Source organism: Dipodomys spectabilis, unplaced genomic scaffold, assembly GCF_019054845.1.
Source record: "Dipodomys spectabilis isolate Male_0828 unplaced genomic scaffold, ASM1905484v1 ptg000564l, whole genome shotgun sequence".
NCBI lineage: Eukaryota > Metazoa > Chordata > Mammalia > Rodentia > Heteromyidae > Dipodomys > Dipodomys spectabilis.
Genome location: NW_024871241.1, coordinates 1 through 72,089, shown reverse-complemented (window position 1 = coordinate 72,089; position 72,089 = coordinate 1). Strand labels below are relative to the sequence as shown.

The following is a 72,089-nucleotide window of genomic DNA, read 5'->3' as shown; positions in this document are numbered from 1 at the left end:
GGCAAGTCAGAGAAACTCTGACCTCCAACTAACCACCAAAAAAACTGAACGTATTGCTGTGGCTCAAGTGATAGAGCCATCCTTGAGCAAAAAAAGGGACAGTACCCAGACAGACCCTGAGTTCAAGCCCCAGTACTGGCACACACAAAAAGAATGGATCCACGGAAGACTGATCTTATCAAAGCAGTCTATCTAAGCCCCTTGATGATAGATAAAGGTGTATAAAGACCAAGGATACAGCACTCCTGGAAAGGAAATGTCTAAAATCTGCTACTGAGAACAAGGCCTAGGAACTGTACCCAAGATAGACACCCACTCCATTTTAGGCCCTCATTTTCTTGGTGATAACCTAAAAGCCATAGGGGCCTCCAAAATGTCACTTTCCTGGACTTCTGGGCAGTGTGTATGCTTAGATAGGCAGGAAGCTTAGGACCCTCTGAACAGGCTTCCTGAGGAACATACCCAAAAGGACTATAGTTCTAACTTTCCTCCACTCCCAGCCTTGGATACCAAGGCTCAGCTCTGCCCACCTAATATATTTACCCACCTATTATGCTCAGTCTGGTTCATCTGAGACTCTCATTGATCTGAACATTACCTTTGTTTCTTCATCTAGAAATGCTTGCTTTTGCCCAGCATTATAGAAAGAGCACTTGGACTAGAGTCAAAAGATGCCAGCCTGACTATCCAATTCTATGAATTTATCTTTTACTTTATCACTTAAAAATCTCATGTGTAATTAAGACTTCATTTCACCCTAGCTAAAATCGCAATAATAATATTTTTTTAATGCTGATGGGATTTAGGGGAAAAGGAACCCTCATACACTGCTGGTGGGAATGTAAACTAGTAAAATCATTATGGGAATCAGTATGTAGGTTCATGAAAAAATAGATAAAATAATATTCATGACCCTGCCATACTGCCATTAGGTATATATCTGGAGAAGTATAAATCAGTATAAAAAAGATACTTGCACCGGGTGCCAGTGGCTCATGCCTGTAATCCAAGCTACTCAGGAGGCTGAGATCTGAGGATCACCGTTCAAAGCCAGCCCACGCAGGAAAGTCCTTAAGACTCTTATCTCCAATAAACCACCAGAAAACCAGAAGTGGCGCTGTGGCTGAACTGGTAGAGTACTCACCTTGAGCTGAACAGCTCAGGGACAGTGCCCAGGCCCAGAGTTCCAGCCCCAAAACCAACAAAAAAAAAAGATACTTGCACACTCATATTTATTGCAGTATTGTTCACAATAGTCAAGCTATGGAATCAGCTAAGGTGCTCAACAACAATTGAGTAAAGTAAGTGTAGTATACATATACAATGGAGTATTAGTAATAAAGAAAAATGAAATTATGTCATTTGCAGGAAAATTGATAGAGCAGGAAATCATCAAGTTGAGTGAGATAAGCCAAGCTCAAGCCAAATATCACCAGTTTTGCTCATTTGTGCAAACCAGATGCAAAGGACATACATATTTATGGACATACATATGCATATATCTACATACATACACAAATTAACTGTAAGACTATTTAGAGTGATGAAGTTGGGGAAAAGGGAACGAAAAAAATGGAGTTTGAATAATGCCAAATTACACTGCAACTATGTGTGAAGACGGCATGATTCTCAAAGATAGCTGTTTATCAATGTAAGATGGAGTCATAGAAAAGTGAAAGCAATAGGAGAGTCATTCTGATTAAAATATATGAATGCCTGAAATATCATGGTGAAATCCCTTGGTGCCATTAATACACACTAATGAAAAAAGAATGACAGGAAAGTAGAACAGTCTCTGTGAAGGTTACATATCCATGGGTGAGGGAGGGCAAACTGGGTGAATGAGGATGAATATGGTTGAAGTAATTTATTTGCATATATGAAACTATAATAATGACACACTGAAATTCTTTTAGAAGAGGGAAAGTGGGAGAGTTTTGGTAAGGGAGAGTGATGAAGGGCTTGCATTGGACCTGGATACACTGTATACATGTATGGAAAGGCCATAATGAACTCCCCCACCCCTAATATAACTAATGTATGCTTATAAAACATCTTATTTTTAAAAAGGAATAAAAAGTAAATCTCCTGAGTCTATTTCTCAGCCAGACATGTTGGCACATGCTTGGAATCCCAGGATTCAGGAGGCAGAGGCAAGAGAATCCAGACTTTCAAGCCAGTCTAGGCTAAGGAATCATGCCCTTTCTCAAAAAAAGAAAAAAGAAAAGAAAAAAAACTATTTGTGTGTTATACATGTACATTAGCAAAAGGTGAAAAGGAATAGGCATTTAATTAAACTTGAAAATGAGAGAAAAAAAATCCCTAAATAAATAAAGTATAACAGTCAAATTACCAAAGGTCACTAAACTGAATTTGCCCATTAAAAGAGACTGTCCAGAGTTAAAAATAAAAATCCAGGTATATGCTACATAGAGGAAAGGTGTACAAAACAAAATGTCAAAAAATAACAAGAAAAAAGCAGAAAGAACGAAAGTTAGAAATTTAAGGCTCTATACACAAAACTGGGAACTTGTGGCTCATGCCTGTAAACAGTCAGGAGGCTAAGATCTAAGTAGCTTAGTTAGAAGCCAGATATGGCAAGAAAGTCCATGAGATTCTTATCTCCAATTAACTACCAAAAGGCCAGAAGTGGAGCTGTGGCTCAAGTGTTATAGCCAATAGCCTTGAACACAAAAGCTTAGGGATGGCACCAAGGCCCTGAATTCAAGCCCTAGGACAGTACATACATTCGTGTGTGAACATGCACACATGCACACACACACAGTAAATAGTATCAAAAATGACAGTCAGTATAACAAACATAACAATATAGAATAGTTATAAAGCTATGTATGCTAAATAACATAGGTGTCCAAAGTACAATGCAAAAATACCCTCTAGAAACACAGATTATTTATTTATTATTATTGTTGTTGTTGTTGTTGGTTGTGGGGCTTGAACTCTGGGATTGGGTTCTGTCCCTCAGCTCTTCAGCTCAAGGCGAGCATTCTACTGCTTGAGCCACAGTGCCACTTTGGTTTTCTGGTGGTATATTGGAGATAGTCTCACCGACTTTCCTGCCCGGGCTGGCTTTGAACTGCAATCCTCAGATCTCAGCTTCCTGAGTAGCTAGGATTACAGGAATGAGCCACCGACGCCTGGCTTAACACAGAATATTTTTTAAACTTATACTTTAAGTGGAATCCTTCAAGTGAAGAACTGGTTATCTCTAATTAGCAAAAACACAGTGAGGATGCTGGGAATGTGGCTTAGTAGTAGAGTGCTTGCCTAGCATGCATGAAGCTCTGGATTGGATTCCTCAGTACCACATAAACAGAAAAAGGCAGGAGTGGTGCTGTGGCTCAAGTGATAGAGTGCTAGCCTTGAATACAGAGAGGCTCAGGGACAGTGCCCAGGCCTGAGTTCAAGCCCCAGGATTGGCAAAAAAATAGTGAGGACATGAACAAAGTAATTGATAAAAACCATCCATTTGTTATATAATATTCAGTATCTTAGTATGTGCCCCAAACAGCCTTACTCAAATTTATTTTCTCTTACAATACAACACAGAACCATTCTCCAACCAGATGTGTGGGGTTTCCCCACACACCAAGGAAGCAAGCAACTCTTCAGTAGACAACATCTGGGTACCCTATAATCCAATAAGTTCTGAGACTACCCTAGAGATAGGGTCAGATCCCACAGGCAAATGCTCCTTTTACATACCAGTCCTAACTCTCAAGGCTGTTTTATCTATACTCATGGCCAATCTTCTAAAATCCAAATTCCCATATTCTGCTCTTTGTATTTGATTAATTTGTAGAGTGCATCAGCATACTGATTAAAAGATGCATACGGCATGCCATGAAGGAATGGGTACAAAAAAAAATCTCATATTTAGCTAATAGGAAGCTCCAAACCTGAGGATTTTTTGTGGATAATTTGTTACATGTACATGAATAAGTCTGAGCACTGATGAACAACTGAACTTTCAGCCTTTTCCCTTCCCAACAAGTTGGTGGATGGGCTGGAAGTCCAAACCCTATAATCCTTTGATCTTTCCAGAAAGCAAGCCCTAATCTTAAACTATCTAGGGGACCTCCTGCCATCAGTTAACTCATAAGCATGGAAAAGAAAACATCACAGTGAAGATCAAAAGGGATTTAAGGCTTATATGCCAGAAAATGAGGGGAAGACCAAATAAATATTTCATAGTACACCTTTCTTCAAATGGAAAACAAATACACTTAGCTTGTGTAGTTGTGAAACATTTACAGTCATAGATCAGGAAAATGGCCACAAAGAAAATTGCATTACAAGGGCTGGGAATGTAGCTCAGTGGTAGAGTGCTTGTCTTGCATGCATGAGGACCTGCATTTGATTCCTCAGCACCACATAACCAGAAAAAGCCAGAAGTGGAACTGTGGCTCAAGCGGCAGTGTTAGCTTTGAGCTGAAGGCTGAGGGACAGCACCCAGGCCCAGAGTTCAGCTCCCACAACTGACAAAAAATTGCATCACAAATTTATGGAATAATAAAGGAGCGAAAATTTCAAATACAGGCTATTTTAAATGTGGAAAATAAGGAACACTCCTGGAAATCACTTAAAGAGCAAATTAAAAGGGAAATTATTTCCTAAGTACTAATGGAAAGGAGAAACTCACACAAAAGCCAGTACTTATGGAGAAAGGCTTATAGGAAAATTTATAGTCTTCAAAATGTTCTTTATTTCAAACAATACCTAAAAATTAAAAACCTATACACAGCTCAATACACTAGAACAACAGCAATATAATGAACCAATAGAAATCAGCAGAGCATCAGTACAGATAAAAGATGAAATGAGTAAAAAAGAATTAGAGCCTCCCCTCCTAAATAGCTTAAAGGATAAACAAATATAAATGCTGATGCTGAGAAGAGATTAACAGTGGAGACAAACCCTTTGCAAGCCAGATCAAGGAGGGGGGGGGGGAACAACAAGCAGTTCACAAAAATAGTAATGAACAGGTAGCCTTACTGTATTCTAGTAATCTTTGGATAAATGCCCAAGAATGGAATTGCTGGATCATAGGGTAGTTCTATGCTTAGTTTTTTGGGGAACCTTCACATTGCTTTCTAGAGTGGCTATATCAGCACAACCATGTTCACAGCAGCACTATTCACCATAGCAAAGTATGGAGCCAACCCAGATACCTCTCAATGAGCAAATGGATCAAGAAAACATGATATGATGTGATGTGATGTGATGTGATGTGATGTGATGTGATGTGTGTGTGTATATGTGTGTGCGTGTGTGTGTGTATAGGTAGGTATAAACATACAATGGAATTTTACTCGTCCATTAGAAAGAATGATAAGTAAGTCAAGTCTAAAAGGACAAAGAATGTATATATTTTTCTCTCATATGTGTAAGCTAGAATTAATCTATAAACGTAAGTCTACACTTCTGGGTGATATCCAATGGTACACAAGTATATTAACCAAAATATGATAGATTCAGGGAAGAACTCAAATGAAATAATTCCTTAGAAAGTCTAACTCACAGTCCAACAAAATAAACACCAGGAATTGGGTACTCAAAAGTGGGGGGGGGGCGTAGAGGGAAGAGGGGGTGAATGAATAAAGAAATGAATAGGGGGGGATATACAATCATAAAATTTAATGCATGTCCTAACAAATTAAGAAAATTGAGGGACAGGGTGAAGTTGAGATGGACTGGGGAGAATGATGAAAGAGGTGGCATTGATCAAGATTCATTGTATTCATAGACTACTTTGTTGAATGGCAGCTTCTTTGTACACCTACTTAAAGATAAAAAATAGAATTTTAAAAAAGTAAATCATTAGGAATGTGTCTTAGTGGTAGAGTACTTGCCTCGCATGCATGAAGCCCTGGGTTCGATTTCTCAGTACCACATACACAGAAAAAGCCAATAGTGGCTCAAGTGGTAAAGTGCTACCCTTGAGCAAAAGAAGCTCAGGGACTGTGCTCAGGCCCAGAGTTCAAGCCCCAGGACTGGCAAAAAAAAGAAAGAAGAAAGAAAGAAAGAAAGAAAGAAAGAAAGGAAGGAAGGAAGGAAGGAAGGAAGGAAGGAAGGAAGAAAGAAAGAAAGAAAGAAAGAAAGAAAGAAAGAAAGAAAGAAAGAAAGAAAGAAAGAAAGAAGGAAAGAAAGGAAGGAAGGAAAGAAAGGAAAGAAAGAAAGGAAAGAAAGAAAGAAAGAACGGCAATGAAAAAAAATTTAATTATGGTTTCTTTGCAAAGTTGAAGCTACCAAAATAGACCCACTGCACAGAATGGGGAGTCTCAATATACCATAAAAAAGGCACCAAGACCACATTGTTCAACAGCTGAGATTTTTCTAAACTCACCAGACAAATGAGTCAAATGATACTTGTACCTGATTCTCTTTTTTCTTTTTTTGTCGGTTGTGAACCTTCAGCTCAAGACTAGTGCTCTACCACTTGAGCCACAGCACCACTTCTGGCTTTTTCTGTTTATGTGGTGCTGAGGAATCAAACCCAGGGCCTCATGCATGCAAGGCAAGCACTCTTCCACTAAGCCACCTTCCCAGCCCTCCTGCTTCTCTTGAATTGAATTTCTACATTTAGCTCTTGCTAAAGTGAAGATTCAAATTCAGTAGTTTAATAGCATTGGGTAGTACCCTAAATTTTTTACTAGCACCTAGGTGAAGTGGATATTCAGTTACGACTGAAATTATTTCAGGCAGTAGGATAGAGTTTCTCAATTCTTTTTAGTAAATCATTCTATTTTTTTCATTTCAACAAATAGTATTTAAATGTTCAGAGAAGTTCCACCTTTGGGTTTCTCCTCTAAGAGTACCCTCCTTTAATCTGTGTATAAATGCTTAGAGTCCTATATAGGTGGAAACAATTCTATTTTTATTCAAACCAAAATAAGACAATGCTGGCCAGGTATAGTGTTGTATACTTGTAACCCCAGCTGAACACAGACATTAGTAAGAGGATCTAAGTTCCATGCTATCCTGGGCAAAAAATGAGACCCTATATGAAATATAACTAAAGCCAAGAAGGGCTGGGCACAAGGGCTAAAGTGGTAAAGTATCCATCTAGCAAGAACAAGGCTCGAGTTCAGACCATAATAACACCAAAGAGAGTGCTAATTCCAATGATAATAACAGATCTCAAATCTCAATTTCATTTATAAGCAGAGATGCAAATTCTAAGTAAAACATCAAGAAATCAAAGGAAAGCCAGATACCAGTGACTCATGCCTGTAATCCTTGCTACTCAGGAGGCTGAGGATCATGGTCCAAATCCAGCCTGGGGCAGTAAAGCCCATGAGACTCATCTCCAGTTTACTAGTAGAAACCAGATGTGGTGCTGTGGCTCAAAGTGGTAGAGCACTAGCCTTGAGCAAAAAACCTCAGGGACAGAGCCAAGGCCCTTAGTTCAAGCCCACAACTGACAAAAAATTTAAAAAAGAACTAAAAATGTCATTAATGTATATTAACTATGTGTAAATATATGTAACTATGTGTAAATATATGCACATATGAGGACATATGGGTCTGTACAAGTTTATATGCAGACAGGTGAAATTATCTAAGGCCGTATAGTATGTCAGGTAAATATGGTTTCTCTGCATGAGGAAGAAGTGACAAGGACCATGTTAAAAGTGGGGGAGGAAAGGTAAAAGGAAAAAGGTGTGGTTTTGAGCTTTGTACTGCATAGTATGATCCCATTATGTAAAAATAATTGTTGAAATTCAGAAATAAATCCTACCAAGGTTTAAATTGGGGACCCAGTAAATAACACATCATGCAATTCAGGCACACTATATATTATGAATATTCACTCACTGTCTATAAAAAATGTAAAGCACAAAGCTTACTAATAAACAGTAAAGGGTACATAAAGTCTGTCAGTTACCAATATGGCAGATTCAGATAATGTGAAAACCATTTTGCTATAATCAGAAATACCAAGTAAAATAAAAAACAATTATATTAAATGTACAACTAGACCCACAAATAATAAGCATAACCCCCTTAGGTATCAGAAACAAAGAGGGAAATGAAAAACCAGAAGAGTGAGTACTTAAGACAACAGGGGTTATTTGTCTCCAGGACCTAAGGATTTGGGATTTAATGCCCCACACAGGCACAAGAAAAAAAGGCTTGGGTTGGAGAGTAGAAAATTAAACTCAGAATGGTACATAAATACAAGACCCTCAAAGAACTATTTTATTTATGAAAGGATTTAAAAACAAGAGAGACCACAGGATACAGGGACTTGGGTGGGAAAATAATAAAGCTCCCAGAGAATTAAAAAACCACAGGGTCACAATTCACATTGCTTTTATTCTACCCACATAGTTCAGAAAAATCCAGACTAACAGGTTATGTAAATTGTTAGTGGTTCCTCAAATACTAAGACTTAAGGGGAAGAGGAAGAAGCAAATGTGAAGTTCCTGTATCCCAAATACCATGAAATGTTCACACACACACACACACACACACACACACACACACACACACACAAACACACACAGAGCACTTTTAATGATGCACTCAAAATAAACAAATCAAAAAGGCCATAAGAAAGCCACCCAACCTGATTGTCTTCACATATAACAAAAATGCAATTATAGCCGTCCCCCAAACCCTAATATATGAAAATAACCAGAAAGGAATCATAAAAGAAATGCATGTAAAATAACTGAACATAACAAGGAAGCAATCAAATCCTAAAAACAGAACTAAACTCTATGAAAAAGAGCAAACAGATTTGAAAAAAAAATCCTTTTTAAAAAGATTATAATTGATCAAAGGGATGACACTGATCAAGATGCTTTGTACTCATAAACTGACATGTTGAATTGTAATCCCTTTGTAAGACTACTTAAAAATAATAAAATTATCATTAAAAATAAACAAAAGTATAAAATTATAGGCTGGGATGTAATCCTAGCTACTTGGAAGGCAAGAGATCAGGGAATTGTGGTTGAAGGCCAGCCTGGGAAGAAAAGTATGGAAGATGTCATCTCAACAAATGGCTCGGAGCAGTGGTGGACTTGACATTCCCAAGTGACAAAGGGAAGCACAAGTAGGAGGGAATAAAATACCCATAAAAAGGGGCAAAAGGCATGGTTCTAATGGTAGAGCACTTGTTTAGCAAGCATAGGCCCCAAGTTCAATGCCCAGCAAAATCAAAAGAAATGGGAATGACAATAAAATAATCATTAAAAGATATTAAAGAACACTAAAATCGAAAATAATTAGAAATATGTGTCATCTTTGTAGATAGGAAGATTCAATGGAGTAACAATAACAACTTTCTCCAGGTTAACTTACAAACTTAATAAGCAGTTTTAGGTGAAACTGAAAACAAAAGTACAAATAATTCAGGAAATTAGAAGTCTTAAGGAGTTGTAGAAGACTCCCTGAGAATAATTACATGATGTTCTGCAGGAACAGAAACAAAAAAAGAAAAAAGCATTGCCCAAGAACTTTGTAAAGATTTCCAAACCCAGGATTATCAGTGGGTTTGCCTATGCTACAATGGGACAGGAATTCTGTACATACAGGTTGAAGACTCCATTTTCTTCACAGCTACTGCTTCAGTGGAGCATGTAATTTGATCTTTAAAATGGCATTAGACATGAGGCATCCATGCTCCTACCTCATTTTCCTGAACATAAAGTAACAGCAACACAACTCTATTTTATATGCTTTGGGGAAGAGCTTGGGTAAATGTTAAGCCACTGAAGTCTTCTTCCCATTTCTCATTAATTCTGTTCTAGGCGCTGATCTAGAACAGAATGCCTGCTCCTGTGGCCAAAATTTGGTTAAATATTTAACAAATAGTAGGCTTCTATTATGCACAGAGCACATTCCAATATGGTCATACATTAAATCAAGAATATCCTATTTAAGCTAGGAACATGGCTCAAACCTGTAATGCTAGCTATGTGGGAGGCACAGACTGGGGGACCAATGTCAGTGATTGGCAATAAGGAACAATTAGGAACAACGGCTGAGAAACATTTGTTCCTAAAAGATTGTCTCCAAATCTCTTCATTCTCTGAGTGATGCCTATCTTTTCAAACAGTCAGTGGCTAAAGATATAGAAAAGAAAAAGAAGGCAAATTCTCTAACCAAACTAAGTGGTTTTGAATTTTATCCAGAGAATAGGAAGGTAGCAAAGAATCTGAAGAACAGAAGAACACTCTTAAAATTTGGAAATGTAGAAAAAACCCATTGAAAAGAAATTGAAGTTAGACAGGGTAGACCAAGAGAAATCAAAACATAGTCTTTGAAAGATGTATAAAGCAAGCTTAGTGAGAAGAGGAGGGCGGTGGGTCAAGTCTTTGAGCACTGACTGGCAAGGACACCTTCATTAGGTGTGAGGATTGGAGAAGAGATGAGTAAAGAGGAAGACATAGGTTCCAGCTAGCCTGCTGAAGCCAAGATAGATAACCTGCCCCATGAGCAATCTGGTCCTCTTAAACAAGATCTTCGATGAGCTGTTGAATTTGATGTTGAATGTACAGAGTACCATACAGAAGCATTTCATGGAGCTGAAAACCAGGGAGCTATGGGATCAGTCACTGGAAGAAGAGACTTGCTTTAGAGCCATCCATAAGCAGGAGGAAAGTATAAGGCTCTTGATGAACCAGATTGTAAACCACCTGTGGTATAAAAGCTTTCCATGGCCTGGGGTTCAAAGAGAATTTGCTTCCTATAGACTCTAGGGTGATGTCACACTTGGGCAGAGGGACTTGTTAAATAAAGCTCCTAACCAGCCAGGTCTCCATCAAAGTGATTTGGAAGTTACCACTTCCTATCCAAATGTGGGGATGACATCTGACTCTTACCACTTAAGATTCCAGAACTACAAGGCCTGCCAAACAGACAAATACCGTGAGGACAAGAACCTCTTGGATTTCCTCAACCTTGGCACCAGTGAAAACAAGCTCTTCTAGATCTGATGAATGAAAGATTTCGTCAGTGTGACATGAACTCCACTGAGAGTCTTGCCATAGTACCCTGAGTGGAGAAGACAACTGTTCCTTTGGGCAAAAGTGGCTCAATTCCTCACCTACTATTGCAAGGCACCTTCCAACCTTGATCCAGAAAATGTGGTTGTCCTCAATGGTTACTTCTCTCTTCTCTCTACTAACCATGGTTCTGAGTGATCCAGGAGGTCTTTCTAGTCCTGACTCCCTTCTACGGTGGCTTTGCTTTTAGCTCTCATCTGTATGCAAAATTTGAGTTGATTCATTTCTACCTGGATAGAAAGACCACTTCTAAAAATACTCATCTTTTTCATCTCACTGTGGTGGACAAGTTGGAAATTGCCTTGCTTGAAGCTACAGTTAAGGGACAAATCATCAGAGGTGTGCAAACCAACCCTCAGAATCCTATGGGTGGTATCAATCCCTAAGATTCATTGATGAAATATGTTTTATTTGCCAAGAGGTATAGTCTCCATGTGATCATAGGTGAACTTTTCATGCTGTCTGTATTCAGTGAAAGACACCATGTTTCAGTGTTCTAAGCATTACAGGTTTGCCTGACCCTAGAAGGATCCATGTGATCTGGGAGACCAGTAAGGATTTTGGTGTCACTGGCTTCTGCCTTGGTGCCTTGTATACTCACAATAAGCATGTGGCCTTTGCCATGACCTCCTTTGGCTGCCTTCATGGTGTCTCTGACATCACCCAGTATAAGCTATGTCGACATCTCTAGGACAGAGGATAGATTCACAAGGTATACTTCCCACTAACCACTCCCAGCTCTTGGAAGCTCACAAGTACATCACTAGCAAGCTAGAGGCACCAATGATCCCCTTTCTCCTTTGTGGCTCTGGCCCCTATGTGTGGATCAACCTGAAAGATTACCTTTACCCAAGGACATTTGAAGAGCTCCTCTTCCATCACCACTTCTTGGACAGCAAGCTAATATTATCCCATGACAAATCTTTCATGTGTAAGGAACCTGGCTGGTTCTGCCTTGTCTTTGCAGAAAAACACAACCTACTAAAATAGGTCATGTGTCAGTTTCATCAGGGGCCAGAGGAGCAGAAGCAGGATAGCATAGAGAAACTACTTGAGGATGTCATGAAGGATTAGGTTTTTCTGCCTCCCAACCAGCAGCTCCCGTCAGGCCAACACAGAAAGCCACTTCTAGCTCAGAAGGCCATGGTTTAATAGTGACTTCTCTAGAAATGGTCTCACCTGACTCACTCATCAACCTCTTAAGCTAAGCATTTGCCATCTTTGGAAGCTCTGTATTGTTTTAGTCTTTGCTAGCCATTGTGTATGCAAAATGATTTTCTTTAATTGGAGTTAGGGTGAGAGGGTCTGGAGAGGGAAAAAGGGAGTTTTTTAGGTTCCTGTCTAAATGGTTTTATTTTTATATTTAATAGCTAATGAATACTGTATTTTTTCAATTCCAAAAAAGAGAAAGGTATACATATGAATATTCTTAGCAGTGTTATTCATAACAGTAAAATAACTACAAACAAAATAAAGGCTCATGAGCAGATGTAGACACAAACATGTACATATGCAATGGGATACTTACTATGAATATATGCTATGATGCAAATATCAACAGCATTATATTACTGAGGATCTGTGATGATCTGCATGTACCACCACACCTATATCCTACAAAAGTTTTGCAACTACTTGAACTTCATTTTTTCTCATTTACATATCACTAGTAGTCAGTCTTTATAAAATTTAACTCTTAATGATATAATCAAACAGAGAGAAGTGGTAGGGATAGGTCCCAAGAAGTATTTACTGATACCTTGCAAGGTGACTTCCTGTGAGTTAAGATCCTTTGGTAAAGGGAAAAGGGAATTTCTTCAGGCACAGGTAGAACAGAGGAAAGATGTGAATCAAGAGTCTGCCCATCGGTCTTCATATCATTCCTTCCCCATGAATGATCCTTCAATTAAACAAAAGAGACTTCATATTCTTTCAGCTGGTATAACAGAAAACTGGACTGAATAATTAATAAACAATAGACATATATTTGGCTCACGGTTTCAGCAATGGTAAGTTTAGGAACTTGGCACTGACATCTGGTGAGTACTTTTGTGTTGCACTAACCCTGGCAGAACAAGAAGCAAGCACAGGTGAAGCAGAGAACAAAGTCAGGCAAAATTCACCCTTTTAAACAGAACCTCCATAACAGCACTCATAAAGGCAAAGCCTCCAACTCTCAATTGCCTCTTAAAGGTCCCACTTCTTAACTCTTACAATGGCAATCACATTTCAGCACAATTGGGGGGGACATTCAGATCACAGCAGAGACCCTGTAGGGTTGGGAATTAAATTTGTGTTGTCATTCAACCATTCACAGGCTGAGACTTGGGGTTTGCCTTTCAGAAACCTCAGCCCTCTGGCTATAGGAGTCAGGGTTTCTCTCAGGGTAATCATAGAAACTTTCAGGTCCTTCCTGAAGACATTGGGCTTGGAATTTTCTTGAGTAGTAGTCAACCAACCCGACCAAGTATATTTTCACTAAAAGACTCTTAAGGTACCAAATATTCAGTCTCCTTCCTGCCAAGGACTACAAGCATGCTCTTCACTTGTAGAAAATGCTTTTAAATCTAATCATACTTGGGAACTAATTCCAGAAAACCCAGGACAAATACAGAACACTTATCCTTAAGGTCTGTTGTTCTGAAACCATGCCAGGTACTAAATTCTGCATGTGTTCTGGTCCAAACACAGAAGACCAGTAGGCAAGTCATGTGGCACATGATTACATTCAGTCAATGACAGACTGCACATATGATGTTGGTCCCATAAGATTATATTGCCTATATTGCCTAGTGGCTTTATAGCTCTTTGTGTAAGAACAGTGTGAAGTTCATACAATGATGAAAGCATCTAATGATGTATTTTTCAGAATGTATCCTTATCATTGACACCTTAATTAGAAACATGCAAGAGGTTCCGACAAAATCTGCTCTGGTCACAATGATACCAATTATAAAGCCAGCCTTTTCATGAATGGTTTAATGCCTCCTCACTCTCCTGTGGTTTTTGAGTTTGCTTTAGTAAGTTATGCCTCTCTAAAGGAAATAGTATATCCATCTAGATTTTAAAAACTGGCATTGCTGGGCTCCAGTGGCTCATGGCTTTAATCCCAGCTCTTCAGAAGGCTGAGATCTGAGGATTTGCAATGGTAAGGAGCTATCCCTGAGCCCCAGGACCAGCATGAACACACACACATAAACATAAACACACACATAAACATAAACACACAAACATAAACACACACAATATTGGCATCGTGTATACAATTTTTAAATTTCTTTCAAAGTTGAATTTTTTTTGCATTAGTCCTGGGGCTTGAACTCAGGGCCTGGGCTCTCTCCCCAAATTTTTTTGCTCAAGGCTACTGCTCTACCTTGAACCATAGCTCCACTTTTGGCTTATTTGGTTAACTGGAGATAAAAGTTGTGGACTTTCCTGCCAGAGCTGGCTTTGAACCATGATGCTCAGATATTAGCCTCCTGGGTTGCTAGGATTAAAAGCACAAGCCACCAGAGCCCGAAGTTTAAATTGTTTAAAGTTTAGGGTGTTGGAGGCATGGTTCAGTTGGTAGAGCACTAGCCAAGGAGAGAAAATGTCAAGTACTCAGTCCAAGTTCCAGTCTTAGAACTAAAACCTAATAATAGTAAATTTAAATTTGGCATAAACCAGGCACCAGTGGGCTTATTCTGATAATCCTAGCTAGTCAGGAGGCTGAAATCTGAGGATCTTGATTCAAAGCCAGCAGGAAAAACTGTGAGACTCAAATCTCCAAATAACCATCAAAAAGACTGAAGTGGAACTGTAGCTCAAGCAGAAGTGCATCAGCACTGAGCAAAATAAAAACTAAGGGACAGCACACATGCTATAGTTGATGCCCCAGTATTGCTACACTCACAGAAAAAAATGTTTGTATAAATTTACTAACTGAATTCCTGTCATTTTTTTACATGCTTTGGTAGACCTACAGTTATGTTTCTCTCATTTGTTAATATGGTTAGCTTCTAATATTTTTAATTGCATCATAAGTGGAGAATGCAATATCTTTGTTATTGCTTGGTATTTATATTTTGTTTTGTGTTGTCTTTGTGCTTAAAAATAATTTCTTCTTAAATTGAATTTCAGTTGTATCAATATGTATATTCACACTTGTAAATATTCACATACACACAGTATCAGAGCAGGTATATTAGTTTGGACGTTGATTTTAATCTATATTACGGACAAAGGTGTTGAACTTGGTAGTTGAGTTTTGCATTATATATTTTATATTAATCTCTTTATATATATATATATATATATACCTTCAGTTATTTCATAGTCATGAATTATTATTTTAAACTTCAGTAATAATCTTTCTTATCCTTTAACACATTCCTTTCTTAAAGCTTATCCTGTTAATAATATATGATGTATAAACATATATAATAATTTTTATTGTTTTTTACCACCAATAACTGCTATGTATTTTAAAAAGTAAATTTTATTCCTGGAGTGCGTAGCAGCAGGCTTGCAGGATCTGAAGAACTGAGTAGTAGCTTCTTTCCACAAAACGTTTCTAGAAACTCTTTATAATATGCTAGCTAAAAATTATGGTCCCTCAATAAAATGTCTAAACTAAAAAACTTTTCAGATACTGTTAAAAGAGGTATGCAATCTATTCTCAATGAACTATTCCATAGTTACTAATATGACCTATGTATAATTGTTTGAACTGTATGAGATGACTATTTTATGCATATGAAAGATGCATGAAATATTTGACTTGGTTCGTACACATTTTACTTCTTTTATGTTTAATTTATTCATTCAATAAGTTTTAAAATTATATATATGTATATATATAATATATACATAGAGAGAGAGAGAGAGAGAGAGAGAGAGAGAGAGAGAGAGAATCAGTCATGTGGCCTGGCCAATGTCCTTGAGCTCTTTTTGCTCAAGGTTAGCACTCTACCACCTTGTACCACAGCACCACTTCTGGTTTTGAGCAGTTTATTGGAGATAGGGTCTCATGGGGACTTCTCTGCCCAGGCTGGCTTGGAACAGCAATCCTCAGATCTCAGCCTCCTGAGTAATTAGGATTTCAGCTATGAGCCAATGATGCCTGGACAAAATGTATTTTTTAATAGTTTACTCATGATTTCTAGTATGTATAAGAGGCAGACTTCAGGGCTGGGAAGGTGGCTCAGTGGTAGAGCGCTTGCCTTGCATGCCTGAGGCCCTGGGTTCGATTCCTCAGCACCACATAAGCAAAAAGAGAAAAGCCGGAAGTGGCGCTGTGGCTCAAGTGGTAGAGCGCTAGCCTTGAGCTGAAGAGCTGAGGGACAGCGCCCAGGCCCAGAGTTCAGGCCCCACGACTGGACCCAAAAAAAAAAAAAAAAAAAGACACAGACTTAATAGGATCTGGCCTGTGTCTACATTGTGACATTTAGAACTTTAAAAAGATGCTATCTATGCTCCCCTTTACACAAAAACATTTGTTTGATATGTGATCAGAATAGCAGAATAAATTACATGGTATGTGGATAATCAAGATCCTATCTTATCAACAAAATTGTCAGGCCATATTCATCATAGGGATCAATCTGAATATACTGACTTTGTATCTTCAACAGACAAGCAAAATAGGGCTGATTCTACAGTTTCTCCCCCAAAGATTTGTTATGCCTACCATCATATTGTGGTTTCTCCACAACTGAGGATCACTGGCTTGTGGAATCTCCAAAAAGGATTACACTTTTAAAGATGGAAATAGTTTATTCCATTAAGAGTTTGGTATTCCTCCTCCCACCCCTCAGGTCCATCACAACTGTTGCACTCAATAGTTTTCTCTAAGGCTCTGTGGGATCTTTTGTAGTGTTTCAGATCTTCTCTGTCTCCTACTTAGAGACCTCCAAGAAACCACTACTGAGCCCCCAAAGCTCATTTCTTATTGGCAATGAGTGGGCCCTAACATTGGGAGCAAATTCTAACAGCTGATATTTAACTTATTGACAAGAACAGTTCGTAGAGGACTTCTAATACTCATACTGTACATCTGTTTGTGGTGTTATTTGGAGTCCACTTTTCGCTTTCATTAACTATGGATTTCTAATATCCTGGAAGACTGCAATTTGGATTCAGCTGTTTTCAAGGAGCAAACTTAGCAAACTTGGTGTGTGGTGTTTTCAACTTGTCATATTTATGTACTATATAAAAAGTCTTTAAAAATTCATTGAAGTCAATGCTTCCATCTCTGTTTAAGTCCATTGTGTGGGCGAGCTCATCTATTTGGGTGGTATCGATACAAACATTGTAGTGAGAACTGAAAAGTTTCCACATGGCCCGAAATTCTTCAATGGAGATCATGCCTAAAAAACAGGAGAAGGTGTTGAATATTTATTTAAAGATCCACCTAAGAGAGAGGTGGGGAAGCCACATTGAATTGTACCAATTATAAGCTCTCTAACATGCCAGACCATCAAGATACTGAACAAGGAAGAGAATAAGATTCTAAGTGGAAGAAACAATATCTTATTTTTAACTAGCAAGAATCATAAGATTATTCTAATACCACCATGAGAAGACACTGAAGAAACAGAGAGGCAATGAAGACTATGGTATAAAATTACAAGAACTAAAATCCAAGGGTGACAGAAGGGACAGGAGATCAGAGAGAAAACCAAAGCAGAGAGAGAAGGTATACTGGGAGTCAGCAAGAGGATTCCCAACAATAGTTAATTGGTCTTTTGGAAGGTAGCAATTAATGGATCAATTACTCACTGTTTGATGTTTTTGATGCCCAAACATATCTGCAGTAGAGGAATGTGTGATTTGTGTGTGCATGGATACTTTCATACACAGTACTGGGGATGGAACCCAGGGCTTCATGTATGCCAGGCAAGTACCTTACCACTGAGCTTGATTCCTAGCTCGGATGGCTTTTTAAGTTTGAGCATAAGTAAATGTGAATCAGAACTAAATACAAATGAGTGTTCATTCCCCCAAACAGAAATAATATTTGAAGAATGTTTTTTATTTCAGGAGTAACTAAGAGTCTAAAATAGAATTAAGTTTTATCCCTGCTGGTAATTTATATAAAGGTCTGTCCCGGTGAGACCAATGACTACATAGGCAACTAGAACTTTATATTCTTGAATTTGTGGCCAAATTAAAATACAAATAATGTTAAACACAAGTTCATCATTTCCTTTCAAGTTTCATCAGGTTTGGATGAAGAACGAAATAGGTAAAAATAGACTGGCTTTTGTTTTATTTACTACTACTGAACTAGCGAAAGTATACTTACCTGAATGATCAGAGTCAATGATATTGAATATGATTTTCAAGTCAGATCGGTACCTGTACAGAGTTTCAATTACAGCAGATTTCACCTAAAAGTAAAACATTAAGTTTTTAATGGTTAGGAGCAATGGTAACAATGTTGTCAGACACCTTGTATTCATATACTGTTTTGTAGAATGGGAACTTTTTTTGTACAACTACTTAAAGATAATAAAAAAAAGAATTAACAACACAGCACAAATTTAACAATTGTAAAAAACACAAAATATCCCCAACCAACTTCTCTTCCTTCCCATCCATTTTCTCTTTCCCTCTTCCCCCCTTTCTCTCTTTTCTTCCTCCCTCTCCCTCCCCCACCCCCCTCACTCTGTGTTCTGGCAGGAACAGAACCTAAGATCTGTCTGTGTTCCTGCTAGGCAGTGCTCTACCACTAAGCTATACATAAGTCCACCAATACCAAGCATGGAATTTAACTTGAATTGAATAAAATATCCTTTGGCCGAATCATCTTTAATCACATTGAAGACCTTGTTCTTGTGCTCCTTAGGAGAACAAAGTTAAGACAGCACTAAATAACAACTGCCAACATTTACAGAAAGCTTTGTGTGAATTGTTATTTTTGTCAATGGTGAGGCTTGAACTCTGGGCCTGGGCACTGTCCCTCAGCTGGTCAGCTCAAAGTGAGTGCTCTACCACCAGAACCACTTCTGTTTGTCTGGTGGTTTATTGGAGATGAGTCTTGCGGACTTTCCTGCCTAGGCTGGCTTTGAACCATGATCCTCAGATCTCAGCCTCCTTAGTAGCTAGGATTATAGGCGTGAGCCACTGGCACCCGGCTTTGTGTGAATTATTTCATTTGGTCCTTTACAAACCTAAGGAATAGGAACAGAATTGTGTGTCCATCCTACAGACAAGGAAACAAGAGAGGCAAAATAACTTTACCAAACATCACATAGCTATTACATGCGATTTACATCTCAGCTTTTTTCAAGCCAATCCCTATGATTTGAATCCGTATGGGAAGATGCCACTGAAATGAAGTTAAAAGACTCCTTCCTAGGGATATTTTGCTTTCCAACCTCACCATTTTATTTCCCTTCTCTTGGTTTTTCTCGTCTTCCCTGCAAATGCTCACAAGTCCTAGCTCCAACAAGCTTAATGTTATAAGTAATTGTTGACAAATGCTACTAACAGGCACTGGAATCTGCTCACCCTACCTGGCATTTTGTCATTTTAATAAGGTACATTTTAAAATTCTGTTTTTTTGTTTTCTTTGCCAGTCATGGGGCCTGAAACTCTGGGTCTGGGTGCTGTCCCTCAGCTCTTCAGCTCAAGGCTAGTGCTCTACTACTTGAGCCACAGCACCACTTCCAGCTTTTTCTGCTTATGTGGTGCTAAGGAATCGAACCCAGGGCCTCATGCATGCAAGGCAAGCACTCTACCCCTCTTCCCAGACCCCATTTTTAAATTATTTAAGGCATATACTAGGTCATTTCTGCAATGTTATTACATGGTAGGGTATATGTGATATATTTCAAATGTGTGTGGCATAAATGAATGTCATATCTGACATCATGCTGGACAGCAGTTAAAATAAGAATCCCATATCTGACATGGATTTGCTTTCATTTTTCATGTTGCTCATTCTAAAGAAAATACACACATTTGCCAAACAGATCGCCAGGGAGACATTCTTTGGTTTTTTTCTTAGGCTACCATCCCCATCTATTACTCGACACCACTCTCAACTTTCAAAGAGCTAAATTGCTTAGAGTTTGTCCAAAGGGTGTTTTCTTCTTTTCCTCCAACCAGATTTTATCTGGGGCTAAGTGACACTTACCGTTTCCAGAGACTTTACAATGTGGACATCCTGGAAGATGGACATGTAGTCAACATTTCCATCACTGTCTATGTTTACCAGATGTGGACTCAGGGTTCTCCAAGGTAAGTTCAGCTCCAAAATGTTTTCCATAGAAAAAGCCCACTGGGCTACTGAAATTTTTCCTGACAACAGCACAAAAACAAAAACAAAAACATGTCTGGCTGGGCGCTGGTGGCTCACACCTGTAATCCTAGCTACTCATGAGGCTGAGATCTGAGGATCATGGTTCAAAGCCAGCCCAAGCAGGAATATCTGTGAGACTCTTATCTCCAAATAACTACCAGAAAACCAGAAGTGGTGCTGTGGCTCAAGTGGTAGAGCCCTCGCATTGAACTGAAGAGCTCAGGACAGTGCCCAGGCCCAGAGTTCAAGCCCCATGATGGACACAAAAAAAATGTATGAATTGTTTATAACATGACCAAAACATATAAGATGTCAAGCATAGCCATAGTGTACCCCGAGTTTTTGAGGCCTGGGAACCTGATGTTCTCCATGATCTGTGCTACCTATTAAGCCCAAGAAACCTGAGGGAGGAATAAACAGAGACAGTCTTTGCCTAGTCTACGGGCTCTTACATTTTACATTGTTGTGATTAACCAAAAAATCTATGAGTATAAAAGATTTGAAATCAAAGCAGAATATGTATATATGTAGGTACATACAGACATACATAAATCATGGAGCATCCCTTTTATTTCTAGTAATATTTATTTACTTAGTTTATTTTGCATGCTGTTAATGGAGTTGCTGCTCCAGTTTTGTTAGTTTTCTCATAGTGTTTTTCTACATCAATTTACAAACATATATTTATATAATATATATGTATGTATGTATGTATAAAATTCACTGTTTCATGGATTCTTGTCTTTTTAGCAATATGTTTGCCATTTGTCTTCTTTTAAGAATTCATCTTTGGTATTGTAGCTTTAGTCCAACTGTGGACTTAATTTTATTTATCCTTGTTGAATACCATCACTTCTCTTTACCTAGTACTCTGAATTTTTCATCAATTCATGGATATTCTCAAACAGTATCAGATTAAATGCATTCCTTCTCACATTCTATTCTCTTCTGGGCACCCTGATTATTTGGTAGACCTTTACTTGTTTAGATGTTTGCTAAACTTTTTCATCTTTCCGTTCCTATCTCTTCACAGTTCTTTGGTGTTGCTTTTTCTTGGTTTGGTTTTCATTCTTGCTTTGAGGAAGGGTCAAGGTTATGTAGCCCATTCACTATTCAAGGCTCTTTTTTTGTGTGTGAGTACTGGTAGGGATTGAACCTAGGGTCTTTGTGCATAGTAGGCAAGCAGTGAAACATTGAGTTATGTACTCAGCCCTTTTTTTTTATTATTACTTTTTTCCAGTCCTGGGGCTTGAACTCAGGGCCTAGGCACTGTCCCTGGGCTTTTGTTTCAAGGCTAGCATTCTGCCAGTTTGTGACACAGTGCCACTTCCAGCTTTTTGGTAGCTAACTGAAGATAAGAGTCTCAGACACTTTCCTGACTGGGCTGGCTCTGAATCTCGTGATGTTCAGATCTCAGTCTCCTAAGTAGCTAGGCATGAGCCACCAATGTCCTGCCTACTTTTTATTTTTGAGACACGATTTCCACTCACAATCCTCTTACCTCCACTCCCCAAGTGGTTGGGATTGTAGGCATCTGTCGCTATGCCTGGCTTTCATTGTCCATAATGCTTCATCTTTGTAATTCTTTTTTATTTCTCTAGACATTTTATATTTTATGTTTGATAATTCCAATATCTGATGTCCGTGGAGAGCCAAATATGCTGTTTGTTTTTTCTCCTGGCTCCCACTCGTGCTACTGTTTAGTAATATTTAGGTTAACAGTACATAATTGTTCATCTTAAACTCTGGATATACCAGTGCCTAAAATTAGACATACTTGCCAGGAGTCAGCATTATAGACTTAAGAGAATTTAGTAATATTTAGAGTAGAGACAAAATGTGGAACTCCCAACACAGTGCTTCCATTTTTCTACTATACGGGAGCATGTAGCCTCAGGATGAGTATTATAACAATATTAGCAATTGTCACAAGATAATTCAGTCTTTTGTGCTAGTTTGTTGCTCCATGCTTTCCCACGTGTTGAAAATATTTTTTTTTCTTTTTTTAATACTATGTCTCATTATTTAGCCCAGGCTCGGCTCAACTTACAATCCTAATGCCTCAGGATTACAGATTTGTAACACCATTCCTTACTCAAATAATCTTTCATAGAAGTATAGATGCAACCAGGATATTTACCATACTATGAAGCTGATAAATATATGATAATTAAGCAGCCTCTAGAATTGAGCTGGTTATTAATATTCTTGTAGAAAAGAAGTCCAAATCAGGGTTATTAGTTTTCTGAATTAAAGGAACCTTACTGAAAAAAGAGATATATGCTTCTTTTGAATGAATAGATTAAAAGCGTGTATAAATGTGTGTGTGTCCATCTGCATGTGTACATGTGCCACAAATGGAGCATGGACTCTTGGCCTTATGCTCTCATTCAGCAACTTTTTTTCTAGGAGAAACAGAAATGAAATTCCAAAAAAGCAAAACAGAAAGAGAGAAGGGGGAAGGAGGGAAGGAGGGAAGGAATGAAGAAGGGAAGGAGGGAAGGAGGAGGGAAGGAAGGAAGGAAGGAAGGAAGGAAGGAAGGAAGGAAGGAAGGAAGGAAGGAGGGAAGGAAGGAGGGAAGGAAGGAAGGAAGGAGTCTGTACATAACCTGATATGCTAACAAATGGAAGCATTTTACAATTTTACTACCTGATCTACTGTGGTCTCGAAGCTGGAAAGCACGTATGAGGTCAGTTTTTCGTGCAATTATTCTCTCTTTTAATATTCTGATGGCACTGTATTCCATAACTTCCACCCTGTGAGAAGAAGACCATAATTAGGTAGAAGTTACATAAATTACCCCAGTATCTTTTGTTTTAATGTTCTGTTACCACTTACTATTTCCTGATTTAAACCACTTCAATTTATATATACTATGTAACTTGTCAGTATACACACACACACACACACACACACACACACACACACACACACACACGTTTATATGTGTGCATTTTCTTTTTGAGTCAAGATCTAAGTATCTCAGGTGAGCCTGGGAACTCACAATCCATCTTCAATTTCATCTTTATCCATCTGTCATGAGAATGATATTTACTATAATTGTGAGCATAGACATATACCACTAAGTAAGCATGGTGTTCTAGGATTCTACTATCTGTGCTAGGCAGAACTTGCTCAGTGAACAGGGTGAACCAGTTATGCTGGACCAGTGTACAGCATTCAACTCTGCCTAGTGACATCAACAGCATCCACCCTCCCTGAGAACATTGTTTCTTGCTTCCCATCCCTTGGAGCAGCTCAGAGTCCAGTCCCTTAATAATCAGATTCCAGTTCGGAAAGGGCAGCTAGATTGTATATCCAATTAGTAATACACATATTCTATGGGTTCCTAGGGCTTCTGTTATATGGGAAAACAGTTTGAATCGAGGAAAAACAGCTATGATTAATAAACTTTTTTTTTGTTGTTGTTCATGGGGCTTGAACTCTGGGCCTGGAAGCTGTCCCTGAGCTCTTCAGCTTAAGGCTAGCTCTCTACCACTTGAGCCACAGTGCCACTTCCGGTTTTCTAGTGGTTTATTAAGAGTCTCATGGTCTTTCCTGTTCCGGCTGGCTTTGAACCGCCATCCTCAGATCTTCTCCCGAGTAGCTAGGATTACAGGAATGAGCCACCAGTGCCTGGCGATTAATAAACTTTTTAACATAAAACTTTATGTTACCTCAATTGAAGTGGAGAAGCTCTCATTAGTCAGTCATAGACCTTCATTATCATCAGCTGTACTTAAATGATTATGTGATCTGTTGAGTGTTTCCCTGCCCTGCAATTATGAAATAAACAACCCCAACAGCAAATGGTGCTAAAAAAGCAATGTAAAAGTTATGGTAATCCTCCAAGGCCAAAATGGGCTTACAATGTGAGTAAGTGACAGAGTGAATTTTTCAGATTTCTTGAAATACAGAATGTCTTTAGTGGAAATTGTACAGCATCTGGGAAAAGCGAATCAAGCATCCACAGTAGAGTACTGAACTCCATACTCCCTGAGCATTCACAATGTTTCCTAATGGTGGTTTCCTAGATGGTACGAGGGATATCAAAGGTCTACTGGATGGAAAATCCCAAGAAATTCACTAAAAACTAAAAGACCAAATTCAATGTTCAGTAAGATTGTATAAATGAGGTTCATACATGAAAGTCAGTTATAAGTCTAGATATTGGAAATGAACAATCCAAAAAGGAATTCATAAGGTAGCTCCACTATAGCACCAAAAAGAACTCTTAGAAATAAATTTAACACAATGGAGGGGGTAACAATGCTCAATAGGAAGTGTACTCATTACCCTACTCATGTAACTGTAACCCTCTGTATAGTATCTTTACAATAAAAATAAATAAATTTAACAAATTTAAGTCTAAGATTTATATACTGAAAAGTATGAAACACCATTGAAAGTATTTATACAAAATCTAAATAAGTTGAACAACATTCCATATCTACGATTATTAGGAGACTTAGTATTGTTAAAATGAAAATGCACACAACAATCTACAGACTCAATATATACTGTGATAAATTCCCATTTTGACATTTTTTGGCAAGTTGACAAGATGATTCTAAAATTCATATGTAAATCAAAAGAGAGGAACTTTAAAAGGAACTTTAAAAGATGTTCAATGTTCAATTCTCAATTCTTAGTTTTAAAACATACTATAGACCAAATAGGCTTTATCCAAAATGCATGAGAATAGCAATATTTCAGATGTCTGAGATTCACAGGTTTTAGAGTATTGCATAGAATATGTGCATTTTTTAATTTAGATTATTTGTGCCCGTCCTGGGGCTTGTACTCAGGGCCTGGGCTCAGTCCCTAAGCCTCTCTGTGCTCAAGACTAGCGCTCGATCACTTGAGCCACACCATCACCTCGGCTTTTTCTAAGTAGTTTATTGGAGATAAGAGTCTGGACTTTCCTGCTCAGTCTAGCTTTGAACCCTGATCCTCAGATCTCAGCCTCCTGAGTAGACAGGATTATAAGTGTGAGCCATTGGCACCTGGTAAATTTATATCTTTTTGATTTTACATTTTGAGTTGCGTACCTTTCTTTAGAGATAGGTATAATTTTACAGCACTCTTTCTTGCTTTCTTTTCTTTCTTCTCTTTTCTCCCTTCTCCTCTCTTCTCCCCTCCTCTCTCTTCCCCCCTCCCTGCCCCTCCTCTCCCCTTCTCTCTCTTTCTCTTTTTTTTTTTTTTTGGTGCTGGTACTGGAGCTTGAACTCAGGGGTTGGGCACTGTCCCTGAGCTTCTTTAGCTCAAGGGTACCACTTGAGCCACAACTCCACCCAGGCTTTTTTGTTTTTGGTAGTTTAATGGAGATAAGAGTCTCACAGACTTTCCTGACTGGACTGACTTCAAAACTGTAATCCTCAGATCTCAGCCTCCTGAGTAGCTAGGATTACAGGTGTGAGCCAATGGCACACAGCTTGTAGCACTATTTTTAAAGCAAAATCTTGGAAGAAACCTGGATGATATCAGTTGAAGATTTAGTGACTCCGTAACTATATCACACATATGTACAATATTAGGAATCTGCTAAAATAATTAAATAGGTTTATATAACCTATCTTGAAGTGATATCCATTATATAATAGTTAAGGGTAAAGTCAGTTGTCAAATAGAGTACAACAAATTCATTTTGTGTTTGTGTGCTGGTACTGAGGCTTGAAATCCTGGCCCCACTACCTTACTTGGCTTTTATGCTCAAAGCTGGCTCTCTTCTACTTGAGTTATGCCTCAACTTCCAGTTTATTACTGGTGAATTTGAGCTTCTTAGCTCAAAGCAAATCTCTTGGATTTGCTTCCCAAGCTGGTTCAAACCCATGATCATCAGATCAGCATTCTGAGTAGCTAGGATTACAGGCTTGAGGTACCCAAATGTCCTGTAGGGTAAAACAACAGGACAAAACAAATTCTATCATTGTGGAAAAAAAAACATAGCATGTATGTTGTTTACTATTGTGCAAGATGATTTTAAGATTTGTTCTGAGAAAACAGAAAACACGGTGGCTTATCTGAAGTGATATGCTCAGTAGAACAGAACTGGGCCAGGTTCCTGGTTGTCAACAAGTACTTTCTGCATTTCTACCATGTTCAAAGCAAGTTCTATCCAAAGATAAAATGTATTTGATGAGGGGACTTTGCATGTTTTGTCTATTGATATGCCTAAACTTATACCTAGAACAGTACCAGACAATTAGCAGATGCTCATATGTTATTTAATACAACATATTGATAATTATTTGGTTACTCTATAGGAGCAAAAATAAAAGGGTAGAAGAAATCTCTTGCATTAATTTTAATTACTTGTGTGGAAAAAGTCTGAGAAGGGAGTGACAGGCAATTAACATTTTATTTATATTTCTTTTCTCATTTGGTAATAATTTAATGGTTTTGAAATATATAAAAATATTAAAAAGAATGTTGCTGGGAAAAAAGGATAAGCAATGAATATCACCACATGGAGACATACTGAACATTTCAGTCATTTACATTTCTGGGTAGAAAAAAGAAGGGGGCAAGATTAGATGGGGAGGTTGTGCAACAGAGGTTGTAAGTGAAGGAACTGAGTGAAGGTCTTTTAGTTTACTTGGTTATATGAGTAATGACTGCTTAGGGATTGAAAATTGTTCCTTTTGTTATCAAACATAGGTACAATCACCATTTGTTAATGCCTGGAAGTTTCCACGTTAGTTTATGCCTTGATTTATATGATTGCTCTTAGTTACTTGGTACTGTTTTAACAAATCACCAATACCTAATCCCTGGCATTCTCAGAACATACATACCTTTGGTAAAGAGGGCTCAGGCATGATGCACTAGTTGCTCGGTACTGGAAAAAACGTGGAGACATGTCATGAGCCAGTCTGATATAGGCTCCTCGATTGCTGCCTTCTTCATAATAATCAGAAGCAGAAAAGACAGTAATGACCTGATTAAAGAAAAAAAGGGTAAGCTTCATAAAATTAGTTCTTAAAAAACTCAGAAATAGTTTAATTCTTAAAAAGCACACAAAGCAGCTGTGCACTGATGGCTCACCCCTTTAATTCTAGCTACTCAGGGGAGGCTGAGATATGAGGATTGCATTTTAAAGCCAGCTCAGGCAGGAAAGTCTGTAAGACTCATATCTCCAATAAACTACAAAAGAAGAGAGAGGTAGAGCTGTGGCCCCAGTGGTAGAGCACTAGCCTTGAGCAAAAGAAACTCAGAGGGACAGCACCCAGGCCATGAGTTCAAGTCCTAGGCCCAGAAAAAAATTATCCAAGTCTGGCATGACTTCCACTGGAATAAATGAAAGCTTTGTCACTCACATCTCCAGTATATAGGTCCTAATTACTCATCCAAATCCCCAGTATAAGACCAATTAAGCAAGTTCAGAGCCCCACAAGACTAGAGCTTCAAGTGCAGAGAAATAACGGATGGAATAAGGGACCAGTCACTAACTTCATATGGATCTTGCTGTGAACATGGTAGAAATGCAGAAAGTACTCGATACCCGGGAACCTGGCCCAGTTCTGTGCTACTGAGCTTATCACTTCAGATAAGCCACCATGTTTTCCACTTTCTCATAACAAAGAAATCTTTTTTTTTTGTTTTTTTTGGTCCGGTCGTGGGGTCTGAACTCTGGGCCTGGGCACTGTCCCTCAGCTCTTCAACTCAAGGCTAGCACTCTACCACTTGAGCCACAACGCCACTTCCGGCTTTTTATTTTTTGCTTATGTGGTGCTGAGGAATCGAACCCAGGGCCTCATGCATGCAAGGCAAGCGCTCTACCACTGAGCCACCCTCCCAGCCCAACAAAGAAATCTTAAATCATCTTGCAATGTTAGTATTAGCCTAAAATAAGTCAATAGAATTAAGGAAAGCATTGCTATGGAAAGAAGTGCTATCCAATCTGGAATTCATTCTTATTTGCTGCTGTCCACTATGGAAACAGAGGTAGCCCAGGACACCACTTCTAGCCTTACTGACACCACTGCAGGGGGACATCAGACTCCACTTCAGTGGCCGTCTCTCAACTGACCACGAAGAGCAACCTGCAGGAAACTGCCTCATCAGCCAGTGGAAAGAACTGTGTTTTGGGTCTTTTGTTCTGCACAGAGAACATGCAAAGAGAGGCTTCACTTGCTGCCTTTCATATGCTTGCTGAGGAAAAGCAGTGGAAATAGCTATCCTGAACATGTACGTAGTGTCATGTAATAGAATTTGTTTCTGGGACAAGTGAACATCAGGAAATGAGTCAAATCTTGCTTGGGATATAGTGACAATGAGGCTCCTTCAAGTAATCTAGGTGAAACCTGCAGTCTCTAGTTTCTGTTTATCACTGAGGAAGGTATCCGCTCCTGGGCTTCTAGGTCAGACAGAACCAACTGTGCAGAAAGCACTACAGGTGGGTTGAGGGTGTCACCAGTGATGGCAGCTCACCTTTCCATCATGGCAGATATCATACCCATCAGGCTTGCACTCATGAGATCTAATGATTGTCTTCAAGTGGTATTTACTAAGAAATTTGGCAGTAACATCTGGTCCAAAGAAGCAGCCCCCTCCTCGACTTGTGTTTGGATAACAGCCATCCTTGCTTCTGGGGTCACTCCACAGAAGGTCAATAACCTTGGGACAATAAAACCAAATTAGGTTACTACTTACAAATATGAATCTGTCTTGTCAGATTCCAACCTATTTTCCAGAAATTTAACCCAAGGTTCCCAAAGAATATTCCTCATTCTTTCCTCAAAATTGTTCAGACACATTTCTTTCATGTATCCTCCTTTCCATCATAATTATAATGCCCATTAGTATCCCACTTTTCTGCTCATCCCCAATAACCAGTTCAGCAACCATCAATGTCCAAGATAGCAATGCTCGGTAACTGTAAAGAATGTTTGAAAATTTTCATTTGTTGTTTCACAATTGTTGAATCCACAAGGTTTTTTTTTTTTTTTCTCTTCAGATAGTAACTGTCATACTCAAGAGGACATAGTAACTTCCCACAATGAACACATACATTCCTTTTCTTTTTATATGTTAGAACTAGGGTCAGGGCATTCTCCCATGGCTTTTTCTTTCAAGACTGATAACTCACTTCAGCTACATCATCACTTCTGGCTTTTTGCAGAAAATTGGAGATAAGAATATCATGGACTTTTCAGCCCCTGCTTACTTCGAACTTCAATCCTAAGATCTCAGTTTCTTTAGTAGTTAGGGTTACAGGACTGAGCCACTGGAACAGAGTTCACATTAGGCATTCTTATTATGTTCCTAGAGATTAGCTATAACTTACATTTCAGGCTTGGGTACATGCTTTCTTTCCTGTTGAGCACATAGCCTGAGTTCTTGCTTTTTCTAGCCACAAATAGAGAAAATTATTAATCCAACCTTATCCCTAAAGTATCTCTCAAGGCCTGCCCCCTTCATAAGGACATTCTAAATTTCAGTAATAAATGTGACACTAACTAGATACTACCAGGTGTTTGCCTAAATCTGCATTTAATTAGCACAACATTTCTTATGGGGGCTGGAAGAGGCAAATGCAGGTAACACAATAGCAAGAAATGAAGTCTCAAGTTCCTAAGAATATTTTTCATACAAAATCAGTGGCTCTGCAGGCTCTTTGTGGCTCTGATTTAAATAAAGTTTTTCTTTATTTCCACTTCTCCTATAAGAACTTAAAGAACTATAGGGAAACTATCTTTGTGATGAAAGATAGTGACAACCTCAAGAAGATGATCTGGTTCTCATTTTAAAGATTTTTCATCTAGACCAGTTGGCATGTAAAGTACCTCAAATTTGTAATCAACTATGGTTCTAAAAGTTTATATTTTTCAGTTTGTTTTTGTTGTCATCTTGTTTTTTGAGATGGAGAGTATGTGCTGCAGACTGAACCCTGTGTCTCACATATACCAGGAAAATGTTCTGCCACTAAGCTAAACCTCTCAGCTCTCCACCCCCATATGTCCCTTTGAAGGCCATGAAATAGCCTGTAATTGAACTATTGTTATTCTACTGGGTCCAAATCAGCTCTTCACAAGAGGACCAGAAATAGTGGTTCTAGTAAATTGGTTGTGTAACCATCAGCAGGTTTGGTACTGAAGAGGAGCTATAAATAAGTGAGAAAAAGGACAGTGTGATGGGAAGAACAGAACTAGCAAGAGAATCACTCTGGAAGGATCAGCACCTGGTTATCACTAGAGAAACCATGTAAAAGGCACACTTTCTGCAAGGCATTTTGAGTTTCTGATGAGTGACTGAGGTGAGAATTAAAGCTACCTAAAGAAGAGTCAGCCTAGAATCCTGTCTCCAACTCAGTTCCAATATTGTACATTCTACCCTACAAATGGATACATGTAATCCCTTTAGTTTGCTGGGTTTTAGAGGTATAGCTCCATGGTTAAGCATGTGTGAGTCCCTGGGTTTAATCTCCAGCACACATATACACATACATGTGAAAAAATGTACATGTACACAGATTATAGGTGCTGGTGAGGAAGTTGAAAAATTGGACCTCTTATACTTTGCTGGTAGGAATGTAAATGATATACTGCTTGGAAAAATGGGCTAGGGATTTCTCAATGTTAATCTTTATAGTTGTCTTTCCACCCAGCAATTCCACTCCTATAAATATGCTGAAACTGGATATATAGAAAAATGTGTGCGTTCAGATGAGTATTACTTGCAATATCCAAAAAAATAGATATAACCCCTATTTCCATCAACTGATAAATGTCTATTCTTACTATAGACTATGCTTCACTAGTAAAAAAGAAATAGATACTGACACATGATACGATATAGAGGAACCTAAAGAACATCTTGTTAGCCGGGCGCTCACACCTATAATTCTAGCTACTCGGGAGGCTGAGATCTAAGGATCGTGGTTCAAAACCAGCCTGGGCAAGGAAAGTCTGTGAGACTCTTATTTCCAATCAACCATCAGAAAACTAGAAGTGGCACTGTGACTCAAGTGGTAAAGCGCTCGCCTTGAGCTGAAGAACAGCGCCAAGGCCCAGAGTTCAAGTCCCATGACCCACAAAAGAAGAACCAATCCCAAGGCTGGGCTTGAGGTCAGAGCCTGTATACTGTCCCCGAGCTTTTGTCCTCAAGGCTATTGCTCTACTGTCTAGCCACAACCCATTTCTGGCTTTTGAGCAGTTAACTGGAGATAAGAGTCTTGTGGACTTTCCTGCTCAAGCTGGTTTTGAACAGCAATTCTCAGATCTCAGCCTCCTGAATAGCTATGATTACACATATGAGCCACTGCCTCTAGACTACATCTTTTTTGCTTCTACTTTACATAGAATAGGCAAATGTATAAGGATAGAAATTATATAATAGTTGCCTAAGCATGGTGAGAGCAGTGTAGAGTTGAGTGAGTATTCAAATATTTTGAATTTTGGGGGGATGATAAAATTGTTTTAGTATTAGATTATGGTGACAGTTGGACAGTTGTGAATACACTAAAAACTACTGGATTATTGATTTCAAATGGGCGAGTTATATGAAATATAGATTACATCTCAATAAAGGTACTAAAAATGTGATGAGAGACAGGCATGAACTACCATTCATGTCAATAATCACAACTTGTGGGAGGCATCTGTAAGGTGTACTGAGGTACTAATCCCATCCTGAGGAAAAACATCAGTCCACACCAGAAAAAAAAATCTGGAGAAAAAGGTTCTGAAGTGTGACTCAAGTGACAAAGCTACTGAGATAATGGCATGATCAGATAACAAGTGTAAAGTCATTTTAAATTATACATTGTAAGGCACAACATCTTGTAAGTTGGTGATTTCATTCCTGTTTTGGTAAACGCTTTGATTACCTACCTGTTCCCATTCATGCTTTGATAACTGTTCAGATAAGGAATTGCTTGAAGTGGCTTTCCCTGAGGTCATAATTTTACCAGCTTTATCTTTCTTCAAGTCCACGGCTTGGTCTCTATTCACTGACATGGGGGGCATCAACACAGTTTTCATCTACAAAGTAAATATGTACTTTAATTAAATCATCTGTTGTGCCTTTAAACTGATTGCTACTGGGACATTTTAACTAGTAGGAGGCAGCACTGTTAACAATTACACAAGAACAGGTGTAAACCAGAAAGTATATTCAGAAAAGTATTGTAAGAAAGTTTCTATCCAGTTTATAGTCTATGCAGTTAGAAGTTTCAAACCAATTTAAAGTTTGACCTGCTTTGATGTTAAACCTCTTAGGAGTTATTCAACAAGTATAAAACGCTACATACCAGGTGCTTGGGTTTTATCAGTGAATTAGATAAGAAAATATATTAAAAATAATATGAAGATTCTTTCTACCTCCCTGCTGCCAAATCTTGCCTGGTCTTCAGCTTCCCACTTCCCTGACTGTCTAGCTCTGACTCTCTCAGACCCCAGGGAACAGGCTCCATGTCTGAATTCAGATAGTAGGTGCTCAGCAAGTAACCACCAAGTAAATGAATCAAATGATATGCTCAAAGATGCTGAGTGGCACCCCTGGTCTCTGGTCTTCAGAAACCCCCTCCAGTCCAATCCCATTCTCTCTTTCTCCAATCCTTCACCACTGTGGAATTTCCACACCAACACACGTGTGTGTGTGTGTGTGTGTGTGTGTGTGAGAGACAGCCCATGATATGGTCTAAAGGTTGTATTAATTCAAAGGATGCAAAGATAATAGCAACAATTTTTTTTGTCAATCATGGGGCTTTGAACTCTGGGCTTGGGCGCTTATCCCTCAGCTCTTCAGCTCAAGGCTACTGCTCAACCACTTGAGCCACAGCACCACTTCCGGTTTTCTGATAGTTAATTGGAGATAAGAGTCTCATGGATTTTCCTGCCTAGGCTAACTCTCAACCATGATCCTCAGATCTCAGCCTCCTGAGTAGCTAGGATTACAGGCGTGAACCACCAGCACCCAGCCTAATAGCAACAATATTGTGATTCACATGTGTGAAACTTCATGTGAATGAAACTTCAAGGTATGACAGGTATCTCAGATTCAACTGTCTCTCAAATTCAGTGCCAGCTCTAGAGTCCACCTACCCATTTTGGTGGGAAGGTGACTACCAGTTGTGAGTGGTAATGGTTCAGGTTTCTCACTAAGACGATAGATAGATAGACAGACAGACAGACAGACAGACAGATAGATAGATCTATATTATATATATATATATTACTAGCTCCACAGCTGCTATTGCTCCTCATTCTCATGTGGCATTCCCCTTTTGCCTTGTCTAGAGGCTTCAGCCTGACTTTGGTAAAGGAGAAACATAAATTCAGTTATCCTGTAAGGCCCACCCAATGATCCCTATACTATGTGGAATCTTTACACATACCATGTAGACGCTTTCCTGAGAGGTTCTATTACAGACTAATGTTTTGCTTCTGCTGTACTTACTATGATTATTTAGAATTGAAAGATTCCAAAAAATTAATCCAATGTATTTGAAATATAGGGGAAGTCATAAAAATTCTGACATAAGCTGGGCACAAGTGGCTCATACCTGTAATCCTAGCTACTCAGAAGGCTGAGATCTGAGGATAGTTCAAAGCAAGCCCAGAGAGGAAAGTCTATGATACTCTATCTCCAATCAACCACTGAAAACCCAGAAGTGGAACTGTGGCTCACCTGGTAGAGTGCTAGCTTTGAGCAAAAAAGCTCAGGGACAGCACCCAGGTCCTGAGTTCAGGCCCCAGAACTGGCACACACATGCATGCACACACATGTGCATGTACACACAATTCAGATATAAAGTGTTAGGTAATTATATGTACATGAGCCATCTAGTGTAATAAAATTCATAAATATAGAAAGATTATTAGTTACTGTGGCAAAATTGGGAGAATGGAGTACTACTGTTTAATGGGTACAGTTTCAACCAAAGGAGATTAAAAGTTCTGTACATTCACAGTGATGTGAATGCACTTAATGTGGCTGATCTATATATACACTTTAAAAAAGGTTGCAGTGGTAAATTTTGTTATATATATTTTACCACAGTGTACCATAAATAACTTGAGATTTTAGTTTTAAACATCAAGATTTTTCACTTCTAGAAATAGTATAAAATACCAAGGCTTCTTCATTTTCCCACTTTCAACATGAATTTTTTAAGAAACTTTTCTAGACATAGAAATTACCCACTTTGTTCTGTATCATGCAAAGATTTTCTTTAAAATTTTAGTAGTACTTTCACACTTGTAACAATGACTAAAACAAATCAATTCAAAATGAAAAATGAAGGAATGCACATATTCCATTTAAAGTCTCTGAGATAAGATTCATGCAAATATTACTACTTACTTTGTTTCTTTCCAATCGGTGGAGTAAATTCAAGTCTGTAGACTCTGATATTCCACCATGTATGATGAGGATTTCATCATCAATAATTGTACCAATTGGGAGCCAGGTATAGACTTCTTCCAAGACTTTCAAGATTTGTTTCCCATGCAGCTGTAATAAGAGCTTGAATAAGTTTTGATTTCCTGATATATTTTACTTGAATAGTCCCAATATATGAATAAAAATCACTAGTTGGGGCTGGGAAGGTGGCTCAGTGATAGAGTGCTTGCCTTGCATGCATGAGGCCCTGGGTTTCATTCCTCACACCACATAAGCAGAAAAAAACGGAAGTGGCACTGTGGCTTAGGCGGTAGAGCGCTTGCCTTGAGCTAAAGAGCTGAAGAAACAGTGCTCAGGCCCAGAGCTCAGGCCCCACGACCAACAAAAAAAAATCACTAGTTTTCATGCCACCCAAATGAGGTAACCAAGGAGTCACTAACCAGCTAACCCATAGTAATTGTTTTTTTTAAATTCTGTACTTGTGATACTTTGATCTCTTGGGGTCTTAACTACTCTGAAGGAAATATCTAATAGTTACTGGTAAGAATATGTACACCAATCAGTTCAGAGTCTATACCTCCAAGGACCTCTTTTATTGAACTATCCACTCAGAGCCATTCTCCAGGGAACCAGGGACCAAATAACTAGAGACAACTCTTATACCTCGAGCCAGCTGACATTATTCAAACTTGTTATTCTTAAGCCTGATTAGACTGAGATAACTTGCCCTTAGCTTCCAAGGAAAATAATAATAAAATCTAAATAAATAAATATATATGCTCTGCTCTGGTGCATGTTTTCTCTGGCTTCCTTCCTCTCTCTATTCTTTCTCTGTCTCTCTGTCTACTTCAGGGTCTTCTGTTAGTAAGGCAATCACTCTACAAATTGAACCATGCCACCTAGCTCCCTCTGCCTTTGGACTGATTCTGGTACTTTCCCCTGTGATTCTCCCTGGGTGCCATATGGCAGTGTTTCTTTCTTTATGACAGTCATTTCTTTGTATGGCTTTACGAGGAGTTTATTGTCAATAATCATGCCAATTGGGATCCAGCTGAATAAAATAAACTCCAGGTTGGAACCTTCAATGGAATATACTCATCTTTGCTGAAGCCAACACAAAAGTCACAATGAAAAAGTAAATGTAAGACTCTACCATGACCAGGGCTTCTTGCTGTATTTCAATTTGATTAAAAGATTTGGAATAGTTAGCACATCATTACTGGCTCTTTTCACTTCTATGCATAAACAGCAAAAAAAAGTAAAAAAGTATGAGTCTTACCTTGTATTTATATAAAACTTCTTGTGTGAAGCCATACCTAAAGAAAAAGAGAATTTTAAACTGTTTACTGTTAATAACTCCTACTCACCTGAGTCATACAAAAAAGGGAACCATATTGACATTCATTGGCACCAGCACTATGAATCAAGAAACTAGACTTAAGTTGGAACTATTACTTACTAGAGTCTTTACTTGGCATGTCTCTACTTGCAATCAGCTTACAGGGTAGTTTAGGGAAGAAAACAGATTTTCATGAAACAATCATTAGGCAACTTAAGAAATATGTAGTAGACACAGGTTGTATAAAGGCCCCAAGTGTTTTTTTGAGAAGTGTGTTGTGACAGCTAGAGAAAGCTGTGTGGGCAAAGTCTCTTCATTTAGATAATTTTTTCCCTCAGACATTAAATATGTTAGAGTAAATGATAAGGGAAAAAATAGAAAAGATTGAACAGACAAAAAGAAAAACCTAGAAGATAACAACATGGCTCTTCTAATGCAGCAGTGATACTCACTAGACACTATGTTGAAATGAACTATACAACTTGTGGGGGAGGGGTCAGAAGGGAAAAACTAGGAGAAAATGAGGAAAGACATGACACTGTTCAAAAAGAAATGTACTCAATACCTGACTTACATAACTGTAATCCCTTTGTACATCACCTTTACAGTAACAATAAAATGCATAAAATCACCTTAAAAATTAACTACTTAGCTTTGATCAAGACATTCAAAAGCCCAATACCAAAAGCATGAGACATACCATACCTTCTACTATTGCACTAGAACAAACTATTTTGTTTTCATAAAATGACAAAAAGGAAAAAAGCAAATGAAAGGAACATTTGTCAACTCCCATGCCTTTCAGAAAAAATATTAAATCATTTAGTGAATCTTTATCCCTCAAACCTCCAGTGTGTTATATTACTGCTAATCTTGAAAATGTTTATGCTAGGCTAGAAGCAAAGATCATTTCTTAAAAACACACACATATGTGCAAAATGGTATACATTTCTAGGATAATATCTGAAGCAAACCAAGAGAATAGACAGCAACAGAATGATTCCATCTAAGTCTGCTCATAGAATCAGCCACATCTGCAAATCTGGTGTAACATAAATACCCCAAAACAACCATGTAGACTGTGAAAGGTGGGCATGCCAGATAAAGAACAGAATAAATGGAAGATGTAAAAACAGGACTGGAATAAAAGATAGGATTTAGGATTCAGAGCAAATTACATTTACTTCACTGAAGACGGGGGGGGGGGGGGGCTGGTGGTAAACAGGACTAAGAATTGAAGCCTTCCTTGAGATTCTCCTTGTCTCTTTTTCTTTACCCTTACCCCTAACTCTCCTGGGAATTAAGCATGGTGGTTTTTTCCTAGAGTGGAAAATAAAGGAGGCAAATCTAAAAACCAAGGGTACCTTAGATTCATCATAAAATCTTCATGGTTCCCTCTGTTCAAGTGCAAGTCACTGGGGTATACAAGAAAACTCACAAACAGGACCATTAGGATTTCTATGGAATTTCTGCCTCGATCAACAAAATCACCATTAAAAATATATGAGTTGTTTTCTGAAGGAAGACCATTCTGTGGAAGGAGAGGGAGAAAACCAAGCAGTTAAAAGAATGCTTTCCTTCGGGTGGGTTCTATCTGTGCTTTTATATTTGGTATTTATGAAACTGAATAAAGCCAATGTTCAGTACATATATGTTGACAATTTTTATATCCTCTTGGTGAATTGCTGACATGAAGTGCAATCTTATCTGAAAAATAACTAAAATTTTAAAAGGCATAGACGTATGCCTCAAGGAGTACAGTGTTGACTAGAAAGTACAAGGCCCTAAGTTCAAACATTATTTTATTATTTATTCATTTAAATACAATTAATAAAAACCAAATTCGCTCTTCATCTTGCACAACCTAGATATTTATGACATACTAAAGACAATGAAGACAATCAGATACAAATTGCTATCTATACATTGTATACTGTATATATAAACAGCAATGAAGTTGATTAATGCAATCTGATCAATTTTTTGTGCTAGGCTGGGGCTTGAACTCAGGGCCAGGGTGCTATCCCTGAGGTTTGTCACTCAAGGTTAGCACTCTACCATTTAAGACATATTTCCACTTCGAGCTCTTTTGGTAGTTTACTAGAAATAAGAGGCTTACAGACTTTCCTCCTGGCTTCAACCTGCTATCCTTAGGTTCTAGCCTCCTGAGTAGCTAAGATTACAGGAATGAGCTACTAGCACCTGGACAATTACATTTTTAACAAATTTTGAACCATATAAAAAAATCAAGACATGCCTCAACAGATCTTTACTAAAATCTAGTATCTGTTTATCATACCTGTATTTGTATACACCATTAAAACCAATATTCCCATTTTCCATAAGACTGCCCTCCCTCAACAGAAGCACAAATACTTAGCAAAATAATCATTTACCTTATAGAAGATCAACAAAAGGTCTTCCAGGCTCCCATGCAAATCACCTGAAATAATTTTTTTAAATCACTATTCAGTAGAAAACAAGATGCAATGTTTATTTTGTTATAAAGTTGTAAACCTCAAATACTCCAAGTGTTCCTAGGGCATTGGGGTTTTACACTACAATATTAATTCAGCAGGAAATCTGTTTTCATGGTATCATTTTTTTCTGCTCCTATGTAAATGGGGCAATATATGATATTATTCACTCCAGTCATTTATGCAAGGGTTCATTTACATTGAGTTAAGCACTATACGAATGCATGTACTTCAATGATCATGATCAGTATTTATAAATGTTCTATAAGATGAATACTGTTTTCATTATTCTCATTTTCCAAATGAGGCTCATATTAGCTAAGTAAATTATGAACCTACCAAGCTAACCAATATCAGAGCTGGAATTCAAACCCAACATTATTTCACTTGAAAATTCAAGAACTTAGAAGTTGGGAATGGTGGCACAAACAGATAATCCTATCACTTGGGAGGTTGAAGTAGAAATATTACAAGTTCAAGGGGAATCTGAGGTACATAATAGGACATTGACTCAAAGACAAAAATATAGGCTGGGTAGAATACATGTGTGTATTCCTAGCTACTTGGAGTTCAGGAGGACTGAAGCTCAAATGGCCTGGGAAAAAAGTTAGCAAGACTTCATCACAATAAAACAGGCCCATAATGAAGCCAGGCACCAGTGGGCTGATGCCTATAATCCTAACTACTCAGGAGGCTGAGATCTGAGGATCACAGTTCAAAGCCAACTCTAGGCAAGAAAGTCCAAGAGACTCTTATCTCCAATAAACTATTAAAAAAAAAAAGCCAGAAGTGATGCTAGGGCTTAAGTGGTAGAGTCTAGCCTTGAGCACAGAGAGGCTCAGGGACAGAGCCTAGGCCCTGAGTTCAAGCCCCAGGTTGGGCAAAAATAAAAATTAAAAAACAAAAAAACAAGACAGTTATGGTGCAAGGAAATATAGGATCTGAGAGTACCTGTCCAAAAACATGAGGCCTTATCTGAAAAATAACTAAAACAAAAAGGACGGAGAATAGCTCAAGTAGTGGAGCCCTTGCAAGCAAGCCTAAGTTCCTGACTTCATATCCTAGAACCATCAAAAAACCCTCACAAAACCAACAAACCCAAACTCTAGATTTTATCAATTTACTCTGCATGCTCTACATTGTAATACTTAGGAAAGCAGTAACAGTATCTATAAAACTCATCACTAGATCCCCAAAGGCCTACCATAGAAACCAATGAACTACACAAACTCAATAAAAACATTTATAGCTGGAAATGGCGCTGTGGCTCAAGTGGTAGAGCGCTCGCCTTGAGCTGAAGAGCTAAGAGACAGTGCCCAGGCCCAGAGTTCAAGCCCCATCAACAACAACAACAACAAATTTAGTAACAAAGTGTTCAGCTTTTTTGTTTTGTTTTGTTTTTGTTTTTGGTCCGGTCGTGGGGCCTGAACTCTGGGCATGGGTGCTGTCCCTCAGCTCTTCAGCTCAAGGCGAGTGCTCTACCACTTGAGCCACAGCGCCACTTCTGGCCTTTTTTTCTGCTTATGTGGTGCTGAGGAATCAAACCCAGGGCCTCATGCATGCAAGGCAAGCACTCTACCACTGAGCCACCTTCCCAGCCCAAAGTGTTCAGCTTTTTGTTTTTGAGACAGTCTTATTATAGTCCAGGTTGTCTATGACCTCACAATATTAATGCTTCAGCTCCCAAGTGCCAAGCTTACAGGGCACCATCACATCTGGCTAATAAATAGTTTTTGAAGAGTTTTAGAAAATAAACTCAGTAGCATGTAAAATTTAAAATTGGTGAGTACTTGACATTCTTTTAATGAGGCAGTAATAGGAAATGTATATGGTAAACAACTAAAGGAAATCATGCAAACATATCAAGCTATTAGTTTAAAAATAAGAGTGACTATGTGAGTCTTGTGATAAATATTTCTAGGAAAAAATGTCTCTTTCTGGGTCTGTGATGGCAACTAAAGGTATAATGGAAGCACACGGGAGCAGATCCCACTGTGTTGTGGCTGTTACATATACTCAGATAGCAAGACTAACCCTGGCTTCAGAGACTCCACAAAATGGAATGGCTTCATAAGCCTTATGGCCTCCAATTCTTTATTTCTATGAAAAGAAAGGCCTGCAGAAGCCTAGGCCATCATGCTGAGATGTACCATATGCTAGAGAGCTGTAGTGGCCCCATTAGGTTGGAACTGAACCTTGAGATATTTCAAAAATCTGAGTCATGACATTTCCTGAGGATGTACTGCTATCATCACTATCAGATGCTAGACATGGAAATGGTTTAATTAGATTATCAAATTGACTTTTACTTGTCAAAGTAAAGGAGCAAGTCAAATTAATTTGGAAAATAACAACCACTGTTTGGCAACCTAAAGGCTTAATTAGAAGTTAAGGGAATTGTTCCTTCTAAACTCCCCACTCCCAAACAGTTGCAATCACACTGAGCACCAACTGTGATGAATTTCAATGTGTACTGTTTCTTCAAGCGATATCTTGCCAGGCTGGACTATGTGATAAGTCTTGTTATGTAGAAGAACAAGAAACAGATTTCTGGGATATTCCCACTCTTTCAAAAACCGCAGAGACTAGTCAGAAAAAATCTAAAACAGTAGTCAAAGGCAGGAAAGAATTTCATCTCCACCCTGCCTTGGTTCTCTTCCTAACAATGTGACATGAAATTAAGTTAATGAGAGCTAGTCACAGGGAAAAGAAGCTTATTCCACTCACGGATTGTTTTCCATGTTAAATGTTATCTGCCTTTATAAAAACTATCCATTCTTTCATTACTCACATAATTAATTCCTACCAGAGGGTGAAATAAATACAAAACAAAGATAGGCAACAATAGTATCATGATAAATAATTCTACATTATCATCAAATGATGCACTTTTCAAGTCAAATATATGATATAGAACCAAAAAGCTCCTAATTATCAATCTGATAACTCTCCTCTAAAACTTACCACAAATTGTTATCTCCTTGGAGGGAGAAGTTGTTACATGTGTGAAATTTGGCATTTTCCTCAGGATTTTCTTGGTTTCAAATAGCACCTCTAACACGTAGTGAGCATGAAGTACCTGTGAGGAGAAACCAGAGGAAATAGACCTAATGAATACATAGACATGAATACATAGAAAATTCTAAAAATGAAACATATGAAGACATTTAGGTTGATGCATTTTAAGATAACCTCTAAATGGTTCCCAAATTGATCATTCTAGCACAGTGTACGGCATATTAAAAAAAAAAAACACCCTCAGGACATATTTGTGAGTAACTGAATGAATAAATGTTCTAAAAAAAGTCTTGCTTCAGCCCCCAAGTGCCAGGCTGACAGGGGCATCTCCCAGGCATGGAGGCTTGAGAAGATTTGGTATACAGCTTTAAGAATGCTCACAACAACAAGGACATTTATGTAAAAACCTAACTACAACACATACTCCAAACACAATAAGACACTTGGATTTTCTCACATTTATGACTATCTCATTGCTCTCCTCTAGTTATAGTGTTGATGAATGAGCCCATGGTTTTGTGGTTTTAGTCTGTTAGTTCCCTGGACTTAAAAAAATATCCAGCATGTTTTTTCTCCCCTTTATTTTATTATAAAATATTGCAAATACCTATGTCAGACATACAGTAAGCAGAGAGAGGACTACTTCACAAACTTTGCAAGTGATAAAAAACTTTAAGGTCCAGTTCTATTTAGAACTAAGATATCCAATGATGGCAACCACTACTATATGGAGCTATTGGGCACCTGGAATGAGGCTGGCTGGATTTGGGTTGTGCTGTAAAGTTCATACTGGATTTCAAACACCTAGTATGAAGAAAAAAGTAAAGTGTCTCAACAATCATTTTTATATGATTATTTATTAAAGTAATGTTTCACATTCTGAGTAAAATAACTACCAAAATTGATTCCATGTGTTACATTTTAAATGTAACTACCAGAAAATTCTAAGTATATGGTTCACATATCTGTATTGGATAGAGTTGGTTTAAATTACTCAAGGCTGAGAGGGGGGTCATAGCTACACGTCTTTCAAATATTTCTGTGGGAAAGGGTCAGATAAGTTGATGTTAGGTGAAATGAAACCCAAGATAAGGACTCAAATGATTTTTCTTTCTTGCTATTGTTTCTAACATATTTATAAGATGATTTCTTTGTTGCTTTGTATGTCCCTCCCCCACAGTATAACCCCTGTTTTCACTGTATTTGATGTTGGTATAATTTGGGGAGGGGAAAGCAAAAAACAAATTGTTTAAATAGGGATACAGGTGGATCCATTGCAACAATGACATGTATAAGACATTATGTCAAAAAACGAACTTTACAACTTTGGCTGGGGTGGTGGCAGGCAGAGGGGGAGATGGAAAGGGATGGGAAGGGGAAACAAAGGAGGAGGCAACAATGCTTAATAAGAAATGCACTTATTACCCTGCTCATGTAATTGTAACCCCTCTGTATGGTATTTTCACAAATAAAAAAATAAATAAAATATTGCTGTGGGTGTGGATTGAGGCAGGTAGAACTTATTGAATCATCCTGTCTCATGATGTCCTGAAATGTCCATTTTCTTTCTTTCTTTTTTTTTTTTTTGGTCGGTCATGGGGCTTGAGCTCTTGGCCTGGGTGCTGTCCTTGTGTTCCTTTTTTTTTTTTTTTGGGGTCCGGTCGTGGGGCCTGAACTCTGGGCCTGGGCGATGTCCCTCAGCTCTTCAGCTCAAGGCTAGCACTCTACCACTTGAGCCACAGCACCACTTCTGGCTTTTTTCTTTTTGCTTATGTGGTGCTGAGGAATTGAACCCAGGACCTCACGCATGCAAGGCAAGTGCTCTACCACTGAGCCACCTTCCCAGCCCCTGTCCCTGTGCTCTTCAGCTCAAGGAGAGTGCTCTACTACTTGAGCCACAGTACCACTTCCGGTTTTCTAGTGGTTTATTGGAGCTGAATCTCACAGACTTTCCTGCCCGGACTGGCTTTGAACCGTGATCCTCAGATCTCAGCCTCCTGAGTAGCTAGGATTACAGGTTTGAGTCACCAGTGCCCAGGTGAAATGTCCATTTTCATAGCTATTAAAGTAAAATTATTTTTTTCCTCAAGAATCCTCAACATTATTTATGTCTTAAGAATTTTCATTTTTATGATGTATGGAAATATGACAGTGAATTCTATTAATATGTACAATTATTATGCTAATAATAATGATGACAATAACAAACTTTCTCCTTCAACAAAAAGAATTTTCATGACTATTTTTTTTTTTTACAATGTTACCCCCTCCATTGTTTTCCCCCTACCATCCCCTCCCTCCCTCCCTTCCCCCAGGTTCTTTTTTTTTTTTTTAATTTTTTTTTTATTGTGATTAAGTGATTATATAATTTCCGGAAATTCACAGTATTGTGGAATAATGATGCTCATTTAAAGTCACAAGTTCATTCTAACTTTCCTGGAGCAAATTGTCTATCACAGTCTGTAATATATAACGGTGTTCACATGTTATATACCATATATGTGATCAGCAGCATGGGGATATTTAGTAGTGGTTCAACCAGATGAGTGGGAGTTCTTTGCTTCTTAAGTCCTGTTAGTTTTGTCATATCACCTAACATTTTGGATTTAGCATCCACTTATCAGGGAGACCATGTACCGTTTGTCTCTTCGTTCTTGGCTAACCTCGCTCAACATGATTCCTTCTAGCTCCATCCATTTCCCTGCAAATGCCATTATTTTGTCATTTCTAATGGCTGCATAATATTCCATTGTGTATAGATACCACAATTTTTGGATCCATTCATCTGTGGTGGGGCATCTAGGTTGTTTCCATATCCTAGCTATTGCGAACAGTGCTGCAATAAACATGGAGGTGCACGTGTCCTTGTATACTGGTTCCTGTTGTTCAGGGTAGATGCCTAGAAGTGGTATGACTGGGTCGTAAGGGAGGTCAATCTTTAGCTTCCTAAGGACCCTCCAGACTGCTTTCCAAAGTGGTTGTATAAGTGTACATTCCCACCAGCAGTGTAATAGGGTTCCTCTTTCTCCACATCCCCTCCAGCATTTGTCGTTGGCTGATTTGTGGATGTGGGACATTCTGACTGGGGTAAGGTGGTATCTCAGGGTTGTCTTTATTTGCATTTCCTTCACCACCAGGGATGATGAACATCTCCTCATGTGTTTCTTTGCCATTTTTATTTCTTCATTTGAGAAGTCCCTCTTTAGTTCCTTTGCCCATTTAGTAATTGGTTTGTTAGGTTTGGGAGGGATTAGTTTCTTGAGTTCCCTGTATATACAAGATGTTAACCCCTTGTCTGATATATTGCTGGTAAATATTTTTTCCCAATTAGTTGGTTGTCTTTCTAGCTTAGTTGCGATAGATTTAGCTGTGCAGAAGCTTTTTATTTTAAGGTAGTCCCATTTGTCGAGTCTCTCTCCAACTTGTTGTGACCCTGGGACTCTGTTCAGGAAGTTCCTTCCTGTGCCTATTAGCCTATTAGTTCAAGTGTCTCTCCTACTCTGTCCTGCAGTAGTTTCAGAGATTCAGGTTTAATGTTAAGGTCTTTAATCCATTTTGAGTTGATGTTGGTGCATGGTGATAGGCTGGGGTCCATTTTTAGTTTTCTGCATGTGGCTGCCCAGTTTTCCCAGCACCAGCGGTTGAAGAGGCTGTGTTTCTTCCATTGTATGTCTTTGGCTCCTTTGTCGAATATCAGCTGGCTATAGGCCTGTGGATTTATTTCTGGATCTTCTATTCTGTTCCATTGGTCTTCGGGTCTGTTTTTATGCCAGTACCATGCTGTTTTTGTTATTATACCTCTGTAGTAGAATTTGAAGTTCGGCATGGATAGCCCTCCCATATTGTCTTTATCCCCTAGAATTGTTTTGGCTATTCTAAGTCTTTTGTTGTTCCATATGAATTTTTGGACTGTTTTCTGTATTTCAGTGATGTACGTCATTGGGATTTTAATAGGAATTGCATTGAATTTGTATATTAGTTTTGGAAGTATTACCATCTTTACTATATTAAGTCGGCCTATCCAGGAGCATGGGAGGTCTTTCCATTTCCTAGTGTCTTCTGCAATTTCTTTCTTTAACTTTTTATAGTTCTCATTAAATAGTTCTTTTACATCTTTGGTTAGGTTAATTCCTAAATATTTTATTTTTTGGGAGGTTATTGTGAATGGGGTTGCTCCCTTTATTTCCCTCTCTTCCTGTACATTATCAATGTATAGGAAGGCAACTGATTTTTGTGGGTTTATTTTGTATCCTGCTATTTTGCCGAAGTGATTTATGATTTCTAAGAGTTTGGGGATGGAGTTTTTGGGATCGTGGAGTTATAGTATCATGTCGTCTGCAAAAAGGGATAGTTTAACTTCTTCTTTCCCTATGCGGATCCCTTTAATGTCTTTTTCTTGCCTTATTGCCCTGGCTAAGGGTTCTAAGACTATATTGAAGAGGAGTGGAGACAGTGGGCATCCTTGCCTTGTTCCTGATTTTAGGAGAATTGGTTGTAGCTTTTCCCCATTAAGTATAATATTGGCTATTGGTCTGTCATAAATGGCTTTTATTGTTTTTAGAAATGTTCCTTCTATTCCTATTTTCTCCAGAGCTTTTAGCATGAATGAATGTTGAATTTTATCAAAGGCCTTTTCTGCATCTGTGGCAATAATCATGTGATTCTTGACCTTGGCTCTGTTGATATGATGGATTACATTTATTGACTTACATATGTTAAACCATCCCTGTGTCTCTGGGATGAAGCCTACCCTGGTCATAGTGTATTATTTTTTTTGTGTTTCTGGATTCTGTTAGCTAGAATCTTGTTAAGGATCTTTGCATCTGTGTTCATCAAGGAAATTGGCCTGTAATTCTCCTTTTTGGTTGTGTCTTTGCCTGGTTTGGGGATGAGTGTGATATTGGCTTCGTAGAATGAGTTTGGGATAGCTCCCTCCTTCTCTGTTTCTCTGAAGAGCTTGAGGAGTGTGGGTATTAGTTCTTGTTTAAAGGTCTTATAGAATTCTGCTGTGAATCCATCTGGTCCTGGGCTTTTTTTTATTGGAAGACTTTTGATAGCTTCCTGTATCTCATTATAGGATATTGGCTTATTTAATTGGTTAACTTCTTCTTTGCTCAGTTTGGGCAACTTGTATTTCTCTTAAAATGCATCCATTTCTGCCAGATTTTCTTTCTTTAGAGAGTATAGCTTTTGAAAGTAGTCTGTTAGAATTGTTTGGATATCTTGGGTACCTGTTGTGATGTTTCCCTTGGCATCCCTAATCCTATTAATGTGGGTTTCCTCTCTTCTTTTTTTAATTAATCTTGCCAACGGGCCATCAATTTTGTTTATTTTTTCAAAGAACCAGCTTTTTGTTTGGTTTATTTTGGTTATGGTTTTCTGATTTTCTAATTGGTTAATCTCTGCTCTTAATTTGGTTATCTGGCTTCGTCTAGTAGCTTTAGGTCCCATTTTTTCTTGTTTTTTTAGCTGTTTTAGTTGCAACATGAGATTATTTACTTGGTCTGTCTCCATTCTCTTGATGTGGGCACTGAGGGCAATAAATTTGCCCCTCAGGACTGCTTTTGCTGTGTCCCACAAGTTTCTTTGTGAGGTGTTTTCATTTTCATTGAGTTGTAGGAAATGCTTTATTTCTTCTCTGATCTCTTCTGCTACCCAGGCATTGTTAAGGAGTGTGCTGTTCAATTTCCATGTATTAGAGAAATTTCTGCGGTATGCTTTGCTATTGAGAGCTAGCTTGATTCCACTGTGGTCAGATAGGATACAGGGGATTATGTCGATCCCTTTGTATTTGCTTAAGTTCCTTGCATGAACTATGATATGGTCTACTTTGGAGAAAGTTCCATGAGCTGCTGAGAAGAATGTGTACTGTGTTGTTTTAGGGTGAAATACTCAGTAGATGTCAGTTAATTCCGCTTGAAGTATGGCCTCACTTAATTCGGTAGCTTCTTTGCCAATCCTCTGGTTGGTAGACCTGTCCTTTGGTGAGAGTGGTGTGTTAAAGTCGCCTAGTATTATCGTATTGGGATCTATTTTATTCTGTAAGTTTGAGAGCATTTGTTTGACATATCTGGGTGCACCAATATTTGGGGCATATAAGTTGATGATGGTTATATCCTCCTCTTGGATTGTTCCCTTTATTAATATGTAGTGTCCGTCCTTGTCTTTCTGTACTGATTTTAATGAAAAGTTTATTTTGTCAGATATCAGGATAGCTACACCTGCTTTCTTACTGGGGGCATTTGATTGGTAGATCCTTTTCCACCCCTTCACTCTGAGTTTGTTTGTATGTTTGGCTGAGAGGTGGGTCTCCTGAAGGCAACAGATGGATGGGTCTTGTTTTCTGATATAGTCCTCAGTTCGTTTCCTTTAATTGGCGAATTCAGCCCATTTATATTAAGAGAAAGTATAGAGAGATGCATTGTTGTCCCTGCCATTCCGTTTTCCTAAGTTTTTCTTCTTTCCTTTCCTCCTGTGCTTGCTCAGTTAGACTTTGAGTAATGCCTGTTTGGGGCAGGTCCCAGTTCCTGGTTGCTTTCCTCAGGTTGTGTCCCCCCTCTTAGAATTCTTTGTAATCCTGGCTTAATGTTTATGTATTCATTTAGTTTTTCTTTGCTATTAAAAGTTTTCAGTTCTCCATCGAATGTGAATGCTAGCTTTGCTGGGTATATCAGTCTGGGTTGGCAGTTATTGGCTCTCAGGGCTCGTATGGTGCTTTCCCAGGCTTTTCTTGCATTCATTGTTTGTGTGGAGAGATCTGCAGTGATTCTAATTTTTTTCCCATTGTAGTATAGCTCCTTCTTCATTTTTGCTGCATGCAGGATTGTTTCCTTATTATTCAGATCTATCATTTTTACTATAATGTGTCTAGAAGTGTTTCTCCTGGGATCTTGCTTGTTGGGTGTTCTATAAGCTTTTGTAATGTAGTTAAGATGGTCGTTTTTGAGGTGGGGAAAATTTTCATTGATTATCTTGTTAAATAGGTGTTGCATTCCCTTGCTCTGGAATTCCTCACCTTCGTCCACTCCGATTATGTGAAGGTTAAATTTCTTGGCATTATCTGCTTGCTCTTGAATTTCCCTTTGGTTTAATTTGAGTGATTTTTCCATATCTGTCACTTTTTGGTCCAGTTGGTGTATTCTGTCTTCTGTATCTGACACTCTACCTTCCATTTCATTCACTCTGTTGACCGTGGCTTCTATTGTGGTTTGCATGGAGGAAATGGATCCCTTTATGGATTCAATGTTGGTTCTCAGAGTACTGATCTCACCTCTCAGAGGTATGCATTACCTCTAATTTGGCATTTATCTCACTTCTTACTGAGGTTTGTGCAGCTTCTATTTTTGCATCCAACTTTTGTTTGATATCCTGTATCTCTTTTGATAGTTCATCCTTGTGCTCTTTCAATTTCTGATCCATTTCTCGCTTTATTTCTTGAGTCATTGCCTCCAGCAACCCTTGGATGTAGCTTTTGTCTTCCATTCCTGCTTTGCTCCCACTGACGCTCTCCCCTACGTGGCTGCTGGCTTTTGAGGTGAGCTTGCTGTCCTGGGTGGTGGTAAACCTTGTGATTTTTCTCTGTGATTTTCGCATGGGGGTTCAGGAGACTGCTCTTCAATCTTGTTTTGGTGTGTCTGTCTTTGCTTGGTTGCTGATTCTGTATTGGTAGAGAGAGTCTGTGCCTGATCTGGATTCTGTTGGGAGCCTATTTCCAGCTGCTATTCTGACTTACTTAGGATTCTCAGCTCTCTGCTGTAGATTGCTGGCCATTCCCGCCTTTGGAAGGGTTGAGCAGCCTAGACTGCTTGTGTTTGCTCCTACGGGTGCTCTTGGGAAGATCAGATGCTCTGGATGCACTCTCCCAAATACTGGAGTCTGCTATGGGCTCCTGATGTGTTTTTATTTGGTTGTTTTGGGCTGGTTGTGGGCTTGAACTCTAGGTTTGGGTGCTGTCCCTCAGCTCTTCAGCTCAAGGCTGGCATCCTACCATTTGAGCCACAGCACCACTTCTGACCCTTTTTGCTTTTGTGATGCTGAGGAATCAGATCCAGGGCCTCATACATCCAAGACTATCACTGTATTGCTGAGCCGCCTTATCAACCTGAGCTCCTGCTTACTATCAGGTGCTGGCAGCCTGTGTTGCCCAATTCCCAGCCTAGGGTATATGGGTGGAGTTTTGGTGGGGTTTGGGCTTCTCTTGTCCTGAGCCTCCAGGTCTTTTGTTGTCACAGGCGTGCTTCCCGGGGAGTGTTGTTTCCTGATTTTCTCCCCTCTGTTGAGGCGTATGCTCAGCTTTTTACTTCAGTTGGGAGGAGTTGGTTGTTTTGTTCAGGTGCCGGATCCCCGGGCCTGGTTCCGGCCCCAGCCTGTAGTGCGCTCGTTAGGCCTGTGCTGATGTGTATACCACCTAGGTTATGCAGCCTGGAGGACACAGTTCAAATTTCTTCTACTGTTGGTAGTCTTGACCCAGGGGCGCTGTTCCTGGCTTGGGCATTTAAGCTCCCTTCCAGGGGCACTCTTGCTCTGGCCTGGCCAGCAGAGTGTGCTCCACGGGCTGGTGGAGCTCTCGAACAGTTCCCAGTTTTAGTGGGTTCTGTGGTCCGGGTGTTGGGGTAGGGAGTCTAGGTCAGGGTCTGGGGATTCCCTCCAGCTCTGGTCTCCCTTGAGGGATACACTGTCCCCTGTGGGGTACTCAACCTGGAGCTGGTTGTTTCTGTGTGGTGTAGGTCGTCAGTTGTTGTTGCAATCCGAGTTCAGTTGGGGTGGTTGCGGTCTGGGTTGGGCGGTGGTGGCTCTGTGTGATTCTTTTCTGTCTCTGCCTCTATTGAAGCTGTCGGGTCAACAGTGTCCAAGCTCAGGCGGCTTCTTCGCGGGTTGTAGAGATCCGGTGGGTCTGACGCCGGTGCCTCAGGCGACTTCTGCGCGGGTGATCTGCAGGCAGCCCCCTGTGTCTCTGGGACCCGAGCAGCCCCTGCCGGGTCGTTGCGATCGCGATCGGGCAGGTGGTCTGCCGACAGGTCCCTTTGTCGCGCTGCTGCTGCCGCCGGGCGGCTTTGTCAGGATGGAGCCTCTCCGCTCCTGTGGAGAGTGAGGGGTGGGGGTGGGATCCTCGTGGAGACTCCCAGCTGGTAGGTTTCTCTGTTCCAGGCGATCCGCTGTTCTGCAAACCGGTACCTGGTGATCTGCAAGCAGCCCCCTGTGTCTCTGGGGCTCCAGAGCCCCTGCCGGGCTTGGCGCACTGCCAAGCAGCCAGTAAAGGTTGGGGGAGGGGTCTTCGCTCTTCTCTGTTCTGAAATTCTTCTTTTCCTCTCTTTCTTTTTTTGTTATTTTCCACCTCTGGTTTTTCTCTGAGTGTTCATCTTTTTGTTGTTGTCGGTCTCTTGGGGAGATTAAGCGTTGGAACTCGAACTCTCTTTTTGGTTGGAGAGAGCTGTGGCGTTTCCCTACTGCCCCGTCGCCATCTTGGTCCCCCCTCCTCATGACTATTTTTTAAAGAGACAGCAAAGAGGATATATAGCAATATGAGAATTAAGAGGAAAGAGAATCCTGGATATCGATTAGTGAGGAGATAACCCATTTCTTACCTATACACACCTAATAGATTGTTAAGACTTTTTCCCAAAAAATGCATTCTAAAACCACTCAGTCTTAATGTGAACTGTCTCTCAATCACAGGCTAAAGAAATAGGTAAAATACTCTTATTTAGCTGGAATGCTGTTTCATAGTTAAGGCGGGGATGGGGACTATGTGTGGTTACCACCTTGTGCCTGCAGGAAAGGGCTCCACCATTGAAACTTCATTATTCAACATCTTTGTTCTTCGACAATTCAAAAACTACTCTTGTGTAATGGCTTGTTTGTACACTAAATCCATTGATTCCCAATGCTGGCTTCAATGTTACTTGTACTTGCCATTGAGCCTTTTCTGTTCCAAATGTATTACTAATCAGAGCACTTGCTATATGAAGATAGTGTTGTTTTTAAGTTAAAAAAATAAATTCTCACTGAGATTATCTTGTGACAAGAGAAAATTCTTAGTATCAAATTTTTTCCACGATAAAATCATTTATTAATATTTGTACTTGCTGATAAGGATATCTTTCAGTAGCATTAAAATCAGTTTGTTCACAACTGTAACATGAGAGACTCAAAATGATTAATTCAGATGTTGGTTTCTGTATTTATAAGTACATTCAGATTAACCACTCAAAATATTCACCTTCTTTTAAATAAAATTATACTTTAAAAAGATATCTCTTTTAAATAGTATTTCTTTCTAAGAGTTGTTTTTAGCTTGGTGCTGGACTCATAATCTTAGCTACTCAGGGGATTAAGATCTGAGTATCAAGGTTCAAAGCCATTCCAGGCAGGAAAGTCTGAGACTCTTAACTCCAATTAATCACTCAAAAGCCAGAAGTAGACATGTGAGTTAAGTGGTAGAGTATCAGACTTCAGTGAAAAACCTAAGATATAGTGCTCAGTCTTTGAGTTCAAGATCCATTACTCACTCTCTGTCTCTGTCTCTCTCTGTCTCTGTCTCTCTCTGTCTCGGTCTCTCTCATACACAAATAAAAGCAGTTTTTAAATGTACAAAATATGCATTTTGTACTTGGAATAAAAATGTATAGCCAGGTACTGGTGCTGTCACACCTGTAATCCTAACTACTAAGGAGGCTGATATCTGAGGATTATGCTTTAAAGCCAGTTCACACAGACACATCTGAGAGACTCTCATCTTCAATAACCAGGAAAAAATCAGAAGAGGAGGTATGGCTCACATGGTAGAGTGCCAACCCTAAGGAGAAAAAGTGAAGCAAGGGCATGAGGCTCTGAGTTCAAGGCCCAGTAACCAAATAAACATATACATACACACAAATTAATATAACTCAAATGAATATTGAAATATAGGCATATATATATATATATGATTCTTTCAATAGAAATTGGTAGGCCTATTCAAAGAGAATGCAGCAAAAAAACAGAAATGAGATACTGATATATAAAACTACATGGATAAACTCTGAAAGCAATGCCAAGCAAAAAGGCAAAAAGGTCACATATCAAATACTACTCATGAAACATTCATATTAGATACATTTGTAGAAGAAGAAATTAAATTAATTGCGGCCAGGAGGTGGGAGAACGAGGAAAAGAGTGTTGCTAATGGAGAAAGGGTTTTATTTGGGGGTACAAAAATTTTCTGGACAATGGCCTAATATCCAGAATATACAAAGGGCTCAAGAAACTAAACCCTGGGGCTGGCAAGGTGGATCAGTGGCAGAGTGCTTGCCTTGCAAACATGAGGCCCTGGGTTCGATTCCTCAACACTACATAAGCAGAAAAAGCTGGAAGTGGTGCTGTGGCTCAAGCGGTAGAGCGCTTGCCTTGAGCTGAAGAGCTGAGGGACAGTGAGGTCCCATGACCGACAAGAAGGAAGGAAGGAAGGAAGGAAGGAAGGAAGGAAGGAAGGAAGGAAGGAAGGAAGGAAGGAAGGAAGGAAGGAAGGAAGGAAGGCAGGCAGAAAGAAAGACAGACAGAAAGAAAGACAGAAAGGAAGGAAGGAAGGAAGGAAGGAGAGGGAGGGAGGGAGGAAGGAAGGAAGGAAGGAAGGAAGGAAGGAAGGAAGGAAGGAAGGAAGGAAGGAAGGAAAGAAAATCCTTAAAGAATCAACAACTCAGGGCTGGGAATATGGCTTAGTGATAGAGTGCTTGCCCTGGGTTCAATTCTTCATAAACAGAAAAAGCCGTAAGTGGCACTGTGGCTCAAGCAGTAGAGTGCTTGCCTTGAGCTGAAGAGCTCAAGGACAGTGCCCAGGCCCAGAGTTCAAGCCCCATGATGGAACGAACAAACATACACACACACACACATACACACACACACACAACACACGACACACGACACACAACACAGCAAATGCAGAGAGAATTCATAGCTATAAATGTCTGCATTAAAAACAGAAGGATACAAATGTCATTATGACATGCATTTCCTTTATGGCTAGGGCTGTGCAGCACTTCATCATCTATTTATAAGCCACTTGCACTTCTTCTTTTGAGAATTGTCTGTTCAGTTCATTTGCTCAGTTGTTAATTCTTTAAGAGTACAGTTAGTTGAGCCTCCTGCCTATTCTATTAATCCCTTGTCAGATACATAGCTGGCAAAGGTTTTCTACCATTCCATAGATTATCTCTTCAGTCTAGCGAGTTTCCTTTGCTGCACAGAAACATTTTGTATGATGCAATACAACTTATCAGTCCTCACTCTTACTTGCTGAGCTATTAGAATTCTATGTGGGAATTTATTTCCTAGGCCTACATGTTCCATAGTTTTCTCTATGTTTTCTTGTTGCAGATTCAAAGCCTCAGGTCTTACATTAAGATCTCTGACCCACTTTGAAATGATATTAGTACAAGGCAAGAGGCAGGGATCTAGTTTCAGTGCTCTACATGTAGATATCAGTTTTCTCAGCACTTTTGTTAAAAAGGTTGTCTTATCTCTAGTCAGAATAGCTAGCACAAACAAGTATAAATGTTAGCAGAGACATGGGTACAGAAAGTTAATAACAAAGGAAATAGCCACTAGGCTGAAGAGTGCCTAAAGAATAGGAGAATATCTTTAACAGGTGTACATCTGACAAAAGATTAATAACCAAAATCTGTAGAGAGCTCAAATAACTAAACTCCAAAGAATCAACAAAGAACCATAAGCCCCACAACTTGATGTTTCAGAGCCACTTCCCAAGAATACAAAGAAATGAAACTGAAGAGGCACTTTTCAGCCTCAAGCATTACACTGCTGTCCTCACTAGCTAATATTTTTCTGATAGCATGATTATATTACCCACTCTGATATTTAAAGGATGTTCAATTTACTGTTAGAATGGGCTGGTAACTCCTTTGCTTCCTGGACAGAGATGCCACTGTAACAGTCCTGCCAGATGAGTGCTGTGTGGGCTACAGCTTCAGCTGACTGTGACCTCAGAAGCCATGGTGTGCACTGTATACAGCTGAACACACCGGCAGATGAAAGAAGCATCTGAGAATCAGACCAATTTTGTTACAGGAATTACGTAAATCTGCTATTTTGCTTTTCTTTCTGGGTGATATATGTATGGTGACTAATGGATTATGCTTCCATGTACTGCAAACTTTCCATTTTCTGTTCTATGTTTCAAGTGTTAAATAAAGATGTTTTTATAATCTATCAAAAGGAAAAAGGAAAGGCTGTAAGCCTACAAACTAAGAGGCTGCTATACACCTGAGGAAACTTCTATTTAATAGGTTAAATAAAGCAGAAGGCAACTCTCACAGAATATGAAGCATTTCTCCATGGAGATACATTTCTGCCGCAGTATTTTCATTCATCCACTCACTGGGATGTCATTGAGCACCTACAATACACAAGAATTAGGGCAGCTTCTGTTCAACTTGCCTGTTGTTGCCTGAAGGCCTCAAGAAGTACATCAATATCAGTAAAAGTGAGAGGAAATTGTAGCCGAGGACCATCATAGGACTTGGGGACTTCTACCAAGTCGACATAGGACTGTCTATCCTTGAGGTCCTGCAAGTTGGTTTCACGAAGTCGATTCACTAATACTGGAAAAGGAAAGACAAAGAGCCACCAAAATATAAATGATCATTCCTGTACTTCATTTTTAACAAAGATCTTCTTAAATTCCTAAGCCACATAAGGCATTGTGCTAAATGTAATGAATATCAAGATCCCCCACATGAGGACAACCCTGAGGAACAACTGATTCTGGGGCTCGTGGGGATATTCACATAGATCATCACCATCCCTTCCCATGTTGATGTTTGCCAGAGCAGTGAGATCATATAGTAGACAAGAGTCTAAAAGTAGCACAGTGAAGACTGATCAATTAAAGTATCTGATGCTCTGATATCTGAGGTCTCATTTTTAGCCACAAGTTATCCCCCCCTCTTTCACCAATAAGGCTAAAAACATAATAGTGCACTGTACTTGGCTCAAACATCTGCTGCTTCCAGCTCTACAGAAGATTAAACTAGAAAGGATTTTGCTTAACTGGTATTGATTTGTCTTTTTACATAAAAATCATCCTACATAATTTTCTTTTTCTCTTGGTAACAAAGCAGATAATGTGACAAACTATAGGCAGAAAATACTCCAAAAGCCTCTCTCTCAAACATTTCTGTAGAATAACAGATCTCTGCACTGCCCAGTTTAGGAAGTGCTTAGACCTAAGGTCATTCCTTGCCAGATTCCATGAAACACTCAGCCCAGGAACAAAAATCGAGAAAATTCTGGCAAAGAAAGTTGAAAGGGGAAGTGACTGACTGACTGCAAAAGTAGTTCCATTCTCTATTCCAACTTGAACCCATTTAAAAATCCTATCAAGAGTCTATTTGCTCATCCCTTCAAAATGCCTGGGCCTGAGGAATGTGGAGGAAGTGATAGCTACCAGCTCCAGCTCAGGTCTCAGGAAGCCATATATGGTTCCATGCTTGCTCTTTTGAAATCCTGACACTACCACTAGGCCTATGTTAGTCTATTAAAAGGCCAAGACCATGTGGAGCAAAGGTGAATCATTCTAGCTGAGGCCATCCTACATTAACCAATAGCCAGCAAACCTCCAGATCATGAGTGTACTCTAGCCAGGAACCCCAAAACCACCAACTCTAGTCTGCCAAGATCAATAGAATTGCTTCGCAATATATTTAATGGCTATAAAATGTATTTATTATGTGTCACTGAAGTATAATAGTTAATACACAATATTACTACAGTAAGAAATAACTGACTCAAAGGATGATGACAAACTCTTTAACACTAAATTCTTATTAAAACATTCTCTGAAGTTTCTTTTTGAAACTTAGAGGTCATGTTTGCAACATATAATGTTAGCAAATTAGAATACATTTTTTTTTCATTATCCAGCTATGCAGACAGATTTCAGTTAAGAAAAAAACCAGAAATTTTTTTCTAAAGTTAAGTCATATGTTAAAACTTAAAATGCTTTCTAAATTGTTATATAGCCCAATATATTTTTGGTGATAGTTCATAATATTTTATAAGATGTAGACCTTAGGATGGAAAAATATCTATCTTCAATGTTGTCAGAAAGAGATAATTTTCCTCATCTAATGAGTTTTGTTTGAAATCTGTAAGTTATTCCAAGTTGTTAGAAGCTAAAAATGCAAAGTATCCTGATAACCTTTATCTCAGATTCATGATTTTTTTTTAGTTTGATGGCTGATTTTTATTTCCTTATTAAATCTGAGGCTCTTTACACGATCTTCTAAATACATAAATAAATGGATAGGTAGAAAGATAGATTCATAGATACATAGAAGTTAAGCCATTGCAATGGTTTAAGGACAGAGCCCTGACTCAGATTCACTATTTAAGTAGTGATGCAAATATTCTATTTAAATATTTAATGATCATGCCTAGGAACCAGTGTCTCATGACTACAATCCTATTTCCTCATGAGGCTGAGATCTGAGATTTGCAGTTTGAAGCCTGGGCAAGAAAGTCTGTGAGACTCTTATCTCCCATTAATCACCAAAAAGCTGGAAGTGAAGCTATGGCTCAAATGGTAGAGAGTTAGCCTTCAGTGAAGAAAAAAAAAAAATGCTTAGGAACAGCACCCAAGCCCTGATTTCAAGCCCCAGGACCAGCACACACAAAAAAATAATTAATGATCATGCCATTCATTTCAATTTTTTAAAATAATATTGTTATTATAAAGGAGATGTACAGCTGGGTGCTGGTGGCTCATGCCTGTAATCCTACCTACTCAGGAGGCTAAGATCTGAGAATCATGGTTCAAAGCCAGCCCAGTCAGGAAAGTCCCCGAGACTCTTAATTTCAATTAGCCACCAGAAAACCGGAAGTGGCACTGTGGCTCAAGTGGTAGAGTGCTCACCTTGAGCTGAAGAGCTCAGAGACAGCACCCAGGCCCAAAGTTCAAGCCCCATGACTGACAAAAAAAAAAAAAAAGAGAAAAAAAAGCAGATCTACAGAGGAGTTACAGTTACATAAGTGAGGCAAAGGGTACATTTCTTTTTGGACAATATGACCCTTTCCTTTACTCTCTCCCAGTCTTTTGGGTGCGTGTGTGCGTGCATGTGTGTGTGTGTGTGTGTGTGTGTGTGTGTGTGTGTGTGTGTGTGTGTATGTACGTGTGCGCATGAGCGAGCGTGAGCATGCGTGAGCATGCATGCCAGTACTGGGATTTGACTTGAGGACATGGGCACTATCCCTTAGCTTGTTCATTCAAAGCTGTGTTCTACCACTTGAACCACAGCTCCACTTTCAGGTTTTTGTGGTTAATTGGAGGTAAGAGTCTCCTGGACATTCCTGTGTGGGCTGACTACAAACTGTGATCCTCAGCTATCAGCCTCCTGAGTAGCTAGGCTTATAGGCATGAGCCAATGGTGCATGGCTAGTAGACATTCTTGAAGATGAATTTTGTTCCCAAAAAACTTACCTTTTCCAAACTCAACACACTAAAATATGAAGCATCTCTTAAGAAGAGAAATCAACAAGCCCCTACCTGTAGCCTGGGCTACATGGTAAGACCCTTTCTGAAAAACTGCTGCACCATAGACAAAAATTCAGAGATTAAATATATTTTTTAAAAAACATGAAAAAGATCATTCTCCTAAACAATTTTCAGTTTAAACTATTTACTGTGAAATATTAATCTGCATCAAATCATTTATCTTTTTGGTAGTTTCTAGTAGCATAAAATAACATATTTTGCTCTAAAAGCTTAAGTGTGTCATGTATAAAAACAATTCTAAGTGTTAACATTTCTTTGCTACTACTATTAACAACAATAATTTAACAAATGACAAATATATGTATGAAAATTCATGCAACATGTAATTAATCTATAGTTTATTTTAGACTTCTATTTTTGGCATAAATCTAAACAAATTAAGTATAACAAAATCTTGTATAACAATCAAATGATTCCCTTCCAAGTTGTTTTAAACAAAATACCTCAAAAATACTCCTACACACAATCTTTTCATTCAACTAGTAGAGACTCAAAATCTGGACAAGGAAAAAATTAAAGTCCATAATTTCAAAAAAATACAATTTCTGTATCGTCCTTATAGTTGCCTAGCACACACAAAAAAAAACCCTGGTTCAATCCCTAGCATTGAACACACAGGCTAAAGAAGGAGGTAAAAATAAAAAGGCTGTAAATGTGGCTCAGTGGTTGAGTGCTTGCCTAATATGCATAAAGCCCCAGATTTGATTACTCAGTACCACATAAACAGAAAAAAGCCTGAAATGGTACTGTGACTCAAAGGTAGAGCACTAGCCTTGAGACAAAGAAGTTCACAGACCAGTGCTCAGGCCAAGTTCAAGCACCATGACTGGCAAAAAAAAAAAAAAAGAAAGAAAAAAATTTCTGCCTCCATAACCCACAGGTCACTCCATACATTGCTATGGAAAGTACAAAAAAAATTTTAAGTACAATTTGAACTACATTTGTAGTTATTTAATTTCCCAATCATAAATCAAAACCACTGGCATCTACATAATAAATTTAACAGATGCCAAAATGACACTTCATAAAATTCAAGACTATCCTTGATTTAAAAATAAACCTGAGCCAGATGTGGTGACTCACACCTGTAATCTTAGCTACTCAGGAGGCTGAGATCTGATAATCATGGTTCAAAGCCAGCCTGGGGAGGAAAGTCCACGAGACTCTTATCTCCAATAAACTACTCAAAAAAGCCAGAAGTGGTAATGTGGCTACAGTGGTAGAGCACTAGTCTTAAGCAAAAAGAAGCTCAGGGACCATGCCCAGGCCCTGAGTTCAAGCCCCAAGACCAACACAAAAATAAATATAATAAATAAATAAACTTGAGAAACCTAGACAACACTGGAGGGATCACGATGCCAGACTTCAAACTCTACTATACAGCCATAATAACAAAGACAGCTTGGTACCGGCACAAAAACAGACTCAAAGAACAATGGAACAGATTAGAAGATCCAGAAATAAAACCACACGCTTACAGTCAGCTGATATTTGACAAAGGAGCCAAAAACACACAGTGGAAGAAGCATAGCCTCTTCAACTACTGGTGCTGGGAAAACTGTGTGGCCACATGCAGAAAACTAGAAGTGGACTCCAGCTTGTCACCATGCACTAACATCAACTCAAAATGGATTAAAGACCTTAACATTAAACCTGAATCTCTGAAACTACTGCAGGACAGAGTAGGAGAGACACTTGAACTTATAGGCACACGCAGGAACTTCCTGAACAGAGTCCCAGAGTCACAACAAATTGGAGAGAGACTCAACAAATGTGACTACCTTAAAATAAAAAGTTTCTGCACAGCTAAAGACATAGTAACCAAAATAGAAAGAAAGCCAACTAATTGGGAAAAAAATATTTACCAGCAATATATGAGACAAGGGCCTAATATCCATAATATACAAGGAACTAACTCAAAAAACTAATCTCCCCAAACCAAACAAACCAATTACTAAATGGACAAGGGAACTAAAGAGAGACTTTTCAAAAGAAGAGATTAAAAAATGGCAAAGAAACACATCGTTTCTGGTTGTAAAGGAAATGCAAATAACAACAACCCTGAGATAACATCTTATCCCAGTCAGAATGGCTGGCATGCTAAATTCAGCCAATGACAAATGCTGGAGTGGATGTGGAGAAAGAGGAACCCTATTGCACTGCTGGTGGGAATGTCCACTAATACAATCACTTTGGACAGCAGTCTAGAGGCACCTCAGAAAACTAAATATAGACCTACCCTATAACCTAGACATACCACTCCTAGGCATCTACTTACCCTGAGCAATAGGAAGCAGGACACATGCACCTCCATGTTCACCGCAGCACTGTTCACAATAGCCAAGATATGGAAAGAACCCAGCTGCCCCACTACAGATGAATGCATTGAAAAATTGTGGTACATATATGCAATAGAATATTATGCAGCCATTAGAAAGGACAGAATAATGGCATTGGCAAGGAAATGGATGGAATTAGAAAAAATCATTTTGAGTCAGGTAAGCCAAGAGCAAAACAGACAGACAGCACATGGTCTCCCTGATATGTGGATGTTAAATACAATATGTAAGGAGATACGACCAAGTAAACAGGACTTGAGAAAAAATAAATTAAAAATAAAAAAAGATAATGCTAGGTGAAATGAACCCCTAGATATGGATGGACACAAAAGGTTTCTTTTTGTTGTGGTGGTTTTTAATGCACTTTGTGATTTTTTTTTTGTTTCCCTTGTATGTTCTTCCCCCTATGGTATATCCCCTGCTGTCACTGTACTTGATTTTGGTACCCTGTATCTTGTATATACATTTGTCTAATTTGGGGAGGGGAAGGGGAATAAAAGAATGCTGAAACAAGGACACAGATACCCATTGCAACAATGATACCCACAAGACAGTATATTGGAAATGAACTTTACAACTTAGGGCAAAGTAAATGATTTTTTGGGGGGAGGTCCAGTCATGGGGCCTGAACTCTGGGCCTGGGTGCTGTCCCTCAGCTCTTCAGCTCAAGGCTAGCACTCTACCACTTGAGCCACAGCGCCACTTCCGGCTTTTTTTTCTTTTTGCTTATGTGGTGCTGGGGAATCGAACCCAGGGCCTCATGTATACAAGGCAAGCGCTCTACCACTGAGCCATCTTCCCAGCCCATAAATGATTTTTTTAAGCCACATTATGTCCAGGCACCTGTAATACTAGTTACTCAGGAGGCTGAGATCTAAGGATCAGGGTTCAAAGTCAGCCCCAGCAGGAAAGTCCAAGAGACTCTTATCTCCAATTAACTACCAAAAAATAGCCAAAGTGGAGCTATAGCTCAAGTGGTAGAGTACTAACTAGCCTTGAGCAAAAGAGTTCAGGGACCATACCCAGGCCTTGAGTTCAAGCCCTACTATCAGCACCAAAAAAAAAAAAAAAAGAATTGTGTTTTAGTTTCTTTCCCATACAATTACAGATACTACACATAAGATAATTTATAATGTACGTATATTTATTTAGCTATGGGTTTAAGAGCTGGGAAGTCAAAGACCAATGGAGCAATGCCTGGTGAAGGCATAAGTCAGAACATGGCCAGCAGCATATATAAGAAAGAGAAATGGTAGCTCAATTCATAGTTCATAAGGACACCACTCTCAAGGTAACAAATATACTCCCATGGTAATGGAATTAATCCATTCATGAAGACTTAATTATCTTCTAAAGGTCCAACTTTTCAATACTGTTGCATCACATGAACTCTGGGAGGGAGGAATATATTCAAACTACAGAAGACAGACACAGACCCACACAGGAAAGAGACAAGAAAACAGAAGCATGTTGGGGCCAATTGCATTTAATCTGCCAGTTTGAAAATGACCCATCATATGAAATATTCAAAATATTGTGATTTCCCATCACAAGATTTTTTTGAGGGAAAAATAAGATCATCTTTACTAAGATAATGTGCATTCAGACTGTGGTTCAAGAGAGCTATTCAATTAATGAATGCAAAATGAAATCTGTTCTTTTGGAAAAGTGAAAATACCAAACCAATTTACATACAAAGAGAAAAACAAATCCAGTCAAAGTAATTTCACCACTTGTTGGATGTCACAAAGCCAAGAGAGATGAGAAAAATTTCAGAAATGAAAAAGGTGCCTATCTTCAGTATTTGCATTTCTCATGAGAATAATTCAGTACCTAATGACTAATTCAAAACATAACTTTTTGCTTACCTAGATCTTCCTTACGTGCATGTTTATAATGTTCCAACATGAAGGAAAAGAAGTTGGATAGCTGGATAAAATAAAAACAAATGTATAAATCAATTAATGAAGCCCAAACATCTACTGTGAAAAATGCTGCCAGTTCCCTGCAGTTTTCTACTCTGAGGCATTCACCTACCTGCTGCTACAGAGGCTCAGGTGCCACACTTATCCCTGCCCTTGTAGATGGGCAGCACCATACTAAGCAGCACGGGATATTACACGTCCATCTCTGCTGGCAGGATGGCCATAGACAACAAGTGACAGAGGCAAAAGCACAGCAGCCCCTTCCCCCACCTTCTGCCTACGCATGAGACAATCTGTAATTCATTTCACACTTGAGGTCTCCCGATGAAATCGGGCTGAGTCATACTTCTCTGAAAGCTTCCCCTGCCATCCTAGCTTGCTTTCCTTCCTCACTCCCTTAAAGGTTTCTCCTGAGAACATTCTTTCAGTCTCAGTAAGTCGCTTATATCAGACTCTGTCTCACTCTGCCCCTCACCTAAGGCAACTATTTAGTTGTTTCTTTTCTGTTTGGTGGTTAGATTAAGTAGTGTTTTAAAAGATAGCCAACAGGGCTGGGAAGGTGGCTCAGTGGTAGAGCGCTTGCCTTGCATGCATGAGGCCCTGGGTTCCATTCCTCAGCACCTTGCAAAAAGAAAAAAAAGCCGGAAGTGGCACTGTGGCTCAAGTGGTAGCTCGCTAGCCTTGAGCTGAAGAGCTGAGGGACAACGCCCAGGCCCAGAGTTCAGGCTCCACGACCGGACCCCAAAAAAAGATAAAAAATAAACAAATAAGTAAAAGAGCTCTTAATCAGGAAAAAGGGACCATTGGACTGAATCCAATCTTTTTAAGAGCAAACAAGAAGAAACTAACCCATTTAACTCTTTGACATGTTCTTACTTATTTTAAAAGATTAGAAACTGATACATAAATATGATTGTTTCAAACTACCAACTATACGAAATGGAAGTGTTAAGTTCCTGCTGACATCCATGTTCACCCATCAATACTCCTGTCCCCATACCTAATCACAGTAAACACATGTGCTATATATCTCTTTAGACATTATTGTGTTTAATGTTTTCACATATGTAAGATACTAGTCTACAAGTTATTAATTTTTCATTAATAACTATATTGGAGATCTTTCCTATATCTTTTTTGTTAAAAAGTGACCATTTTTGTTAGTGAGCATTAAAGAAGAAATTTTGAATTCATATTGCAAGCTTTAAAAAAGCCATTCCTGTAGCCTCTCTGTACATCACCTCTACATTTTTTTCTTTTTGGTTGGTCATTGGGCTTGAACTCTGGGCCTGAGTGCAGCTCCTCAGCTCTTCAGCTCAAGGCAAGTGCTCTACCACGTGAGCCATAGCACCACTTCCGGTTTTCTGGTGGTGAATTGGAGATAAAAGTCTCACAGACTTTCCTGCCCAGGCTGGCTTTGAACCGCAATCCTCAGATCTCAGCCACCTTAGTAGCTAGGATTACAGGCAAGAGCCACCAGGGCCCAGCTTTAAAGGCCCCATTCCTCTCTCTCATATAGAAATAGATATATAGATAGAGATATATCTTACAGAACTTGCTTAAGTTTATTCTTAGGAAATTCTTCCATTTTAACTCCTAAGTTCTCTTTCCCTTCCTAAAATAGCAACTTTAGTTCCCACTAGGGCATATACTGTCAAATAGAATAAAGTAATCTCTATTACTTAGCTAAATACTTTGTAGCCCTCTGAAAAATGTCAACTTCAAAGCTCGACACCATCACCTTCTTCCCAAATGACACTCCCTTAATATCTAGTTCCAAGACAATGTTGCTACCTTCTGTACTAAAGACTCTGACCAAACTTCCTCAGCTTAAAATGAACCCAAGCTTCCATTCTTTCAACAACAGAAGATAAAGAGAAGCATTTTAGCAGTAGAGGGCAGGGAGAGAGACAATCTTGCAAAACAGACCTGCATTTGGCTTTGTTCATCAGCGTATTCAATCGACTGGAAGATGGCAAGTGCATAATGCTGTCTGGCCATCAATCGAGCTCTGTAACCTCGATACCAGTTCTGGATGACCAATGCAGCTTTCACCACTGTGAACCCACAAGATATGAAAGTCAAAAAAAATACAGTTAATATGCAGCTCTTGGTAGAGACGAGTATTTCAGCAAAAAAAATATAATCAGTCCACCTAGATTCCATATCCTAAGTATATAAAAACTATAAAAAAAAGAGTCGATTTTGACACTTTTTCATAGAATTTACTCAAGTCTCAAACACTCAAAAAAATAATGATGGCACAGCCTTTAAAGGGTAAAAGTTTGGTGCAGTAGGTCTACCTAAATTTGAACTCTAGCTCTGCTAATTACTAAGAGACCTGTAACGATATTAAAATATTCAAAGCCTCAGTTTCCCCATTGGAATGGGTTTAGTATCAGCACCTACTTCTACCACCACTAAGAAATATTCTATTCTTCACTATACACACCAAAATAATTTCTACACAGTTCACAAAGGGCATGTGGGGAATATAATTGCTTCTTCATGGCTGTAGAAAATTTCATACTAATATACCCTGGAAGTGGTAAAATAAACCCATAATGATGTGCTAAGTCTTAAAAATATAGTGCTTTCATTAGAACACTTACTAAAAAAGTCAGAGACTAAATTGAATAGAACACAATACCATTTCACATCAATTAAAAATACACATACATGTCAGGCACTGGTGGCTTATGCGTATAATCCTAGCTACTTAGGAAGATACAATCCGAGGATCGAAGTTCAAAGCTAGCCTGGGCAGGAAAGTCTGTAAGACTCTTATCTCCAATGAACAATCAAAAACCTGGAAGTGGAGTTGTGGTTAAGGTGTTAAGAGCACGAGCCTTGAGCACAAAAGCTTAGGGATAACACCCAAGCCCTGAGTTCAAGCCCCAGGACCAGCACAAAAAAATACTATGTGGCCCAGCGCCGGTGGCTCACACCTGTAATCCTAGCTACTCAGGAGGCTGAGATCTTAGGATCACAGTTCAAAGCCAGCCTGAGCAGGAAACTTGGTGAGACTCTTATCTCCAATTAACCACAAGAAAACCGGAAGTGGTGCTGTAGCTCAAGTGGTAGAATACTAGCCATGAGCTGAAGAGCGCAGGGACAGCCCTCAGGCCCAGAGTTCAAGCCCCATGGTCAACAAAAAAATATATATTATGGGGCTGGGAAGGTGGCTCAGTGGTAGAGCGCTTGCCTTGCATGCCTGAGGCCCTGGGTTTGATTCCTCAGTACCACATAAGCAAAAAGAAAAAAAAAGCCAGAAATGGCACTGTGGCTCAAGTGGTAGAGTGCTAGCCTTGAGCTGAAGAGCTGAGGGACAGTGCCCAGGCCCAGAGTTCAGGCCCCACAACCGGACCCCCCCCCCAAAAAAAAAATTATGTGTGTGTGTGTGTATACTACTCATATATGTGCAAGAAAACTAAAAACCTATTTTTACATAGTAACTTGCATATGAATGCAAGTGGCCCCCCCCCCAAAAAAAGATAGAACTTGCATTTTAGGTTGGATGTAGTCTTTTTTTCCTTTAACGTAAGATTTAACATAAATTTAAAGAACTGTGTCTAATTCTAAAAATATAAAAAGATACTCTTTTCACTCTGTGCTAAAAAAGATTTACTATAGGATAATTCAATTCGTGTTTTTTAAAGATCTATTTTCATGACATGCCTAAAGGTTTGAAAGAGTACTCCCTCATGTCCCTTCCTACTTTCAGAGATTAGCTAGCTAACATAACACCACAAGGAAAACATCCCACATAGATAAGGATAGACTAACTTGAATGCTACATTCTCTAATTTATTCTCCACTTTAGAAGCCGGAGTAAATGTCCAAAACCAAGATGTAGAACCAAAACTGGGAACTGATTCATAACATACATAACAAAGGAAAGGAATACAAGAGAAAAATACTCATATAATTGCCCCGACTATAAAAAAAAAAAAGTATACAGGCTATATCCATTAAACATTCCAGTAAATTTCAACTAGATTCTAGTAACCATGGAAAAGCAACCAAGCACAAATAAAGGGAAACATTTAAGCCTCTAATTAAATGGGGATAGAGGAAAGCATACAAAATACTGCTGTGGAAAACAGATGATCTAGCATTCTCCCAATTCTCCCTAGGATATTTAAAAAACATGAAGCAAACTCATGAAGTTCTGTGATCAGTGATCACTGATATATAAAATGTAATTAAATGCAACAGCTAGGCGCTGGTGGCTCATGTCTGTAATGCTAGCTACTCAGGAAGCTGAGATCTGAGGATTGAGGTTCAAAGCTTACCCTGGGCAGAAAAATCCCCATAAGACTCTTATCTCCAATAAACTACTCAAAAAAGCCAGAAGTGGCACTGTGGCTCAAGTGGTAGAGTGCTAGCCTTGAGCACAAAGAGGCTCAGGTAGAGCGCCCAAGCCCTGAGTTCAAGCCACAGGACCAGCAAAAAATAAAATAAAATGGCAACAATGATGTTAAGTGTCACTTAAGTATGGACATGGGTACGACATTGTATCATATATTGATTTATAAGAGTATTGAAGATGGGCTGGGAAGGTGGCTCAGCGGTAGAGCGCTTGCCTTGCATGCATGAGGCCCTGGGTTCGATTCCTCAGCACCACATAAACAAAAAGAAAAAAAGCCGGAAGTGGTGTTGCGGCTCAAGTAGTAGAGTGCTAGCCTTGAGCTGAAGAGCTGAGGGACAGCACCCAGGCCCAGAGTTTAGGCACCACGACTGGACTCCTCCCCCCCCCCCCCAAAAAAAAAAGAGTATTGAAGAAATAGGTATCAACTACAGTTTTTTTCTTGCTCCCTGACACTGATTTTTGTTTTTGTTTTTGTCAGTCGTGGGGCCTGAACTCTGGGCCTGGGTGCTGTTCCTCAGCTCTTCAGCTCAAGGCTAGTGCTCTGCCACTTGAGCCACAGCGCCACTTCTGGCTTTTTCTGCTTATGTGGTGCTGAGGAATCAAACCAAGGCCTCGTGCATGCAAGTCAAGCACTGAGCCACCTTCCCAGCCCCAACACTGAGATTTTATATTGGTACATTTTCAACTGAAATGAAATCAAATAGAACCTATCTCTTACACAGTACTTTATGTTCTCTACAGGTATTTTCTCATGCTCCCCCAGATTTAGCTATCACCAACTGATGGTACCTTGTACAAAATCACACCACACAGCTTGAGAATGATGAGAGTAAATGAGAAAGCAGTGTATAAGTAGAGTACACTCCCTCCTTTTCATTCATAAGCACAGGCTTGTTCCCAACACTCACCTTTCTCAGGTTGCTCGTTTCTCAATGAAGAAGTGCCGCAGCCCATGACTTCTAAATCATATTATGTTCATGAGTTCAACTTCAGATGCCAAGACAAGAGGGTAAAAAATCCCTTCCCTTTATGCTTCAAGGAGCCACTCTTAGCTGATTCCCTTCAGTCTTAGACACTAATGAGGAAGACACAGGAGAGGAGGGAGAAAAGCACCAGTTAACATCATGGTAGCTAAAGGACTGCTGGGCAGGATTCATTTATGCTTCTTCTGAATCCCTGTTCATCATATGATGTTGGAAGTGATCAAACACACTCTGATCCTTTGTAATTTCCAAACCATAGTAGTAGCTACAAGAGCAGCTATAATTTTTCTGCTACACATAAATTATTTTCCCAAATCTGGGTTTAGTTCAAGAAGCTGAACATGGAAGAACATGCCTTTAATCCTTGCACTCAGTAAGTTGAACAAGGAGGATTGTAAGTTTTCCCTGGACTGCATAGAGACCTTCTCTCAAAAAAAGAAGGGAGGAAGAAAGGAAGGGAAGGATGGGAAGGAGAGGAAGGAGGTAGGGAAGGAACACATGGAATGGCACATGAAGAAACTGACAAAATTCAATTGTTTGGCTTTGAATTCAATATAATCTAGGGTTTGAATAATACAAATTGAAGGCTGAGTATGAGTCAAACATATTTAAACAACTATGACAAAAATTCAAAGCGAGTTATCAAATAATATTTCACAGAATCAATTCAGGATGCTTCTTCTGTTTTTTTGTTGTTTTTTTTTCCTTTTGACTAATTCTATTTTTTATTGTGGTCTATAACTTTTATGAGTTCTATGAGCTTTGCAATACAGTTATTTCTTCCGCATTCGGTGATATGTACATTTCTTTTGTTTTGCATAGCATCAGCTGTTCCCTCTTTCCCACTCGTTCCCTCCCTCCCATCGCTCCCATGAGTTGCTTAGTTCATTTTGATCAATGTCCAGTGCAGCTGATGGGTCCCACTGTTGTTTATTTTTCCCTGATTCCCTCTAGTTCTGTGTCGTCTTCCTGGCTTCCCTCTGGTGTACACATATATACCATACATGTGTGTGATCAGCAGCATGGGGTTATTTAGTAGTGATCGACCAGATGAGTGGAAGTCCTTTGTTTCTTAAGTCTTGTTAATTTTGTCATATCACCTTACATTTTGGATTTAACATACACTTATCAGGGAGACCATATGCCGTTTGTCTCTTTGCTCTTGGCTTACCTCGCTCAACATGATTTCTTCTAGCTCCATTCATTTCCCTGCAAATGCCATTTTTTTATCCTTTCTAATGGCTGCATAATATTCCATTGTGTATAGATACCACAATTTTTGAACCCATTCATCTGTGGTGGGACATCTGGGTTGTTTCCATATCCTGGCTATTGTGAACAGTGCTGCAATAAACATGGAGGTGCATGTGTCCTTGTATAATGGTTCCTGTTGTTCAGGATAGATGCCTAGTAGTGGTATGACTGACTGGATCATAAGGGAGGTCAATATTTAGCTTTCTGAGGACCCTCCAGACTGCTTTCCAAAGTGGTTGTATAAGTATACATTCCCACCAGCAGTGTTATAGGGTTCCTCTTTCTCTGCATCCCCTTCATCATTTGTTGTTGGCTGATTTTAGGATGTGGGCCATTCTGACTGGGGTAAGGTGCTATCTCAGGGCTGTCTTTATTTGCATTTCCTTCACAACCAAGGATGGTGAACATTTCCTCATGTGTTTCTTTGCCATTTTTATCTCTTCTTCTGAGAAGTTTCTCTTTAGTTCCCTTGCCCATTTAGTAACTGGTTTGTTAGGTTTGGGAGGGATTAGTTTCTTGAGTTCCCTGTATATACTGGATATTAACCCCTTGTTTGATATATTGCTGGTAAATATTTTTTCCCAGTTAGCTGGTTGTCTTTCTAGCTTGGTTGCTATAGCTTTAGCTGTGCAGAAACTTTTTATTTTAAGGTAGTCCTGTTTGTCAAGTCTCTCTCCAATTTGTTTTGACCCTGGGACTCTGTTCATGAAGTTCCTGCCTGTGCCTATAAGTTCAAGTGTCTCTCCTACTTTGTCCTGCAGTAGTTTCAGAGATTCAGGTTCAGGATGCTTCTTGAAATGAAAAAGATGGGGGTCTGGGAAGGTGGCTCAGTGGTAGAGTGCTTGTCTTGCATGCATGAGGCCCTGGGTTCGATTCTTTAGCAACACATAAGCAGAAAAAGCCAGTGCGCTGTGGCTTAAGTGGTAGAGCGCTAGCCTTAAGCTGAAGAGCTGAGGGACAGCACCCAGACCAGAGTTCAGGCCAATGACTGACCAAAAAAAAAGAAAGAAAGAAAAGAAAAGAAAAGAAAAAGATGGTTCAAGACCTTCCCTCTAAGTTTAGAAATTGTATCATATGAGAGTGTTCTTCTAAAGCAAGTATTGTGAAGCTACTACAGGCATTGTAAAGCCCCTCCAAATTCTGAAAGTTTCCTTTCACACACAATAGGCCTAGTCTTCTGAACTGGTGATTTCATAACCACTTGATGGAGTTTTCATCCAATTTCACTAGAATAATGACTGTCTCCTTGCTTTTTTGGAGTGATTTTTTTTTTTTTTTTTTTTGTGGGTCGTGGGGCTTGAACTCTGGGCCTGGGCGCTGTCACTGTGCTCTTCAGCTCAAGGCGAGCGCTTTACCTCTTGAGCCAAAGCACCACTTCCGGTTTTCTAGTGTTTATTGGAGATAAGAGTCTCATGGACGTTTCTGCCCAGGCTGGCTTTGAACTGCGATCCTCAGATCTCAGCCTCCTGAGTAGCTAGGATTACAGGTGTGAGCCACCGGCGTCCAGCTTTGGAGTGATGTTTTCTTTATTTGGGGATGCTCCAAAGTAATTTAATCTAATATCTTTATAAAAATGAAATATATATATATAAACAAAGTCTATAAACTTAGTAAACAATGTCATGGAATAACTGACTCTAGGAACTACTAGATATGTCTGGTTTTCTATTATTACTACATCAAAAGTTCTAAGAAAGGAAACAAAATGAGCAAAAGTAAGCCTAAAGGCATAGTTTAGTACAGCATGTACTTGGCATGTCTGATATCCTAAATTCAATCCTTAGGACCAAATATATGTATGTATGTGTTCTGTATATGTGTGTATATAAACGCTATGGAAAAAAATGTTAAAATAATAATAACCTCAATAGACAAGTAACTCTTACACTTTGATTTTTTTTAATTTGATAGGTATTTTGATCATGTCTTTCAACTCTACATCACATATAAAAAATGTTGACAAGGAGCTGGGAATATACCTTAGTGGTAGAGTACTTGCCAACATGTATGAAGCCCTGGGTTCGATTCCTCAGTACCACATAAGCAAAAAGAAAAAAGCTGGAAGTGGCGCTGTGGCTCAAGTGGTAGCGCGCTAGTCTTGAGCTGAAGAGCTAGGGACAATGCCCAGGCCCAGAGTTCAGGCCCCACGACCGGACCCCCCCCCCAAAAAAAGTACTGATGCGGGGAGGGAAGAAAATGGGAAGAGAATGAGGGAGCGGGTGACACTATTCAAAAGGAAATGTACTCATTACCTGACTTATGTAATTGTAACCCCTCTGTACCGTCACCTTTACAATAAATTTCTTTTAAAAAAATACTGAAGCCCATATTTCATTCCTAGAGATTCTGCTGTAGTTAGTATTCGATGGGGATTAAACATCAAGATGATATCAAAGCTTTCCAACTGATCTTAACATGTAGCCAGGTTTGACAATGTCTAATACAATGTATTGATGTTGTCTAGATATAATTTTTCTAAAAATACTTTGAATCCATCCATTTGAAGTTGAAATTTTCCAGAGTCATACTTAAAAGCCTGTGGCTTCTGACCTCTACCCTTTTTTCTTTTTTTGTTTAGTTGGTAATGGGGCTTGAACTCTGGGCCTGGGCACTGTCCCTGAGCTCTTCAGCTCAAGGCGAGTGCTCTACCACTTGAGCCACAACGCCACTTCACTTCCAGTTTTCTGGTGGTTAAATGGAGTAAGAGTCTCATGGACTTTCCTGTCCAGGCTGGCTTTGAACAGCGATCCTCAGATCTCAACCTCCTGAGTAGGATTACAGGTGTGAGCCACCTACGTTTGGCCTGGCCTCTACCTTTTTCTAATAAAATTCTGGAACTACTGACTATCTCTGACTCAGGAATTTCTCAAAGGTCATCTTCAGTATCTATCAGTGCAAATAGTGTAATTCTTAAAAAAATAAGAATAAACCTGGCCAGGTGCTGGTGGCTCATGCCTACAATCCTAGCTACTCAGGAGGCTGAGATCTAAGGACCAAGGTTTGAAGCCAGCCCAGGCAGAAAAGTCTGTGAGATTATCATCTTCAATGGACTACTCAGAAGAAGCTGGAAGGGGCACTACAGCTCAAGTGGTACAGGGCGGGCCTTAAGCAAAAGAAGCTCAGGGACAGCACCCAGGCCCAAGAGTTCAAGCTTCAGGATC

General features: G+C 39.2%; 1 protein-coding gene and 1 pseudogene across 2 annotated transcripts; one reads left to right on the top strand and one right to left on the bottom strand.

The window, feature by feature from the left end:
• Positions 1 to 10,838: 10,838 nt before the first annotated feature.
• Positions 10,839 to 12,029, top strand: LOC122100113 (annotated as a pseudogene).
• Positions 12,030 to 16,865: 4,836 nt separating this feature from the next.
• On the bottom strand, positions 16,866 to 67,645 carry LOC122100115 (serine/threonine-protein phosphatase with EF-hands 1-like). 2 transcript variants are annotated; one of them, XM_042670533.1, is made up of 16 exons: positions 67,600 to 67,645; positions 64,249 to 64,376; positions 62,263 to 62,323; positions 54,941 to 55,104; positions 41,456 to 41,570; positions 38,411 to 38,457; positions 37,379 to 37,545; positions 35,955 to 35,991; positions 34,637 to 34,786; positions 32,164 to 32,313; positions 28,763 to 28,948; positions 27,127 to 27,269; positions 22,979 to 23,085; positions 20,164 to 20,327; positions 18,328 to 18,412; positions 16,866 to 17,389 (listed from the first exon to the last, which is right to left on the bottom strand). In XM_042670533.1, exons 1-16 carry the CDS (start codon positions 67,643 to 67,645, stop codon positions 17,169 to 17,171), a joined length of 1,971 nt encoding a protein of 656 aa, XP_042526467.1. In that variant the 3' UTR covers positions 16,866 to 17,168. The 2 variants fall into 2 exon arrangements, with proteins under 2 accessions (XP_042526467.1, XP_042526468.1); XM_042670534.1 differs by lacking the exons at positions 41,456 to 41,570; positions 54,941 to 55,104; positions 67,600 to 67,645 and having other exon boundaries at positions 64,249 to 64,314.
• Positions 67,646 to 72,089: the final 4,444 nt, after the last annotated feature.

Bases quoted from the DNA above. Each gene is read 5' to 3' on its own strand.
- LOC122100115 (XM_042670533.1), bottom strand. From the start codon at position 67,645: ATGGGCTGCGGCACTTCTTCATTGAGAAACGAGCAACCTGAGAAAG. The intron at 41,571-54,940 runs GCAAGTTGAACA...TTCTCCTCACAG, and splicing joins AGGCCTTCAGGCAACAACAG to GTACTTCATGCTCACTACGT. The intron at 28,949-32,163 runs GTAGGTAATCAA...TATTGTCCCAAG, and splicing joins CAAAGCATGAATGGGAACAG to GTTATTGACCTTCTGTGGAG.